Raw genomic sequence first — 72,089 nt, forward strand, 5'->3', positions numbered from 1 at the left:
ACCAAAAAGAGGGCTACCACTTCTTCCATAATGACAACTACCCCCACCTTAACCCTTCTAGACCCTAAGCAAATTGTAAAAATCCCCAGTTCCTGAACTGCCCTGCTTCATTCAACAGTCCTTGACACCAACCAGCACAAGCCCAAGTCTTCGAAAAAGCCCCTCCCTGGGGGCCCTTCACCAAGACACCAAGAGCTCCTGTGCTGAGTGATGGCCCTTGCTGCAGGAAGCAAACGGAGCCTACTTAGTTTGATTATAGGGCTGTTTCTGGTGGGTTGGGGTGGATGAGCTTCAACACAGAGCAATCCTGATGTTAATATTCTGCTCTGCCCCAGCACCAGACCATGGGTCCCTTTTATGACTCAGGAAATGTGGTCACCACAGCTATGTTCTTTAAGTAGCAGAAAGGGCTAAATTCATGAGAAACAAGAGTTCCAGTTTGAGATTACGATCAATGAATAACTATGGCCATCAGCCAGTTAACTGTATAAATCCCTAAACCATCCTATAGGCGCTACTTTGCCTCCCTGAATCCAGACAGCAGAGCCAAGACGGTGGTAGTAGTAGTAGCTATGGGCTCTGCAGCTAGCTGCAATACAGCTGTTCCTCAGTGTCCATTAGTTCGTGGAAATTTATACATATAATCATATATATTTTTTTTACCATATCCTAATAAAAACCATTTAGATAGGTTTCTTTCTTAGAGTTTCCATTAGCTCATGAACAGAAACAAAAGATTCACTATAACCTAATAAATTCCATTTTGAATAGAAAATTACTTCCCAATTTTAAAAACAATCATTTGTGACCCAAAAACAAACAAACAAACAAAAAAAAAAACCTATTTTGGGGGTATAGCTAGGGGGTAGAGCATTTGACTGCAAAAAAACCCTATTTATCATAAAAACATCTTCTGATGTCTAGAGATCTAAAACTAAAATTTCACCCTTAAAGGCCACATCTAGTTAAAACTTAAGACACTAAATAAAAAAACTATAATGACCTCAGCACATTTTGTGAGCACTTACTGTGTGCATTTGTGCTCTTCTGCACACACACACATTATTTCATGTCATCTATGCAACAACCCTTTAAGAACTAATATTCTCATCTCACAGATGACAAAACAGAGGTTCGAAGGTCATAACCAATTAACCGAGGTCCCAAGCTACAAGGGGGCTGAATCAAGTTTTGAAACCCAAGGCCTGTAATTCCAAATTCCAAGGTTACCAGGTAGATTGTTTCTACTGGGTGTGAAAACGAATCAACACCGTCCTTGAAACAATTATAAGACTGGATCATAAGGAAAGCAGCTTAAAAACTAAAGCTACACAGCACTAAAGTGTCCTTTAGAATTAGAATTTCATTTTGCCACATCCAGTTTATTTTTATTATGCCATTTACGGGCCAAAGCTCCCAAGAAAAAGTTATTTTTCACAAACTAGTCCTTGTACCAATGAACATCCGCTCTTTTAAAACCAGTTGGTATATAAATTACCTGAATATAGTCCTGGATTTTTTTTATGAGCTTCTCCGCTCTGAATTACCTTCTTGAAAAAGGGGAAGAATGTAAGTGTGAACAATGAATGTGTGAAGAGAATTTCAATGGGAAGGCATTATCCCTACTCCCCAATAAATAAAATAAAAATAAAAGGACTTTTAAAAGACACTTTCACTAAGTTTTGTTGTTTTTTTCCCTCTGAATAAAATAAACAAGAGCAAAGGGCACCTTGACTACTACTTAGGAAATAAAATCAGAATGCAGGGAAATCTGTAATGCTAATCACATTTACACCTTCTCTCCTTTTTCACATTTCTCATCCAACATCCTTAGAAGCTCAATAGGCTTAAAAGAATTGGGGCAGCGTAGAGAACAAAGGTGAGGAGAATCTGAGAAATGACTTGAATGGCTGTTCTCACTGTTTTAATAATTCCAAATTGAGTAACATAGTAAAAGTCAAAATGTAGGAAGATGTAAAGTCACAAATGTAGGAAGAAACTATAGAAAGTTGTTCTACCTGCTTATATTATAAAAATGGGATTCTGACTAGACCTCTCAGGAATTAACCACTTGTAGACATTAAATGAAGAAAACACACACACACACACACACACACACCTTTCAAGGAAACAAGTATCAGATTTAAATGTATTAGCTTTTTGTTCTGGGGGGGGGGGTACTTCAGGACCTTGAGATCATGACCTGAGCCAAAATCAAGAATATGACGCGTAACTGACTGTGCCACCCAGGCGCTCCCTAAATGTATTAGGTTCAGTCAGTGAAAGCCCATACGCCAAACAAATATATTTATTACAAGGAATAGCAATATCTGTATTTTTACATGGAAATGACCAGGTATATTAACTATTGTTCTCTCTTGAGATTGAGGATGACGTTAGACAATAAGATACCCAACTGCTATCCTCAATCAAGCTAATGTTATAGATCATATATAAATACAAAAATACAGCAAAGCAGTTACAAAGCACATCGTATATGTGTGGTTTACTCAGTTTGGGAATGAGATTGTTACAGTGGGAAGAAGAGAAGTATCAATGTCAAAAGAAATAGTTTAATATTTTATTTAATTATTCAAATAAAGCAATCACTAACAATACGGAGCCAAGAATGATTCTAATCAAGGGGATTCTAATTCAGAATAATACTTTCATGTAACTTTTTCTTAATGCAAATATCAAAAGAATTTAACCCTTCTTTCACCAGCTCCACTGATGTCCCTAACTGCAACCCCACAGAGCCCCTTTCCTTGGTACTGCTATGATTCCCTCATCATGTTAAGCCACAGATAAAGGAAGGTCTAGCAACAGGGAAGCAAGCCAGAATGTCATAGAAAAGAAGGTGCACCCCATCCTGGTTCTTTTTTAGGGGTCATGGGTATCAAATGCAAATAAGGACACCATTTCCTTCTCTATAGGGCAGAGCTTCAGTTTCCTCTCAGATCCTGGTAAAAGGTCCGTCAGTGATTGATACTCTGGAAAGTTCCTCTACAAAAGAGATGAAATACACACAAGGTTCTAGAAATGTAACACCTAATCGGTGTGTTACATTCGGCAGGTACCAGAAATACTAAGCTATGAGAAAGGCAAGGAAATCATTGCCTTACTGGGGAGCTGTCAACATTTCCTGAACAGAGCAGCCAAAATTATGGTATTTCTGGGATAAAATCTAATAATGCAGCTCAATGCCTTCACCCTGTCCACCTCCCCAACACAACTCCCACTTTAGTAGTATTAGCTACTGATAAGTGAGTTTTAGTTTTTTTAATAAAAAGAATGTACTGATATACACCAATGTGCCCAAACTATTGTTTGAGGAGAAAACTGCCCTAAGCTGAGAATACCAACTATCTTCTCTCAAATAGTATAGAAGAAGCACCTAGTACTGAATAGACATTCAAATAAATACTTGAAATATTTCAAATATTAAACACTGGTCATGTAAACTAAAATGGATTCAGTGTTCCCAAATTCTCAGATTTTCCTTGTAAGATGACTGGAGAACTGGGTTCACCACCAGCAAAGCAATTAAGCAAGATAGCTACGGCTCCATAGTGCTAAGAGCAAGTCTCTTCGCCCTAAAAACTCGGGCAGAGGATGTAAATTTTAGACCCAAGCATCCTCTCCAAATAATTTCTTTCAACCAATAAGATCACAGCATTCGTCTGTGCATTGACTTCACAGTCAGGGTGCACCGCATAGTACGATCTTAGCTTCAGACACCGCTTATTGCGTTTGACAACTAAGACCTCATCTCCCAGACCAAAGGTAAACTGGAAATTTCCGCCAGCAGAAGGGAATTTGCGCGGTAGGGGTGGGAAGCAGAGGGTAAAGGTGCAGGCAAACAGCGTTGCAAGAAGCAGAATCTACACCCGCTACGCTCACGGTATTCTCTCCCCTTCAATCTCTGCCATACGTCTCATCCATGCTTAGTGAGTGGCTTCCCGATACGTTCAATCTGATCGCCTGTTGCCGTCACACCTTTCAGGCGTTAAAACTACCCAGTTGGTCTGAGAGACGCACTGGGTAGTTCAGGTTCCCGCAAGGAGGGCTGCGTGCCAGGGCGCAGAGAGGCGGCTAAGGGTCATACCAGTGTGGGTGCACCGGTCCGCGTCCGAATTAAAAAGGAGACCGGCTGCCCATTCTCCAGCAAAGGAGAAGAATACGGGTTTGTATTTTTAGCATCAAACTTGGAGCGACCAACCCAACTCTGTCCACTACACGAGAAAGCAGCAAACCGAGGCCCCCCGGCGGGGCAGTGGTGAAATTTCCACTCGCAACAGAAACGCAGTCAGGCCGCGCTGTCCCCAGCTGTCAGCTTTGCGGGCCTCTTCCAACATCAGCAGAGAACACCGGAGCCAGCGGGGGCAGCAAATGCCCAGAGCCCAGCTTAGCCTCGGGCGGAGTCAGGGAGTCCCCGCACACCGAGCTGCCCCGAGGCCTCCCTAGGGTTCACGCTCGCCGGCCGGAGCGCCTGAAAGGTCATCTGGCCACGAACAGCCACCCCGAGGGCCTGGGGAGCGCGGAGTCCGCACTCAGGACTCCCCCGGCCCGCGCCCAGGCGCAGCGCTCTGCGCCGGCCCGACGCGCCTCACCTGCCCGCGGCGAATCCGGCAGCCCCTTGACACCTCCCACCAGGCGCCACTGGAAAAGTTTCCGAACTTCTTCGCAGCTGGGCATGTCCTCGCTCCGAGTAGATCCAAGGAGAGCCAGGAGGAGGAGACAGCAACAGCCCGCGCGCCAGGTCGGTGCGTCCATCATCGGTGTACTCGTCGCCCCTTCCCACGTAGTGGACCCCACTCCCCCCGCTCGCCCTGCGTTGCAGGCGCTGGAAAACGCTCGGCGGTCGCGGTTCCCAAAAGGTGCAAGCTGGCGGCGGGCGTTCCGGGGCCGTTCAGGGACGCCGGCTTCACCTGGGGGCACTTGGCTTTCTCCCGGGGAGCTCCGAAGCTGAAACAGCAGAGTTCTCCGGCAGAGCGCCGCGAGGTCTCCCTCTCCGGCGGGGGCGAGTTGGCGCAGCCCGGGGGAGGAAAACGGCTAGAGCCGCACGGAGCCCGCGAGCATCCGGCTCTCGCCACCGCCGCGGTAGCCGCGGGCTCAGCCAGCAGCGACCAACCTGGGATGCGCCCGCCCGCCGTGCTCCGCAGGCAAGCCCCGCCCCTCCACGTTCCGCCCCGCGCCTAGGCTCCGCCCCCACGCCACGCCCCCGGCGCGCGGCCCGCGGCTGCTCCCGCCTTCTTGCTGTCAACGCGGCCCCACGCAGGACAGACCTCGGAGCAGCGCTGCCTGGATCGAGGAAACGAAGAAATAAAACGAAAGCCCGTCCGCGCTCTCGCAGTGGTTCCCGAGGATCAACCGTCTGATGAAAAGAGCGAGCGGGCGTAGGAAGAGGTTCCGAGAAGATAAGGGATGAGAAACACCAACTGGAAGGAGGATGAAGTACTTGGCTGGAAGTCGAGGTCTTCAGGGCACGGGAATTCCTGTCGAAATTGGGCAAAAACTACACAGTGGAAGATCCCAACCGAGAAGCTTGATCGCATTCACGAGGTTTTAAGACGGTCCATGAGAAGTTAACTTTTTTAAAAATTGATTTGTGTTACTGCCTTGGAACATTTTTCTGTAACAGAAATTTAGAGAGAATTTAGAGATAAGAATTACATTCAAACATCATCAGGTTCTTATTATCACAGTAGAGTCCGGTTTGGTGTCTTGTCAACCTTCAGCATCATATTCTACTTCAGTACTTCGTATCTATCTGGGCCCTTCTGAGATGTATCACCTCTGGAATCTGTAAAAAACATTTCTCAAAGAACTAAGATTAGCGTGCTCAGGGGAGTTTCTAAAAAGGAAGATAGAAAAATGAAGACTTTAGGCAATTTAAAAATGACAAAGGAACTTTGTCAATTTACAATTTACAAAAAGAATACATTAGAAACCATACATCAGTGGGTCATGTGCATTTTCTAAACGTGACTAACTCAGCAGCCTGCGAGTGACAAGCGTCTCTTCGTCTACAGGCACCTGAAGGCACTACTCCTCCAGTCAAACAAAACTGCTTGAAAGCATCAGGCAGGGTGGACTATAAATGCCTCAACCACTTAAAAGGAATTTAATCTCAAATTTGAACCCTTGCCAAGAGATAGAGATGAATAATTTTAAGTCTTAGTTAAGTGTCATGGGACTTTTAATGACCATTTGATATCAATGGCAGCACTCTCAGCCGTAGATTGCTTGCTTTAAAACCATTCCAGGGAAATGGCTGAGATACTTCTTCAGTGAAAGAGTGCTCACTTGCCTTTTGACATCAATTCCATAAATACTAGGTTTTTTGTTTTTTGGGGGATTTTTTTTTTTTTGAGAAGCTCTCTCAGTAAATGAGAATTGGGGGTGGGGGGAAACAGCTGCTTTTAAGTTCAAGGACTTCAAGCAAAGTGGTATATACGTACCCCTAGGGGAACCGGGAAGAACTTACCCCCATGAACAACTTCTCTAGCCACCAAGCATGGAGAGATTGCTTGGAAGTCAGCAATATGTATCTATGAGAAGAGTGAGAAGAATGACCGGGAGGATGTATATAGCACCTAGATGACAGACAGCACTCTAAGTGGTTTTTAGGGATACTAATTCATTCATTTAATCTTTAGAATACAGAACGCATGCTATTAACCTCAGACTCTCAGCCACTCCATGCCATACCAGAGAACATTTTGGGCTACATTGAGCAACACCAAAAGTGGTCTATTAATTTATCAGATTTTTTTTTACTAGTAATTATATAAAATTTTAAGTATGGAATTTTATTCTACTAGAATTCCTTCTGTGTCAGTATAAGGCTAGTAAATCCCCAGGTTTTTCCAAATTTTTTTTTCTTTATCTAGATCTCTCCTTGATAGATTTGATCATCATAGGGTATTAGCATTAAAAGAATCCTTAGAGATTACCCGGTCCAATTCATTCACTTGGAATTTCTAAAATAATTTGTCTTGCAAGGGTAAAATAACAGACACTACTGAGAATTATTGATGGTTCAGTAAAAACTAATCAACTAACAAATATTGATTGAACACATACTAAATGTAAAAAAACAAACCACCATGCTAGGCATAATAGGGATTATAGAGACATGTAAGCAAATTCTAATCTTTGTTTTTACAATTTATTTCAACAAAACAATTAGGTGGGAAGCTATAAAGAAACAGAGTAGGGGCTAATGAGAAATTAGACCATATAAAATGTCCCCCCCATCACAAAAAAAAATATTTGTTCCTACTTTTTATTCTTTATTGCTATCACAGTAATTGTGTTGGAAGGGCTTGTTTTCCTAGAAGTATCCTTATGCCAGGCACCCAAACAAAACGTATGTGTTGGCTATGCTGTGAAGCTTCAAGACAAGTTTCCTTCTTCCAACCAGAATGCAATACCAATGTGTCTTTTGTATGAACATTCTAGAACAACCTCTACATATTATACTAAAACTGATCATTTGTTCAATTTACCTCTAAATACTACAGATGAAGCTAGAGAGAAATTTCCTTATTTTGATAGTGACAATGGCTCAGTTTTCAAAGGTTATTCAATAAACATTTATCGAATGCCTTTTATCTAATAGGCATGTGTTCTGCTTTTGAAATACCAATACCATTAGATAGGAAAACCTTTAAATGGTCATCATTTAAAATACACCTTTGGATCTTCTAAATGCAGCGCTTATAAGTAACCATGTAAAATGTGTCAACTTGGGGTGCCTGGGTGGCTCAGTCAGTTAAGTGTCTGTCTGTGGCTCAAGTCGTGGTTCCAGGGTGCTGAGATGGAGTCCTGGGTCAGGCTCCCTGTTCATTGAGGAGCCTGTTCTCCCTCTATCCCTCCCCTTCCTCATGGTCTCTCTCTCAAATAAATAGGATCTTTCCAAAAAAATAAGTAAATAAAATGTGTCAACTCAAGACCTTGTAAAGAGAAATGAAGAAGTTAGGGTATGACTTAGGTGATCTTAATGATATCACATTGCCCTCAAACCCAACTACTGCTTTGGGGTAAGACTGGCCAGGTTAGCTGGACCTCAGAAGCTGGTTGGAGCAATTTATGTACCCAATCATTAAGAATAGCTAATATTTATTAGGTGCTTCCAAGTATTATCTAACATTTCAACCACCCCATGAGGCAATGACTATTCTATTACTAATGAGAAAACAGAAGTATAAAGAGATTAAGTAAACTTCCAGAAGCCATAGATCTGGTAAGGGCCCAAAAGTAAGCCTGGCATTCCAACTCATGTACTCCCTTAGCCACTACACTCTATTGCCTCTGACAAAAGTTACCTATTTGGGGCTCATTGACTCAACCTATTATATATGGGTAGAACCCTGGTACATTCTGCTATTCTACAGCCCTCTTGACCTCATCTTTATAGGGGTCCAGAGACCTGCAGTGGCTCTAAACCCTGGCCCATAAAGTACCTTTCCCAGCAGTTGGATGAGCTACTACTTGCTTCTCCCTAGTTCCTCCACTAAACTTTCAGTCGTGAGAACTGCATTGTCAGGACTAAAATTCCATGTGCTGCCTGGACATCTTTGAGCCTTATAGGGTTGGAAGAGGTTAGCTATGAGTTCTGCTCTTGCCAGATATGATGCCCCAACCCCACCCTACCCCCACCCAGCAGGAAATACTCTCTCCCTAGTTAACTCCAGTATCAGACCAGCTCCAGCCCCCCTTATCTTCAACCTAATCTGTCTCCCCTCATCCTTCCTTGGGAACCAAGGGTCATCTCGCCCTCCTGTCTCTACAAAGCCTGCCTCCCCCAGCCCCTGCTGGTCCACTCTGCTCCCAAGTACAACCCGCAGGGCCCTGTGTGGTGTGTGGTGTCCTCCTCCCCTGGACTGTGAGTATATAAGACTAATAAACTGTTGTGAATCTGATCCGTCCATTGTCGTGTGTATGGTCATCTCAAAATAAGGAGTAAATAGGAGGTGGTTAGAACAAGAATATCCTCAATACATGTGCTTCCATTTAGCTCTTGCCAAAAAACTCCTGACTTTTGCCTTGCCCTACCTTCTACAACTTCCAAATGCAGTCTCTATTCCCCTCGCTGCCTGGCTAATGGAAGCCAAATTGTAGGTCAGTAAGGAATGTCTGCTGCCAACAAACCAGAAAGAAATTGAAGGAGCCTCCCCTCATGTCTCCTCAGGTTCAGACACTGGTTGAGAAAAAGCTGCCTGCAAGAAAAAACCCCCAGCAAAGTACAACATTCCAGAAAATACTCAAAACCAGACACCACGTTGAAATTTACATGGAAATCAGAAACACATTTTCCAGCAGTCTTTCTAAAAATATGTATTTACTGCTAATGTATATTTCCAATTTGAAAATTCTCATCTTCTAATAACCAATACACATTTGTCCATGATTTTGTAATACATTAAATGCATTTATGTCATTTTCTCAGAGTAATTATGCTCTAAGGCAAAAACAATGCAACTTTTTTAAGACTTTTTTTCTTTAAGATTTTATTTATTTGTTTGACAGAGAGAGACACAGTGAGAGAAGGAACACAAGCAGAGGGAGTGACTGGGAGAGAGAGAAGCAGGCTTCCCGCCTAGCTGGGAGCACAACTTGGGGCTGGATCCCAAGACCTTGTGATCATGACCTGAGCCAAAGGCAGACGCTTAACGACTGAACCTCCCAGGTGCCGCAAGACAACACAGCTATTTCACCAAAAGCATTATAAGAACAAACTGTTCCTGTACAGAAATTTCAAAAGTATTTTAAACCACATTTAATTTTACAGTTTTTGTATTTTAATTTCTAATGAAAGACATTTTATTTATTGCAAAGAATTTACTGAGAAATAAAAATATTTGCTACCTTCTAAACGAGAAAGAATTAGCGAAGACACTAAGAAAAGAAACTGGGAACACTCAATGAGTTTATTAAACTAAATTTCCTTAACTTTCTTCTCTGGGCACCTGGGTGGCTCCGTCATTAAACATCTGTCTTCAGCTCAGTTCATGATCCCAGGGATCATCCTAGTGATAGAGCCCCACGTGGCATCCAGCTCCCTGCTCAGCAGGAAGCCTGCTTCTCCCTCTCCCATTCCCCCTGCTTGTGTTCCCTCTCTGCTGTAGCTCTGTAAAAAATAAATAAATAAAATAAAACAAAAAATAAAACTGAATAACCTCCTTCTAGTTTATATATAAGAATATAAAAATTATGTCATTCAAAGTTGTGATAGATAGTATATGCGCAAATTACAGTATATTATAATGAAAATAAACCAGTACGCATTTCTCTCATTTTCAAATGTCCTTTTTACACAAATTAATAGAACCCCAACTATTTTTTGGTTTCCAAATAGAGCGAAACTTGCATTCATCCACCATTAATTAAGGAAAGGCAATTGCATGAACAAATAAATTCAGTTGTTACCTGTATGGAATATGTAATATTCCTACTTAATGTTTCCAGGAATTGCAAAAACAAACTTTATACCCACTTATTACTGTTGTTTAATGTGAGAACTAAGTGGCCATAAGAGTTATCTGCTGGACTATAAGCCTTATGAGTTCAAAAGAGCCTGCCCTCCCCCGCTCTGCCTGGTGCCTACATACAATGCACATGCCATGACTTTACTGAATGAATCTACCCCCATCAAATTTGACGTTCTCGTATGTCCTGCATCAATTTGATCAGGATTCTTTGATTTTTTTTTTAAAGATTTTACTTATTCATTTGACAGACAGAGATCACAAGTATGCAGAGAGGCGGGCAGAGAGAGAGGGAAGCAGGCTCCCCAATGAGCAGAGAACCCGATGTGGGGATGTGGGGCTCGATCCCAAGACCCTGAGATCATGACCTGAGCCGAAGGCAGAGGCCTAACCCACTGAGCCACCCAGGCGCCCCTTTGATTATTTTTTAAGCAGCAGTCAACCTTTTAGCTTCAACTTCAGTGCTAGATTTTTATATTATTTTCAAAGTGGAAAATATCACTGACAGTAGTATCAACAAACACCTTTAAAACCAGATTATAACTTCCCAACTAAAATTATATATGGATCATTTTATCATGTAGCATTTGACTTTCAATATATCTCCAATGTCTGTTTCACTTCTTTTCATTCTCTTTACTGTGATAAAAATGTGAGCTGGATATCTTTAAAGTTTAATGTTACCACCAAATTAATTATTTAATCAAGAGCTAAATAATTATTTTCCTAATTGTTTTCCTGCAACTACTAGTAGTACAATATCTTAAATATTAACCTCTTCAGATTAGATGACTTTTAATACTACATATAAAATATTCTCCAGAATGATAATTCATCATCTGTGTCATCTTGGACAAGTTGTTAAATCGCTCTGACACTTTCTTTACTTATTATGTAAAATGGAGGGAAGTATAATGACTATGTTATAATGTTATTGATAGGGTTAACCAAGATAACATAGGTGTGTTCTGTACAATTCTTAGTTCATATAATCACTCAATAAATAGACGTTATCATTCTTCTCCATTGGAAAAATAGCCATTATTAATTCCTGACCTATTAGTTACATCTTCAGTGTAATAAGGGTAATAAATCAGCTCTTCTGAATTCCACACCTATTCAGAGTAAAATCTTTTGCCCTCTCTGTATTCTAGTATGGTTTCTTCGTATGATTTAGCATTTATGAAACTATCAATTTTTATTGAGTAATGGAAAAAATGAGCATTATCTCAAGTCAGTGTAGGGACTGGAGAGTCTAAGTTGCCCAAGGTCATGAGCTAAAAGTCATTTTTAAAAGGAAAGAGTCACTCCTCTCTGAACATAATGAGCACTTAGAGCAAGAACTAGAGACTAATTATCATCAGCTTTTTAAGATGCGAAGTGTAGACACTCTACTAATGATAAAGCCTCATAATTGATAATTATCTTTGATTAACGAGTAGGAAGTTCTTCCAGAGGGTTTCAGAGCTGTGTACCATCGTCATAATTGATCTTTAATTCTTCCATCTAAAGATTCCTCTTATCATGTTTAATCTTTGCTATTTATAAATAAGGTCCATGCATAGTCCTTATTAACTATCCCTAGATGTGATATTAGTTTACAAATGTCTTTGCAATTTAATTAGCATTCAGCCTGATTCTTTATATTTGCATATGAAAAGGTACAAGCAGTTCATGCTCTGAGGCAGAGGAGAAATCCCTTGCTCTGACAACTTTTGAATTCTCTTGATCTGGATTTTGTGAAAAGAGAGAACAATCCTCTCTCTGGATATGTCTGGAGACACTTTACATAACTGCCAACATTCTCCTGGAGGAGAATGGTATTCTGATCCTCTCCATCTTGGGGGGAAAAATACTCCATCTGATCTGTTTCCTATCTACCATCCTAGTTTTTCCTCACTCTCCTTTTTCTGCCTATGTTCGCAAATCATCTTGTAACCACTCTCCTGATGTTCGTAAGTCACCCTCATCCAACACACAGTGGCCAATTTTATGCAAATACCTGCCAAACCTGACATTGCCAGACTCTGTGTCCCTGAGGACTGGAACCTCTTTAGCTTTCCTGACAGTGCACTGTCCTCCTCCCAGCTCTCCAGTATGTCTCTGTTCTTTTTCCTGTTTCTCCCCATTTCTTCTACCTCCTAAATCACCCATAGCTTCCACCTTAGGACTTTCTCTTCTTTTCCTGCATATTCCTAGCCTGAACAGGGTCCTCCAAAATTCCATGCAGAACCTCAGAATGAGACTTGATTTGAAAATAGGGTCTCCAGATGACATTAATTAAAGCTCTTGAGATGAAATTTATCTTGGATTTAGGTAAGCCCTGTACCCAATGAATGGTGTCCTTCTAAGACAGGCAAGGTCCCAGAGACAGAGAAAAGGGTCATGTCAGCAGGGGAGCTGGAACTGGAGTACCTCAGCTAAGACCCAAGGAAGGACCAGCACTAGAAGAAAGGAGAGAGGCATGGGATGGTTCCTCCCTGGGACCCTCCACAAGAAACCAGGCCAGCTGATGTCATGATGGCAGACTTCTGGCCTCTTATACTGTGAGAGAAAGGAAAAAGAAAAGAAATCTGCCATGTGAAGTCCCAGAGTCTGTGTCAATTGTGGTGGCCGGTTAAGGCAGAACCCGGCAATGAGTACCGAGAGTCTACTGGTACTCAGAACAATGGGAGTGATTCTGGCCGGCATGCTAAGTGCTCCCCAGCCTTGTCCTCTCGTCTCCCGCCTCTGCTTTTAGGGGTACCCGGCCATTATCTCAAGTTCTCTTTTTACCAGAGGACTTCATTGTCTTCTCCTGAGTTCACACTCTCCTTCACCCACGGATTTCCCTATTAAACTAACAAACTCAAGACCCTAAGATCTGTTTTTTTATTAATAAAAATCATCTTGCTAACCCAGAATGTTTTGTATCCTCTTTCTCCCCTAATGCCTCTACGTAATATAAATTATTTGATTTGCCAATGTTTCCATCTCTCTCTCACATTCATCTTTTTTCATTCCCACTGCCCCACCTTTTCTCATTAAATTACCAATTGATTGCATTATTTCTGAGAGGGGACTCATCACCTACAGCCTCTTCCTGATCTAAATCATCTTCCATCCTGGGCCCACTCAGGCAGTTTGTGGCAGACCTATACTCTATTCAAGAAAATTACTAATTGAGGGCAAAGCAGACTCTAGCATCTACCCAAGTACAGTTCAGGAAATGCTGGCATCATGTTAACTAGGAGTATTGGAATACAGATGTCTGGACCTTACCCAAAAGTGGACTCTTGGTTGGGGATCCGGAGTAATTTGCATAAAACATTTATGCAAGCTCGCTATTTAGACAAAGGGAAATACCCTTTACTTTGTTCTAAATCCACTCTCTTTCCTCCATGAAGCCTCTGTTTCTGCCAGAGGGAGAGAAATCCATCACTCCTCCCCACCAAATATAACTTATTTCTACTCATAAGCATTAGTTAAACCTAAAATCACTTTTTTCCTCTGCTCTTTCTTTAAAAGTTCAAGTTTCTTATTCATTAAGAAGACTTTTCCAGCCACATCACTCAAATTATTCTTTGCTACCTTTGGATTTCTATAGCATGTCATGGTGGCAATGATTACTTGCTGATCACTTACATGTCACTATTTAGTCTATCCTGTGGTTATGCTTTGTTTCCCTAAGAACATCTTAAGCTGCTCCACACTGTTACAGGATCTAGGAACTCAGTAAATGTGTGCTGGATCAGGGCTTGCAAGGCTAGGTGTCACATCTCAAGTCTAACCGATTATTATAGCAGACTTAGACATAGCCTGTCTCATTAGAAAAACTAATGGGAGTGGATGCTTATATTCCTATTCATTTTACTCAAGGAGGATCATGAAGCCTGACTGGTGATAATTTAATAATGATAACACATCTGATATTTGCTCTTCATAAATTTGAGAGATCACTAGAATGAAACCACCAACTTTAAGTCACATTGGCTACTGGTCTAATAGCCATCGAATTAATCTTAATACCACATTTGATTAGAAATTTAGGAAAATAATTATGTTTATAAAAATATAATTAAAAAAAATATATATATGTATAATTTTAAAACTGAAACTATACCAGTGTTCATTACTCACTTTCAAATGTAAATCATTCCATTCGCTCTGACAAGTATCTCTTGAGCATAACATGTACTATGCAAATCAAAATACTGATTACTTGGTTCATGCATACTAACCATGGAAACTGAACGCTCTCTGTCGCTCTTTATGAGGAGGAAAACATAAACATTGGCCAGAAAAATGCCTCTAACACACAGGTTCTATTAGCCTGCTTTATCTCCTTTAATCCAAATAAATGTAAATAACCACAAGTAATATATCAAAGAAGCTTTGTCTACAATTGTAAAATAACATATGTTTTTAAACCCTGCCTTGGCTTTCACTAATTAGCTTATGCCTCTCTCAGGAGAAAAAAAAAAGTTACATTACAAATTTCAGAATTCAAAACACATTCCCTGCTTTCTTCTTTCCTTATTCTCACTTTTCAGATGTTACATAAAGGAAAACTAGAGAAACAATCATACTAGATCTCCAGTACCACCCTGCCCACACATCTGACACAGTGAATGTTCATTCCCTCAAAATCCAAACGGCATTACCTAAACCCCTCACTTGGACCAAACCCACCAGCTTCTTTATCAACACTCCGTGTGCCCTGAATCATCCCACTGATACGTTCCAACATCAAAGCACCTCTACGCCACGTTCTGTTCTGAGCAGAAAGCCAGGGATGGAGAGCCGAAGCACACTCAGTCCTCACCTTCAAGACATGTACAGTTCAGAAGGGTAGACATGCACAGTAACCTAAGGACCAAAAGGAGTTGTGGGTGCCCTGCTCCAAGTTCACAAAGGCTCTTAGAGCTGCACAAAGCACAAGGCGCAAGAAGCAAGTTGTTTTCATTGTGTCATTGCTTCACAAATATCTGGAATATTCCAAAGTGTGATTTAACCAACTAGAAATTTTAAAATAATGTACAAGTATCTTCTCATGGGAATCTTGAGACTCAGAGGACTTGGGCAGCACAGACTCACTGTTATTCTCATTCACTCACAGCACTAATGCAAACAATGTATCTGTCACTTCATCAATGTGATGGCATATCAGCTAGTCAATAAAAGTTGCTCTCTAAAGGTTTCACATAACTTGAGGAATGTTGGATGAAAAAGTTAGGAATGAAAATGTATGAAGAATATGTTTGCAGCTGTAGTAAAAATTGCCCAGAAGAAAGGGATGATAACATACACTAACTAGTTATTTCTGGTTTATTACTTTCTTCTTTAGAGTATCAAGTGTTTTCTAAATTTATAGTTGTAAGGTAAAAATAAGTATTTTATATAAATAAAATTCCACATTGTCCTAAAAAAGAAATCTGTATTTCCCAACATTTGAGGAAGGAAAGGAAGAACACTAAAAGGCTAGTGGGAAGAAAAGGTGTTGAAAGGAGAGCGAGTACTAACATTCTTATCACAAGAGATGGTCAGATATTTAATGGGAGCTGATGACTGCTCATTTTGCAACTCAGTAAATTTTTATGAAATGTAAATCTTTATATCTAAATTAATTAATATGCATTACTGCCATTTCAGGAGCCCATATGCATTGGGGCAATAGTTAAATAGAAGCACAAGCACACCAGACCTTCCATATCCTCATCTTCATCATCATCACCATCATCATCATCATTAATCACCCAGCTTAGAGCCCAGTTCAAGGCTTGAACCCAGGACCCTGAGATCAAGACCTGAGCTGCTATCAAGAGTCAGATGCTTGGGTGCCTGGGTGGCTCAGTGGGTTAAAGCCTCTGCCTTCGGCTCAGGTCACAATCCTAGGGTCCTGGGATCAAGCCCCGCAAAGGGCTCTCTGCTCAGCAAGGAGCCTGCTTCCCTTCCTCTCTCTCTGCCTGCCTCTCTGTCTACTTGTGATCTCTGTCAAGTAAATAAATAAAATCTTAAAAAAAAAAAAAAAGAGTCAGATGCTTAACCGACTGAGCCACACAGGTACCCCAGCCCTTCACCTTGTTAAGACTGTCCTCAACCCTCCTGTCTGCCCTTCTCCAGGGTGGTTTCCCCTGCAGCCATGCCCCTGGCTCCTGTCCTGGTGGCCTCAGTGCTCCCCTCCCCACCAACAGTTTGTGGGACTCTCAGGGGTGGCAGAGTGCAGACAAACCCAAATCACTCCGAAGAGTCAGAGGTACGAGGATAAGCAGTGAATTTCAACGACTACTTTAAGAGGGGCCAAAGGGACCAAAGAATGCGTTACTGATATTTTTGAGCTGTTCGTATGCTAATTTGGATAATGCTTTAAATAAAATAAAAAGTTGCCATATTATTTTATTGTTATTTGGCCAGAAAATGCTGAGAAGGATTTCTTTGCAGTATTTTGTGTTAAGTTTCTTAGAAAATAGCTTTTTAGTCTCATTTAAAAAAAAAAAAAAAGCCAGATAATGAGGAGGGATAATCATCTGCCCCTGGATCTGATCAAAATTCCCCTCGTCTTTAGTACTGTTGCCTTGAAACAGTCACCAAGGCTCTCCGAGCTTCCAGTTTCTCTAGAGGGGCTGAGCTAAATGAACTGTTATATCTCTTCCAGCTATGAAATTCTGTATTTTTTTAAAAATGTTTCTGGGTTTAAACAAGCCTTCTGGAAAACTTCAATAAAAAAACTTTAAACTGGAAACAATTGTAATTGCTCAAATGAACTAAGACACTTATTCCCACTATGTAGATTTGATAAAAGTATACACATGATTTTTTAGCTTTCATATTTTACAAGCGTATAAACACAGCACCAAAATACATATAGATCAAAACAAAACTGGCAATCTTAGTAATAAGATAAAAAATAAGCCTAGCTCTGAAATAGAATGGCAGTGAGTGGTTTTGCCTCTGACTGGGGTAATTCAGGAATTAAAATACTTCACATAATGCAAAAGCCCAGACTATCTTACTATTATAGTTAACAGCATTACTATTAGCAGTAACATTTCTTTTTACCACCTACTATATGTCAAGGGCTAGGTGTTTCACCTCATTTTAGATTTAATGCACCTTATAGCCTACAGGTGTAATTATAATTCCAGATGCAAATAATCAAAGCTCAGCAAGGTTAAGTAACTTGATGAGGTGACCCAGCCAGGGAGCGGCAGGACCAGATCGAGAACACCGGTCGGTCTGAGCGCCTATGCTCTTGACCATGGCCGTAACACTCACTCTGCTCATTCAGTGCCTCCGTGACCCAACATTGTGCCTACCCTAACGTCCAGACCTTCCTGAGCTGACCCCCAAACTACCTCTTCGGAGATGTTTCCCCCGTTCTGTTTTGTAGGCACTTCGGTCATCACTTCCTTTCCCCACCTTTGTGTCTTGAAGTTCTTGGCTTCCAGACCTGTACCCCCCGCCCCTAAACATGTCTCAGATTATCCTCACTGATCACGAAACCAGTCTGCCTTGTCTGGAAGCAATGAGCCCTGGCCCGGTTCTCATGTCAACTTATAGGCTCTTGTGTAGCACGTATCGCCTCGTTTTTGGTGATGTTGGGATTTATCACGGAAACTAGATTTACCACTTCCTCTAGAGAGGAGTCCTTACCTGCAGAATCAATGAAGAGTTCACTTCTGCATCCTTAAAGCATTTAGCACAGGGGAACGTGACTGGTTTAGAACATTAGTCAGAAAGTTTAAACATGAGTATTTTGTTTTAAGTCCTGGCAACACGTCTTGGAAACCCAAGGTGCTCTAGCTGAGGATCCCATGAGAGTGAAACATTTGACAGGGAAACACACACATACTTACACAACACACACACACACACACACACACACACACACACTGTCTCCCTCAAAGAAATTAAGGAAAATAGAAGTAGAAATATGGAAAGCTGAGATTATTTGTTGGTTTTAGCTCATTTTCACTGAAGGATAAATAATGAGAATCAACTTGGGCCCTGGAAGTCTAGGGCTTCCTTTATTTTACATTTTCCATTCTCAAAACAACTACTGATGCCTTGGATAAAAGAGTGTATCTCGTAGTTTCTTAAAATTTCACCAAAGAAAACTCTCTTTAGTATTTTTGCACTTATTTACCTCTCTGGTTAATCTGCAAAACTCAAAGTAAAAATTGTAGCAGTGTCTGCACGGTAAAAACATCCAGACATTTACAGTTGAAGTTCAACTTTTTTTTTTTTTCCTTACCATCAGATTTTAATTAAAAAAGCAGAAAACATGGATCAAATAAACTTTCAGTGTGCACACAGAATTTGTCTGCCCTCGCAGGCTATGGAGTTCTGTCGTGGGGAGCTCTGCGGTCAACTATTTATGGCTCATAACAAAATGTTTGCCATCAAACAATGTCTTGGCTCTGTTTTCTGCCTACAACATGTCTGTTCATCCTAACTGCCGTCCTGCTTCACTTCCCTAGAAACCTCTACAAGAACTGAATCCATTAGCTGTCCACTCCTCCAGATAATAATCTGTCATCATTAAGAAAAAGAAAACCATCTTATCCAAGTGCCCCGGTTTCACTACCTTTCATCACAGCATTTCAGACTGAATCACTATCATCTTGTGGGATTATGTCATTGAGATTCCTTTCTCTTTTAACATCCACATGCATGCATGTAATCAATCATTGTATCATCAATTCTCCCCTCCAAAATTTTCTGGGATTTACTCGTCATTATTCTTACCACCTTCAGCCTAATCCAAGCTGTGGCTTTCCATGGTACATCCAATCTGTAGAGACCTCTGTCAGCAACAATGTGAAAGACAGTCCCTTCAAAGAACATGGTAGTTAACCATAAAAGAGATTCAAATGTAAAATTAAGAAAACAAAGTTAGTTAAAAGATCTACACATCAGGCACATAGTAAGTAAGTAAGTATTTACTGAACGTGGGGATATAATCTATTCATGAATATTTTAATAGAGAGTTAAAAAATACAAATCCAGCATATTCTTACTGTACAATTTCATCTTAAGTTATTCCATGTGATAACTTTTTTGTTTCTAGTTCCTGACTTACTCCATATTTTTACTGTCCAGAAATAGATCTAACAGTTGTGGCCACAGATGGTAAATACTTATCAATTGGAAAATCCAAGATACTAACCATTTCACGAATATTTTTCTAGTAGGTGTTTTTGGAATTGTTACCAATTTACTGGCTTTTGTTTCCTATTCCTCCCTAGTTCATTATTCCCAGATTAGAGTATAGCAGATGGTAGAGATGACTTTTTTTTTTCAGATGTTCTAAATTTTTTTTAAAAACTTCAATTTACAGTTGAGGAAATAATAAATACTCCTGACTACCTTGAAAAGAGTGTTTCATTTCTGTGTGTTAAAGTGGCAAGTCAAGTTTATTCACTAAGATCCGGAACCAATTTACTGTTCTCAAGCTTTTTAAATGCTTTATTTTCTCTAAGTAATACCAGTGTAACAACCGTATACCTAGCATGCCATAATTCCACAGTAGATATGCTGTGTGGATGTACAGAACAACTGCTCTTGAAAAGATGAATTTTTGCCTTCTTTAGCAACAGAATTGATCCTCAATAATACAGAATAAACAGCACAGGGGAGAAATAAGAAAATCTTGTATTTTGTTTGAAGCCATATTCTCCAAAATGCCATCCAGGGCCATGAACCTCAGTCACTGTGTTTGCTCGGCCCTTTCCTTGTGAAATATTCAGAAGATCCTATTTGATGATCTGAGGAAGACTAACCTAGACCTTTATTTTATTGACTTACCAGTGTCAACAGGAGGCATCCTCCAACGAAATTCCCCACTCTACAGTAAAAAATAAATAAAGGTCTAGGGTCAAGTTATTTTATGTTGTCAAATGGTCCAGGATTGCTAAGAGAACACCAGTATGTTTTACAGGATTGAAATATTGGGCTAAGACATATGCAAGTTGATATTTATTGTGTGTTAGATGTCTAATATTAATGTATCTTGTCAATCTTCACCGGAACTCATGAGGCAGGTATTATAATTTTCTGCAGTTTTTAAGATATCAACTGAAGCACAGGGAGTATTTAATTGGCCCAAGATCATCTGACCAGTTAGCAGTGGAGCCAGGACTCAGAGAGCGGGTTTGGCCCGAGAGGCCATGCTCTTCACAAGCCGGGTGGTAATAGCAGCCTGTGAAGGGAGACACAACAGAATCAAAGTAGACTTTGTAGATGCCAGGTAACACAATGTGGCAAGCTAAATTCTGGAAATATGGAAGGGGAGAACCAGATCACAGTGGGGCATGGGGGAAAAGTTAAAATTTGTCTAAAAGGTTAAGGGACCAATGGCTCTGGAGAAATAAAAAAAAAATCCTGTAGTAATGCCATCTTTAAAAGTGTCAGCACCACATATTCATATACGGCTAGCTAAGCTATGTGCTTCATTCCTATCTCAGCAAAACTGTAAGCTAGTAGGTTTCCTGGGTGATTTCCTGTAGGAAGAAAGCTCCAATCTTAGGACCAAATGTAATGCAAAAATGAGATTTTCTTTACAGACTTTCATTTATAAAAATTAATTTCTACCTGATATTACTAGATTGCTTTGAATCTGAATAGAAGGGCTACCCTTAGTTATGTTAGACCTGAACTCACCAGTACAATGGCCACTAGCCATGAGCAGCTATGGTCTTGAAATGCGGCTAGTCCAAATTGAGATGTGTTCCAAGTGTAAAATAGACATTGGGTGTTGAAGGGGAAAAAAGGCATGCAAAATATCTCATTAGTAATGTTTATATTAATTACATGTTGAAACAATAATATTCTGGATATAGGGGATTAAATAAAATATATTATTAATATTAATTTTACCCATTTCTCTTTATTCTTTTTAAAAATGAAGAAATGCTAGAAAACTTAAAATTACATATACAGCTTACATTACATTTCTAGTAGAATGCTTTTGATCCTTTAAGTGTACTTAGTGAATACACTAATATATATTCACATTGTATTACATAATCTGAATCATATGCTAGGATTAAAACTTTTCTTCTGAATTCATATCAGATACAACTTTCGGTTTCTGATTAAATGCACCACATTTACTCAAATGCACTTTTGTTTTCATATTCTGCATTGAGCCGTGAAAAGGGAGCAATCTCATTTTGGTGCCACACTTACAAGACAGTTGCAAAGCACTGGAGCCACCAACTGTTCAAAAGTGGCAACACCCAGCACACTCAAACCTTCACAGATATAGAACTAAAGATCCATGAGAAACACATGTCTATGAAGGAAAAAGTGTTTTAAATAACACATACACAATATGTATGATTTCTATTTTAAGCTGATGTAGTTTTTTCATCCAGCAAAAATATAGTGGCGCACATTTCAGTAAATTCTATTGGGAAAAAATATGGAAATTGCTCAAGAAAAAAATACTGAAAGTATGTAGAAAACTGTATGCAGATTAAAAGATTTCAAATAAGCATTAATGAGTCACATAATTATGCTGTTTGAAAATTTTCATTGGCAGGAATTGGAAAATAAATATTTCTTGTAGCAAATAAAGCAAATCATATGTATTTTTTAAAACATGCTTCTGAGTTTGAGAATATTTTTATGATTTTGAAAAGTTACCTGTAACAATGGAACAGTATGAATATTATAGTTCTGCATGGCCTTTGTGCGTGCAGGAGTGTTGCTAATGAAAGTTATGGGTATTCTCAGTTTCCCAAGTGCTGGTGGGTGCTTCATTCTAGGCCTCGCTCTACAGACACTGAGGCCTGATGTACCCTCTTGGCTCCCACCAGAGATTTCCAGAGTTCCCTGGTTGGTTTGGTGGAAAGTTTTCCAGGCTTGCTTGGCCTGATGAATAAGGAGGTCCATGTCTTCTGCCTGAGGCTAAATAACAGAGGCAAAACAGTCAATTCAGCAAGATTAATCCTTCAAATACCCAACCATAGGTCCAACCATGGAATCTCAGTCCCTCTGTTTGTCTTTTTTGGGTGTTTAACAAGCCCAGCAAAGACGTCATCACAGCTCCAGGCCGGGGGTGGGGTGGGGGAGTCTTCTATGAAGAAGGGCAGGCCATGGCTCTCACCTGTGATGCCTGTAGCCAAAGAGAACCCTGAAAATCTCCGGTATCATCCACATATGAATATAATAACTGCCAAACATTTATCTTATTTTCTACTAGCAAAATGAACCTCAGAAATTTGGTGACATCTGAAAAAAAGAATATACTAGTCACTGTGTTTGGAGAACATCAAAATGAAACATGGCGTATCTGTACTCGTGATGGCTTTAGAGGGTACATTACAAAAAACATGAAGCCTGGTTTTCAAGGGCCATTTGAGGAGAGAAACATGAAAACTGGAAACTTAAGCTCTCCTCATTTTGAGACATATATATCTTTGGGAAAACTGAATAATTTTGATATTTAAAGGGATTTTCTGTGACTTTAATAGTGTGGGATGCCTAGGTGGCTCAGTGGGTTAAGGTCTCTGCCTTCAGCGTGGGTCGTGATCCCAGGGTCCTAGGATCGAGCCCCACATCGGGCTCTCTGCTCAGCAGGGACCCTGCTTCCTCCTGTCTCTCTGCCTGCCTCTCTGCCTACTTGTGATCTCCGTCTGCTAAATAAATAAATAAAATCTTAAAAAAAAAAAAAAAGAATAGTGTGCAATCTTCTCTTTTCCTTTGTGGAGTCAGTCAACCTTCTTAGCAATTTAATGTTTCCGGTTTTCTAATTCTGACCTGAATTATATGATAAATAAATCTTCTTTCAGAAAGTTTCTTAGAACTATCAGTTTCTTAGTGAAGGCCCGTATTCAAATGCATTTAGTATATTTAAAACTAAACACGATCTCAAAGTTTTATTCTGATTATCTTTTAAATGCATACATTTGAAGCTGTCTCATTTGAAAATGTGTTGTTTGTGGTGTAATTTTACATTAAAAATTATTCTTAGAAAAATAACTTGATGTTTATGGGTAACTAACATGTATGAAAGCTTTGTAACATAACATTTGCCATCAGCATACTTTCAAACAGAAAAACAATTAAGTATTAAAGTAAATTTTGCAGGTAGAATAGGTAACCACTCTGTTCAGTGTTCTATAGAAGTGGTAGAGAGGTGATTTTTACCCTAATGGAAACTATAAACTAATTGTGTAGCAAAGACTGACATGTAATATGGAATGAAAATTACAGAGTAAGAGTGGGTGTTAAGCCTTGTAATGAATGCCAGTGGGCTCAAAGAAGTTTTGATGCAGCAAGTAAGTTACCATGAAGAGAAGGGAACTGTGAGAGCTTTAAATAATAAATATAACTTGGACAAATAGAAGAGGGAGAGAAAGATGTTCCAGAAAATGGAAACAAAAAGAAAGAAGATAGAAAAATAGTAATTTGATTTGCCTGTGAAATAATGACAAGAAGCTAAAAGAAAAAAAAATATATATATACACACATATGTATGTGTATATATATAAATTATCATTTATCTTTCAAAATACCTGATTAAAACCATCATCCTCTTAAGACCAGTTATTAGATAATGTTATTAAAATGGCTTAGCCAAATTTAGTCATCATTTTGTGTGTATATACTTAAGCATAATCAAAACAAGTTCTAACACCAATATTTATTTGGATAAATTTTTATTTTATTAATGTTCGTTATTGTTATTTTTCCTTCAACTTAAAATTGAATGAAACCAGGCAGCTCCTGGTTTTTGAACATGGCATTCACAAATATCATCGAAAAAGAATTACTTATTTGGTATTATCTTCAAGATTACAATTTTGCCAAAGACAATTCAACTAGAAGAAACATCCTGCTACTTCAAATGGAGATAAGAATTTGTAGTTGGAACTCATCTGATTTTGTGGGTGAGTGAAAAAGTGCTGCACATCACTGGGCTACAAGATCATAGCTTTCTACAGTGGCATGTTTGAGATCACTTGACAACAAAAATGGCGCCTTGAACTGCTACCTTTCAAGAGGTTTTGTCATAACAAGGCATGTAATATGTGATTGTTGATTTTCCAGAAGAAAAGTCTTCACATACTTAAATGAACCTTTTATAGAAGCTTTACTATTAGGAGGATATAACCAACCCACATTCCAGCTCAGTTTGACAGAGAAGAGTTGACTCATGAATTAGGTCATTTGACAGATATTTTCAGCCACAAGAATAAGGTAAATTCTTTGACTGGAGGCCTTGACATGACATTTGTAGATACTGATGGGGGAAAAACACAACACAAAACAAAACAAACAAGAACACTTACTGTTAGGTACAAGTTGCCACTCTGGAAAGAGATACTGAAAGCAGACAACCTTGTAGATGGTCTAGTGCTGGAAAAAATTCTTCATGCTATGGATGAAAATGACAAGAGTCCTGAAATTTTCAATCTAAACAGAAATCTAGAGACACCTATAAGGAAGAATGAATCAAAAACCACTCCACTGGGCCAAGGGTGCTTTCCAGCCAAGCAGTGCATCCTTCTCCTTGAATATACTTTTTACCTTATTTGATAATTTTTTATTTATTTTCAATATTTGAAAAAATGGAAGATATAATTCTTTATAAATGTTGCTTTGTCATCTGTAAGAAAAAAATCAAATTCTACTATAGTGTATTGTGCTAATCTGTAAAAATGGAAAGTCCTTTGATTTCATTAGATTTCAAAGGACTCAAGACCCATAAATACTAAGAAGCATTGTTTTATAGACATACTACAGACAATGAGGCATATATATTGGTTTTTCTTCAAATATAGTAGAGGTGTTAGTCAAAACTATGTTGCAAGAGACAACTCAAACTAGCTTAAGTAAAAACTGAAGTTTAGTTACTTTAATAAGTGAGATTTTTCATGGTATAGCTGGGTCTGGGATCAAAATGATATAATGGAAGTAGGCTTGTGCTCATTTATTTGCTCTCACTCTCTCTCTCTCTCTACATTGTGGAAAAAATGGCCACCTACAGATTGGTAATACCAACAGAGAGCTGCAGCCCTTACCCTGAAGTTATGAAATTATTGGGTCAAATACTTCTGCTATTCATCATTCTCCCTGAGGCTGGGACAGTTGTCCACTTTTATGATTACAGATAGGTGGAATGATCCCCATTTAACTCAATCCCCATAAGGAAATGGAATTCTCTTACAAATAATAGAGTATTAGAAGTGGAAATCTCCCCATTGTCTACCTAAGAAAAACATGCCCTTTACCCCCGCCTCGGTGTTAACTCAGTATGTTGAACAAACATGACATAAAGGATTGTGATCACAGTGACACTTCAGTTTTGTCCTTTACCTTGGCATTAAAACCTAACTCAGTCAGGTAATCTTCCCCACCTTTAAAGACTATTTGGACAGGTCCATAATTTTCGTGGTCTCTTACTTACAAAAATGGAAAGTTCTTCAGTTACTGTTAGTAGTAAACACAATTTCAATTTAAAAATTAGACACCTGGTACAAAATATTAAACCAAATCTTAAACTTGATTTAGCACTGAACGTTCTTTTTTCCCAAGCTTGGATCTGCTCTCTCTGGAGGCATGCCATGGGGAAGGGAGGAGGAAGGTAGAAGGAAAAAGGGGTGTGTCCTTCTGTTCTCCGAACCTGTCTTTTCTCTCTTCAGAGATTCCTTAACACTATCTCTCTCTTACACTGACTGATCCAGTCAGGTGACTCTTCCAGATGATCTTCTACCATTTTGTTCCATACCCTCAGCCCTATGTATGTTCACCTTCATTCTTTTTTTTTAAATTAATTAATTATTTTCTTTTTAATTTTCAGCATAACAGTATTCATTGTTTTTGCACCACACCCAGTGCTCCATGCAATCCATGCCCTCTCCAATACCCACTACCTAGTTCCCCCAACCTCCCACCCCCCGCCCCTTCAAAACCCTCAGACTTTATCTGCAGAGATTTTCTGGCCCTCACTGGATACGATTCATGACATCCTACATATATCCCACCTCTGGATACGCACCAACCATGCGTATTCATTATCATAATTTAACCTCTCCTAATTAACACTCATGCCAACAACTCTCTCCAATAAAATCTCTTGACCAAATTCCTCTTTACAACACCCTGACTCCTTTTCATATTTCTGAAGGAGCAGGTTTTTAGAAACAGTTCTTTTCTAATTCTACATATGTAAGCTTCATGTGGGCAGAAAATTTTAACTGCTTTGTTGACCACTTCATTCCCCAGCACCCAGAATAATGAGTGGCATGTAACAGGCATTCCATGTTGACTAAATCAATATGAAGTCGGAGACTGTCATTTAGGTAATCTGATGTTGATCACTGGTGCCTCTGTCAAAATGGAGACTGGAAAGATCTAGTTATAACGTCATATTAGACATGCACAAACAATTCCCACATTTCCTCTGCCTCATATAATAAATACAATTACCCTGCTTACAACTGAAAATGCACTTACGCTTTCCCAGAGAGAGAGAACACAAAATCAAATCCAGCTACTGTGTAAAGTGGTCTGTCCAGGAGTTCTGAAGAAGCATACTCTTCTTAGTCCAAGGTGCTTTGTCACGTCTGGCAACACTGGACTAACTTGTAAGTTTAATCACCCTGTGTTCTGGTTATCTATTGTTGAGTTACAAAGCACTCCAAAATGTCATGGTTTAAAATAATCATACTTGTTTTGTTCATAAGCCTGCAATTTGAGAAGGGCTTGGTAGGGGCATGTCATCTCTGCTCCTTTCAAGCTCTAAAGGCTTGAAGGCTGAGGGCTGGCAACATCTGAAGACTCAGTTACTAACATTTGGTTGATATGGCCTCTCGGCTGAGATGGTGGCCAGGATACAGACACATAGTTTCTCATAAAGGTACTTAGCTTCCTCAGAGTATGATGATTTGGTTCAAAGGGTGAGTAGCAAGTGGTCCAGGCAGCGTTGTATCCTTTTTATGTGTAGCCTCAAAAGCCACAGTGTCACCTTTTCCAGGGTTACAGGCTCTCCCAGATTCAAAGAGAGAAAACATCCCTCCTTCAACACACATCTCAATGAACATGTGTCAACACTGCACCATAATAAAAGCTTGAAGGATGGGATACACATTACTGTGATCATCTTTGGAAAACACACTCTTCCATATCCCAAAATACCAATTTGCGACAATGAAGACAGGCAGAACTCCCACGTTTGGAAGAAGAACAAAAGTGAAACAACAAATGGTCCCATGCCTTACGCCACGTCTGAGGCCAGGAACAGCAAGGCCCACCCTCCTGAGTACTGTCAGTCTCACAGCCACTGGCTGCGCCCCCACCACAGTCTTACCGGAAATGGGTTTAGGGAATAAGTCTCTATCTTTAACAGCTCTCTTTTTCTTAGCAGTGTTTCTGAAGCTCTGCAAAAACACAATTAAGAGAATTAATCATCACGGTATTTTCAGGATCCAGGCTTCTCTTGAATCACCTAAAACCTGAGTTGCCGGTCAATTACATTTCTCTTAACTTTCACCAGTTAGAATGCTAGCCCATGGTCTGCTTGCCCTCAGGCACACCCATTGCTTTCTTGTTCTTCTCAAACTTTGTAGGCTCTTTCCCATGTTCCCATGTGATCTGCCTTTTGTTAAAAGGAAGAAACCAGGGTATTTCTCCCTGTGCCTTGTGTGGCATCTCTCGCTGTGTTTCCTTCATAATCCCATTCCCCAGGTTTCATGAACATTGTGTTCTTCCTTTGTTCTCCTAGTGTAGGGAGATGGTATGACCTGCTTTTGCTTATCTCTGAGGTGACATATCAGCCATTTGACATCTCTCAACAATTCCATCATCTAACTAATTCCACTACTAAATATCCTTTGTTTCAAATTCTTAAAAGTACTTAAGTATTAATTGAGCTACTGTTATTCTATTTGTTATAGCAACCGAATCTACTAATTTTTATAAATTGAATTAAGTCTGTGGAGTGTTCTCTATCTAAATTGTGACTTTTCCCATTTTAAAGTTTATTAAAACAAGCTGACTTATTAATTAGCTTATTCATATTCAGAGAAAGGAAGTGTTTACTGAACAATTATTACCAATGATAGATTTCATAAATCTTTCAATTCTCACAATTCAATAAAGCTGGAGCATCACCCTGCTCTTACAGTGAAAAACCTGAAACTAAGATAATTAAGTAGCTTATCCAGTATCTTACTCTTTATTATTCTTTCCATGACACCATACTGTGCATTGCCCATTTTATTATTATTGGTCTTTATCCTGCTTTGACAATTCCCATTTGATATCTAGTAATGAACTTTAATGTTTTAGTGAGCACCACCAAATCAGATTTGTGTTCTTCATAAGTACCTTTTCATCTATACCTTGACAAATCAAAGCTTTTCGTTGAGAATTATTTACTGTAGGAATCCAATTAATAATCAAACATGGATGGGGAGTTAAGGCATTTCAGGATGAGTGGATACAACCAAATTACCAATAATTACTTAAAATTTTCACTATTTGCATACTAATCTCATAGAGCCTAAAAAATACATTTAATTTGTAGAAAAAAAAACCCATCATGAATAAATTAGTATTGGTACTGAAATAAATCTGTTATTTGTTTATACAGTAGGTTTGACATTAGTTACAAAGAAGTCATACTGAATTAATACAACATCCTCATGAGTGTATAACACATTGTCAGCTACTTTAGTGGCACAAACAGGCTTCACCATTAAGTGATGGTTCGACTGCAGCTACATTTGCACTGAGAATGATGGATGCCATCCAAGCTTGTTTGGTGTCACCTTGAAACATGTTTGAAAGCTCAGGAATACACATCTTTCATGTATATTTTATTTCATGTAGACCAATTTAGTGACAATTTCAGTTTTCCTAAGTTCCTTTTGGGGAAAGAAAGAAAAAGGCTGGAGTGTGAGGATACAAGCCGAAGAAATGCGTCAAGCTGAAAGTGACAAAAGCCTCTGTGGTCGGCAGGATTCTAGGATGTTCCCCAATATTCTGTTTCTGGGGTACACACCCTGTATAATCCCCAAGACCACAGATTTAATGTGTTTTAATCCTGTGATTACACTATGACATATGAGACCATTAACGTTGAGATGGGGGATTATCTGGGAAGGCCTGTCCCAATTATAAGAGCCCTTTAAAGGTAGAGAATTCTCTACGGCTGCTCACACAATAGCAAGTGGAGAGATTGGAAGGGCAGTTCTCAGTTGCTTAGATAGGGAGGACCTCACGCTTAGCAACTGGGAGCAGCCTATGGGAGTTTAGAACTGTTCCCAACTGATAGCAAGCAAGGAAACAGGGATATTAGTCCTACAACAGCAAAGTGACCCATTCTGCCAATAACAAGGATGAGCTAGGAAAAGCACCTGAACTCCACATGACAATATGGCTAGCTAATGCCCTGATTTTAGCCTGAGCAGAACCAGCCCTGCTGTGCCTGGACTTCTGACCTATAGGAAGCTGAGCTAGTAAGTAGATGTTGTTATAAACACATTTTGATGCATGGTTTGCATGAGGTTGAAGCTTTACTCCACCAAGCATTTTTGCCAGTAACCATACATACATTGGATGATAGAAAAATCCTATTTACAAATACCTGGTCTCCAAATCTGAATCCACTGTTCTATAATAAGATGTATCATAGTCATTGAAAAGGGTGAATTGTGTTTTGTAAAATAATCTGCCTTTCTATTGCTTTATTACCCAATAGATAGAATTTGAATTTTTGAGAGTTCTTGCTTACAAATTGGCAATTTACAGATACACAAAAACATAACCCCCAAACTCAAAATACTGTTCCGTATTATGCTGACAATTAATTTCTTGCCACAAAGATAGTTGTAAAGTATATTATTCAATTGTTGTGAACAAACTGAAGCATTCCTGAAAAGTTGGACACAAAGAATGTTTTTTTAAAGAACATATTTGCTACTGAACATAGTAACTTTCAGAGACACAATTCATTGTCAGCCCTTGCCATTTGCCTTTCTCTCTTTAACTGTGATGAATGCGAAGCCAGAGCAGGTTATTTAGATAGTGAAGTTAACCTTCTTAATAATGGTACATGCCTCACAGTGTTCCACATCACACTTCTGTATAAAATGTGTTCGAAGTTTTATTGGTTTGCTCAATAGCTGGAAAAAGAGACATACTTAGTATTACCCTAACACTATGTGATCAGAGCATGGACATACTTCTGTTCACAATGAAAATTTTAAGTATAGGAGACTTCTGTATTTTACCTAGGCCCCAAATACTAGAAGAATTTTATATATTGCAATGCTACATCAATTATTAACCAACATATGGTGTGTGGGTTATGTGAGATGACTTTAGAGAGCAAACCTAAGAATATTTTTTACTTAAGTAGATAGTTTGAAAATAATAATACATGTTGAGTGTAATAATTATGGCAGGTAAAACCATTATGCTGGTTTTTAAAAATCAAACATTTAAGTAGGAATGGAATGGAATAAAATGATTAGGTAAATACATATTTTAAGTGTTATACAGACATACCAAAAATTGGGAGAGTGTTTAAAAAAATGATTAAAATTTGGGCAACACTGCACTTTTTCTAAACATTTTACCTCTATTTGATTTCCAGTTCTATTATTAATTGTATTCCTTTACTTTTCCAACATTTATTTTCAGACATCAAGTTAATGTCAGCAATTAAATTCAAGAAATTGAAAGCACTTATTTTTGATTACTTGAATATTTTACTAAATGATTCACAAACTACATTCTCCTATATAAAGGTTCTAGATCTGAACTTCTCTGAGTGCTTTGATGTGCTTAAAATCCAATCAGAATAATCTGTTTACTTATGAAGTAAATAAATTACAAAGTAATAAATAAATTACAAAATTATTTATATATGAAACTCTGCTTCATATAAGAGTTAGTTTTGAAATAGGTATTTTAATTTAGTTAGTAAAATAGTTGACCATCAATAATTATCACTTACATTGCTTATATTGTATGCTTTTCTATATATAAATATGTATTTTATTATTATTTTTTAAAGATTTCATTTATTTTATTTGACAGACAGAGATTACAATCAGGCAGAGAGGCAGGCAGAGAGAGAGGAGGAAGCAGGCTCCCAGCCAAGCAGAGAGCCCGACGCGGGGCTCCATCCCAGGATCCCAGGATCATGACCCGAGCCGAAGGCAGAGGCTTCAACTCACTGAGCCACCCAGGCGCCCCATAAATATGTATTTTAAAAACACATTTTAATGTATTTATGTATATTAAAGGATTTTCATGTGTTTATATATTTAGTTGTTATAGATTACATAGCAACTGAAATTAATACCTACACTTTGATCAGCATTTGTGATTTGATAATAGAACATACTGATAGGTTTTATTAACCAACATTTGTGTCCAGTATAAAACAGAAATAAGTCACTAAGTACTTTGAGCAGAAATGCTATTTGATTATGAGATATTTTGCATACCTACAAAATTAGAATTATCCCATTCCATGCTTAGGGCCCTCCATATTTTCTGAGTCTCCCCCACTCCTAGATTATCAGCAATGAAAATGCATAATGTTTTCTATTGTGGTCTTCCTCATTTAGTGTTAGTTACTACAGTGACTTCCTCTGTCTATATCTCACTGTGTGATTGACACCAAAAGCCATCTTGGGTTGGAGAAACAGATTCTTCTTATTTAGGTGCACCCTGGAACACGTTATAATTACATACTCAAGGGAACTTATGCTGAACACAATTTTACATTTACATTATGGACTCTGCCCGCAGGCAGTGACAGTAAAGAATAATGAGATGAAGCCAAAGATTTCTGTAAATTCTTCTCTGGGAAAAAAAAAATGGGAGGGTAGACTCAAGGGAAAGAAATAGTGTAAAAGTTCATGTCAGATAGAAGAAAAATAACATATTTAATTTGAAAGGAATGTGAGAAGACTGTGTTAGGGAACAGACTAAGCTGATATAATATAGAGACCAACAATGCATTAGCTCAAAAAACAAAACAAGAAAATAATTTTTTCTCCAAATATCAGTCTAGAGTGAGCAGGCAATGCAGGGCAAGCAGGAGACACTCTTCGACTACATATTCAAAACTGGATCAGTAGATTGTGTCTTTAGTCAAGACCTAGGGAGGGAAAAAAAGAGAGGGAGAGAGGGAGGGAGAAAGAGAGAGAGAGAGAGAACACTTAATTATGTCAAGGGCAAGGCTGGGAAGTAACATGTACCTCTTCCCTTTACATGCCATTGTTAGAACCTACCCTTATTTATCCACAAGGGAGATTGGAAAAATACAGTCTTTGACCGGGCAAGTACTCACCAAAGACTCAAGGAGTTTTATCATTAAAAGAAAAATGGGCAAATAATATCAGGAAACAGAAGTCTTGCCTTTGGCCTCTAGTGCCCAAGTATCCACATGCACCAATCTTTCCAAACAGAAAGTATAGGCCTCCCCAAGGAATGTAGCTGGAAGTTCATCTAATTATTGTTCCCAGTACAAAATCTAGGATCTCCTAATGATGTTCCTTTCTGTTCACCTGATCTGGAAGTAGATTTCAAGGACTAGCAATTTACTATCTAAGAGACAAGTTACTTGCACTCCCATACATCCCAATATAAGATGATGAAGTATTGCACTACTAGGTATTTACCCAAAGGTACAAAAATACAGATTCAAAAGGGCACATGCACCCTGATGTTTATAGCAGCATTATCAACAATAGCCAAACTATGGAAAGAGCGCAAATGTCCATCAACTGAAGAATGGACAAAGAAGGTGTGTGTGTGTGCACACGCACGTGTATGTGTGTGTACACAATGGAATAATACTCAGCCATCAAAAAGAATGAAACCTTCCCATTTCCAGCAACATGGATGGAGCTGGAGAGGATTATCCTAAGCAATATAGTTAGTCAGAGAAAGACAAATAATATGATTTCACTCCTATGTGTAACTTAGAAAACAAAACAGATGAAAGCATAGGAAGGAAAAAAGAGGGAAGCAAACCATAAGAAACTGTTAACTAGAGAACACAGAGGGTGGATGGGGGATGGGCTAAATAGGTCATGGGTATTAAGGAAGGCCCTTGTTGTATTGAGCTCTGGGTGTTATCTATAAGTGATGAATCACTAAATTTTTCTCCTGAAACCAATATTATACTATATATTAACTAGAATTTAAATAAAAAATTGAAACAACAAATGGGTTGAAGGATGAAGAGCTGCAATCAAAACTACCAGGCAGGTTAGGCTCTGGTTCTGATCTCTGAAAGGAACACATTTGTCCACTGCTCCCTATGGCCACTGACCTTACCCCTAGGAGAGTCATTCTTTTCATTATCTCCTATGGTATCCGCTTAAATAAATCTGGGTCAAATCAGGACAAAGAAAACATGCAGTAATTTGAACAAGAGTTTAATATCAAGAATCACTGAGGTGCCTGGCTGGCGCAGTTGGTAGAGCACGTGACTCTTCTTATCGAGGTTGTGCATTCGAGCCCTGTTAAGTGTAGACTTTAAAGTCTTAAAAATATCAAGAATCACTAACTAAACAGTGGTTTAGAAGAATGAGGAATTGTCTAGTAAGAAGAGAACCTCACAGAATATAGGAATAGCAGATAGAAGGAATAGCTACCACCCCTATGACTGAGATAAAACCCTAAGGAATAACGCCCCCGCCCCCAAAAGACTGAGATCCAGACCTTGTTAAAAGTGTCAGCATGGCTCACTGAATGGCAGAGATTGAGACTGGCAGGGATTGGCAATGGCAGGGATTGAGTCGGTGTAGTTCACCAGAAGCTCACCCTCTGGTGTGTTAGGAATAGCAATTCGTGGGAAGGGTCTTGCCCTAGGCATTCCATTATGAAATTGCCCACTGGAACTATTACTTCTTATATGCTGAAGGAGATGGACAATAGAGAAGAGCCTGCCAGGTGAGCACCAGAATGAGGAAAGAATACCTCTTTCTAGCCCTGTAACTTTGGGCTCTTAATGCACGGGACAAGTTTGGGGAAAAAATGGTATTAAATGGTGAATGTAATTTATTCTGGTCACTATGAGCTAGAGGTGCAAAATGAGGTGAGTTTGGAATGTATACTGGGCCCAGGGAATTCACTAAAGTGTTTGTGGCTTTTATGCCTGTTGATTATGATGAATGGGCAGTTATAGCCACCACAGTCCAAATATGATAACTAAGGGTTCACTCTTTAGGAGTGAAGGTCTGGGTAATCCCACCAAACAAGTGATGAAGGTCAGGTGAAAAGCAAGCTGAAAGACAAGATTGAGAAATCTAGAAAATGTGGTGGAAGAAGGAAATGATAACAAAAACAGAGGCAGGACTAGCCGCAATAATAGGACTGCAACTTATTTCAGTAATCCCGCCATGTTGAGTGTGCTGAGATTGTGGCCAGTCATAATTTCATAGAAGTGTATAATGGATTGAGATTAATGCAGGACACAAGCAGATCTGAGTGGTGCAAAGGGTGTGCTGTTGGACATCTCTCGTGCACAGTTTTAAATCTCCTTGATGACACCTCATATTCCAACCACTTGTGAGGCAAAGAGATCTACACAAACTGATGAACTTTAGAGAGTACACAGACAATGTCTCATCTTGGCTCTATGCTATGTATCTCTCACTTTCTGCCCAAGGGGAATGCAATAGGTATCAGTATATATGTGCTTTTTTCTTCCAAGTTTTTATTTAAATTCTAGTTAGTTAGGGACACCTGAGTGGCTCAGTTGGTTAGGTGACTGCCTTCGGCTCAGGTCATGATCCCAGTGTCCTGGGATCGAGTCCCACACCGGGCTCCTTGCTCAGCAGGGAGCCTGCTTTCCCTCTGCCTCTGCCTGCCACTCTGTCTGCCTGTGCTCACTCTGAGAAATAAAATCTTAAAAAAAAAATTCCAGTTAGTTAACAGTGTAATAATAGTTTCACATGTAGGATTTAGTCATTCATCACTTACAGTATTAACACTGTGCACCCAGTGTTCATCGCAAGTGCTCTCATGAATACCCATCACTCACTTAACCCATTCCTCACCCAACTCCCTTCCAGCAACCGTCAGTTTGTTCTCTATAGTTAAGAGTCTGCTTTATGGTTTGCCTCTCATTCTCTCAGCCATTTTGACAGGTTTGAGATAGCTCATTGTAGTTTTGATTTGTATTTCCCTCATGATGAGTGATGTTGGCCATCCACATGTCTTGTTTGGAGAAATGTCTGTTCATGTCTTCTGCCCATTTCTTAACTGGATTCTTAGTTTTTGTTTTTTAAAAGATTTATTCATTTTGGAAAAAGAGGGAGTGCAAGCAGGCAGGGACAAGAGCAGAGGGGGAAGGATGGGGAGAGGGACTCTGAAGCTGACTCCACACCATGCCAGACACTGGCTCCATCCCAAGACCCTGGGATTGTGACCTGAGCTGAAACCAAGAGTCAGTCCAACGCTTAACTGACTGAGCCACCCAGGTGCTCCAGGATTATCTGGTTTTTGGGTGTTGAGTTTGGTAACTTCTTTACGGATTTGGGGCATTAACCTTTATCAGCTGTCATTTGCAAATTTCTTCTTCATTCCATAGGTTGACTTTTAATTTTGTTGACTGTTTCCTTCACCGTGCAGAAGCAAAAGTTTATCTTGATGAAGTCCCAATAGTTCATTTTTGCTTTTGTTTCCCTTGCCTCAGGAGACCTATCTAGTAAGAAGTTGTTATGGCTGAGGTTGAAGTGGTTGCTGCCTTTGTTCTTCTCTAGGATTTTGATCACGTCCTGTCTCACCTTTAGGTCTTTCATCCATTTTGAACTTCTTTTTGTGTTTGATGTAAGAAAGTGAGCCAGTTTCATCTGCATGTTGCTGCCCAGTTTACTCAATACCATTTGTTGCAGAGATTGTCTTTTTTCCATTGGATAGTCTTTCTTGCTTTGTAGAACATTAGTTGACCATACAGTTAAGGGTCCATTTCTGGCTTTTTTTTTTTTTTAAGATTTTATTTATTTGTCAGAGAGAGAATGAACTCAAGCACAAGCAAGGGGAGTAGCAGGCTCCCTGCTGAACAAGGAGTCCAATGAGGAATTCAATCCCGTGACCCTGGGATCATGACTTGAACCAAAGACAGACACTTAACCCGCTGAGCCAGCCAGGCATCTCTGGCTTTTCTATTCTGTTCCACCAATCTATGTATCTGGTTTTGGCCAATACCTATATATATGCGCTATCCAGGAAAGTATGGTGGTTAACATCCTAGAGTGATTTCAGTAGGACAACCTATAAGGACAACCAATAAGAAAAACAAGTCCCCCCTTTCCTCTTAAGGCAGACAGTTTTGGAATGCCTTTCAAAGGGTATCCTGAAGGTTTCATGGGATGGAACACTGTGCAATTTTAGTAATGACCAACTTTCATTTCATTCCCTTCCCCCTCATTCCTGCTCTGGGAGTCATTTCTAAGATAAACTACTTGCTTGTAGGCCTTTGTCTCAGATGTGAACATCAGTGCAACCCTGTTTAAGGTAGAAGACTTCTCTTCAAAAGATTGTCTAGAAACCAGGTTCCCTTCACTCTGTTGCTCTCTCAACCCTAGAGTTTCACTCTGCTTCTCTACACAGTCAAAGCTAACTCACCAGCACCAGCTCCATATTTCATCCCAAAAGTTGCGAAAAGAGATAGAGGAAGATAAGCACCTCGCTTTAAAGGAAGTGACCTAGAAGCTGCACATATCACCTGTGCTTACTTATCATTGGTTAGAACTTTGTCACTTGGCCACTCCTACTGCACAGGGCAGCCATGTTCCAGGTAAACCTTTGCTGATCTTGTTCTTAGATGGGGGATGGGAAAACAGATTTGGGGGTGAAATAAACAGTCTCTGTCACAAAATTAAATACAAAATGTAGCAATGTATATTAAGAACTTTCTGAAAATATTCCCTTCACCACCAAGTAAAATGTCTGCGTACTGCAGCATAGAAGGAAGCACCAGTATTGTTCTTGCCTGACACCAATTCTGCCATTTCTAACAGCATACACTGTATTCATTTGCCACTTGTTTTTGATTTTCCCTGAATTAACAATGCCCATCTTTCACCTGTTCATTTCTTAGAGAATTTTATGATCTTTTATTCTGATTAACATTTATGGTAAGAATAGTAACGCTATTTCACTTTTTTTTTTAAATTTTTTTTTAAAAGATTTTATTTATTTGTCAGAGAGAGCGAGAGAGCACGAGAGCAAGCACAGGCAGACAGAGTGGCAGGCAGAGTCAGAGGGAGAAGTAGGCTCCCTGCGGAGCAAGGAGCCCGATGTGGGACTCGATCCCAGGACGCTGGGATCATGACCCGAGCCGAAGGCAGCTGCTTAACCAACTGAGCCACCCAGGCGTCCCGCTATTTCACTTTCTAATTTCATTTTCCTTTTTTTGCTTCAAATACTTTTTGGTATAGGGTTTGTTATTTTAATTTTGGTTCTGGCATTTTAACTATATTATTTTTGGGTTCTTATATATATAATGGCTGTTGGAATCCTATTTATTTTGTTACACTGGTCTATCTTGATTATTGCCAGTGTTTCTCATTAGTCCACCTTCATAAAACATTTATTGCCTTATGTATTTCCCATGTTGTTCCCCTTCTTCCCATCTTCACACCTGTTTATTCTTCCAGATGGATACTGGAATTATTTTTGCCAGGACCAAAAGTAAATTCCACTGAGTTTTTATTGGAGCAGTGTTGGCTCAATAACAGTTTAGGAAGACTGCTATATTGCTGTTTTTCTCATACAGAAAGCTGGCTAGCAGTGTTTATACAACTTTTTACGAATCACAGTGAAGTTTAAATTTTTCTATCTTTCACTCTCCAGATCTCAATACTTTTTTTCTAGATATCTTATACTGTTTATACTATTTTGCAGCCTTTAACAATTTATTGTAACATGAATCTGCTAGTACTATAAGGAATACTATTGGCTTTTTAATTTTAGGTTAAATTAACTCGCTGAAGCCTCTTTTTTAGTCCTATTAATTTTTCTACTGATTTTCTTTGGGTTTCTATGGAACACAATCATTTTGAAGCTGATAATGATAGTTTTGCCTCCACTTTTCCAATAGTTAGGCAATTACTTCTGGGTTCTACTTCATTGAGTTTATCAAATTCTACCAAAGCAAAGCTGAGTCACAGTGGTGACACAACTATTTTAATATACTATTAAGTTTGTTACAATGTTATTTGCATTATTTTATGTAATTATTTGCATCTGTCATAAGATAATGTAATAACCCTCTATTATAATTAGTATTTTTCTGAGATTTTAGTGCTAGCTTGAAGAAATGCATTAGGAGGCTTCTTATTTTTCCTCTGTTCTTTCAGGATTTGGAATAGCATTGGAACTGGCTCATCCTCAGAAATTTAAAATAACTCAATAAATACCACAAATTCTCTAGGCTTAAAGTTTGTTGATGGGAGTTTATTTACATTTTAAAGTGTTTCTTGACTATTGATCTGTTAATATCTCTGCTTTTTTAGTCATTTTTGGTAATATATTTTCTCTAGAAAATCACTATCAAGATTATCAATTTTAGCATAAAATTCACATGTGATTTTTTTTTTCTTTTAAACTTGGACTTTAAAATCCAAACCAAAAAATAAAAGTGCAATAAATTAAAAAAAAATTACTGAAAAAAAAAATCTCACCACTCAGAACATTGCAATGGATATTTTAGCATATAGTTCTTAGTCTTTCTCTTGGGAGTACTATATACAACTTTTTGCATAGTTTTCATAGAAATTATGTTTTTTTCTGATTATAAAAGAAATGTGGTTATTCTACAAAATTCGGGAAAGGTGTAAACTCAGGATGTTAAAACAGCCTTAAATTTTTCAGTTCAGCAATAGGTAATGTTAATATTTTGCTGCTATTTCTTTAAATTTTGTTAGCATAATTGTCATAATGTATAAACTCGTCTGAAAGGTACTTAAAGAGAACTGGTTCTAGAACCAGACTGCCTAGATTTAAGTGCTGACTCCTCCACTCAACCAGCTTTGTGAATGGAGTCAGCTATACAGCTTCCCTGCCTCAGTTTCCTCATCTGTAAAATGAGAACACTAATGACAGCAATTATTGCATAGGGTAATAGTTAGGATTAAAGAAATACCCAGTGTCTGACACTCAATAATTGTTGGCTACTACGATCTTTAACTTGACATAAGGACATTCCAAGCCCTTTCTGAAGGATGAAGAGCTAAATCATTTCTAGCACAATTACTCAAGCCACTCCACATACATTAAGGTTATAAAATGTAATTCTTTGAGTTTCACACCATGAAATGAAGCAGGTGGCGCTACCCTTTGCAGTTCAGCAAAGAAACTAAATAAATGAGTAGTGGGGAATAGAGTGGCTGTAATTCCCTTGCTGTGGAGGCAAGGTTCAGAGAGTAAGGAGGCACAAAGGTTCTTCTGGTCTTTTTTCGGCATTATCAACTTTGTTCCCTCAGCAAGCATGGGCAATTACCTCCCCCTCCACACACTGTATCCGGGGTTCAGAGGTCAGAGAGTCTTTGGTGGCCACAACTCCCATCTCACTCCACCCATCACTGCCACCTCCTTTTCTTGTAATCCACTTGCTCGATTAAATGATTCTAGACCGAATTTTTCCAAGAATGCTTTCTTAATATCTTCAGTCTCTAATCCCATGTACACATGTAGCAAGAATGAATTTCAGCTACAAATTCAGGCTAGGGGAGGCTTTTTCCACCCTGATTTCTGGAGATGAGGCCATGTCTGCCACAGCTGGGTTGTCTTTTTTTCATGACTGAAGACCTTTTCAAGCAGGACACTCATTCAGGTAAGCAGGATCCCTCGGACACTCTCATGCTTCTTTAAATGCACAGGAATCAACCTGTCCCTCTGTCATGCCACAATGAGTGGCAAGAAATCTGGTGAGACTTTCTCAGGCCTGTCACCTGAGTGAGGTGGCAAGCCTGGCTGTCAAATTCCCAATATAACTGGCATTTCTGTTACCTCCCACCTGTGCTCAGTGCCTGTAAAAACCAGGAGTGAGCCATGGTGTTTCTGCACCCCTTGCTCTGTTCAACCCCAGCTATCCACATTCCAGAGATCTTCCCTGGTCTTGACATACAAGCTTTTCTTTGACATTGTTATGCAACCTTTTAAATTCACTGTTCTTGGGCATGGGTTCAGGAGATTAAAAAAATCTTTGAAAGACTTTTATTTAATCTCAGATAAAGATGGTGTCTTGAAAGATTAGATACCATGCAAACTTCAGGAATTTGGAAGTTGAAATGGTTAAGAAATAGGAGATGGTTCAAATAGGCAGTTAATTCTGGTGAAGTAAGTTAATGAATCTGGTAGAAAATAATCCCGGTCTTTATTATCTGTTTCAAAACATACTATTGTATTGAATAATACTTTCCCATACGAACATAAAATACCCAACTGAAACTAAAAATGTATTGTTTGCCTCCACAGTTCCACAAATACTTAACATTTTGTAAGGATGGGTTAATAATTACTAGACAAAATCCTTAACCATGTGTATATCACTGATGATTGATAATAAGTAGATGACAAGGGAGGGAAGGAAGAAAAAAGGAAGGTAAGGGGAAGGAGAGAGAAAAAAGAAGAGGAGAGAAAAAGAAAGGGAGGAAGAAAAGGCTGGGAGGGAGGGAAGAAGAATGAAGAGAAAATGTAGGACTCTTCCTGAAAAAACTCCTAAAGATGTAGGAGAGTGAAGGTCTCCAGTCATTAAGTAAATTTTCTAAAAATTCAGTTTATTCATTTTATTATGGTCAGCTCAGTGATCAAATTTGCCAGGCAATTGCTTAACTCCACTTGGGTTTACCTTTGCAAACAGTTACTGGGTCAACATAAAAAACTCAAACAGTTTCAAAAGTGGGACATTTTGAAAGCATTTTGTTTGCTAACACAAATATACCTTATGGTTAACTATTTAGTAGAAATTGATTTCCTCAAATTTGGCCCAATTATTTCATGAGTTTAAGACAAAACAGCATCAGCAGCCCTTAATAAAATATGGGTTAAGTGTAAAAATCCATCATTGGTCTCAAAATTTTCTTCAGTCTTTAGCATTGTATTTTTTTTTAAGCGGGCAAAGGTCAAGACTACATCATTTTCTGCTACTATTTAATTTCTGCAATATAACCTCACTAAATTATCTAACTATGACTTTTAATGTTTTCCTGTTATTTTTAAGGTTCATTAGTGCTTATTTCAGATCCATCAGCATCCAGATCTGGAAATGTGTAAGGTACACCAAATTTAAAGTTGAATTACATGACTGTATAAATATACTGCTGTCCCTTAATTTCTTTTCAAATAGAATAAATAAAAAGAACTTTATATGAACAAACGAAAATTACTTTCGGATGGCATCCTTTTGAGGACGGACCTAAGATTAAAATATTACAGAAGGCTTTAAATTATCAGCGGGGCTGGATGAGTCTTTAAAATGAATAGAATGTTTTGGGTCTTTGATATTTTAATATTCCATCACCATTTTAAGAGGACAAAGCACTTCTACAGTGGTGAGAGGTCTCGAATTCTGTGTAAGCCAAGAAAATCAGAAATTTATTCTATGACAGCAGTATCAATCAATTATGACTAAATGGTTTCACTTGGTACTAAACTGCACATTCTATCATTGGCTAGGGAAATCTGTAAAATACTAGATTCTTCATAGTAAACAGGGAGCAACATCCCATGACCGAATCAATACTTGATTACCGTATTTATGTCCGCTAAATTAGATCTGCCTTCTAATTACCCATGTGTTAGAATGTGTGCCAAATGCACATACGGTATCAGTCACTGCCCCTCTGAGCTCAGGTAGCACTTACTTTCTCAGCCTTTTATTTAGTATCAGTTACCTCTTCATTTTACTAATCCTAATGTACACATGTGAGATTTATCTCAGAATCACTGACAATCTTGAAGACACATAGCCTTTAGTATAGGGTTATGAATATGTACTTTCACAAATACTTGTCAGTTCAAAGCAGCTTACTTCCCAAGGACTACAGCGATCTGGTGGAGAACAGCTGTAGCTAAAAGTAAAAGAGTGGTCCTGGCACCGTGGACCGTTTTTCCCATTTCCTCAATGACAAAGCAGGAAAACCGGTTTTGAGTTACTTCTGCTTTGAAATCTGCTCTGAACCCAGTTACATTATGACCCACTAGTAAAGCTCCCCGAAGCCACCGGCTCACAACTGCACTAATTTCAGCCACCTGACAGCTTACACCTCACATGCACATGCACACAAATAACTCTTCCTTTACGTACAATTCCCTCCCTGCTGCCATGCAGACTGTCTTTTTCTACCCTTTACATCAAAGTAAGCACAATCTCAGACTTTGGACAAAATTTGACATATGTTCAAATGGCTTGGAAACCTACTATGGTGAATCAGAAAATACCCTGATTGTAAAACATTTGGAAGTGATCTTCAGTTCTTTCAACAGATATTTACAGAATGCCTATTTTGCATTCATTTTAGGGAATACAAAACAGAATCTGCTTGTTTTCAAGGAGCACACACATAATAGATGTCCTTGCTGGGCCAGGGAGCACTAAAGGGCCAGGATTTACCTTTGACCATGGCCCAACACTACCTGCCTTATTTTCAATGGCTACAAGTAAAGCCTGCAGGTTATAAAACTTAAGTATGACTGTTTGAACCAAAACACAAACTACTTAAAAATAGCTTCTGTGTTCAACTTCTGTTAAAATCCTCTTGCTTTTGTTTCCTTGTCTTTTGCTTTGTGGGTTTTCTTAGCACGTTGTCTAGTAATTTCAAAGTTTAGTATTTTAATCTTTAGTAGATGCTTTGAAATGAAAATACTAAACCTTTTCTGTGCTCTAACAAAGTACAAATTTCTTATTTAACTTCTACCTGTCTCCAATGGTGGATTTCCCAGTTTTTGCTAATTTTGCTTTACATACTGTACCTGCAATTCTTAAAGCAGTTCTCTAATATTTACAGGTTTTATTGGCTAACAAATATTGATTTCATGGCTTCCCCATTCTGGAGGTCCTTTTTTAAATGTTAGTAAACTGACATAGTCCATTTTTTTTTTTTCCTAGAACAGGTTTGTGAGAAATACAATATGAGCCCTTTTCATTTGACAAAATCTGTAATTCAGAGAATGACAACGGAGTAGTTAATTTATGAATAATCATTTTCTCATCGAACCTCTATAAAACGGACATTTAAATACCATAGAAGAAAATTCTTACAACAGTCTGAGTTCTATTTTTTTCTCAATGAATTGTTGTACTTTGAATAAAATCTTAAAGTTACGCAGGCCTGGGACTATAATAATGTCTAAAAGTGGCATGATTTCATGAGGGGACACATAATAGGCAAAATGGCCCCCCAAAACACCCCTGTTCTAATCCCTGGAACCTGCTAAAACCGTTTACATGGTAAAGGAGTTAAGGCTGCTCATCAGCTAACCTTAGAATAAGATTATTTGGGAATAGCTGGGGGTGGGGTGGGGGATGGAGGTGTCAATGTCCTTAAGTCACCAGAGTCCTTAAAAGTGGAAGAAGGAGAGGCGCCTGGGTGGCTCAGTGGGTTAAGCCTCTGCCTTCGGCTCAGGTCATGATCCCAGGATCCTGGGATCAAGCCCCGCAACGGGCTCTCTGCTCAGCAGGGGGCCTGCTTCCCCTTCTCTCTCTGCCTGCTGCTCTACTTGTGATCTCTGTCAAATAAATAAAATCTTAAAAAAAAAAAAAAGTGGAAGAGGGATGCCTCAGGAGGTCGTAGACTTGACAGAGGTTGGAATAATGTGACATGTAGTCTCAGCCCATGGCTGCTGGATCTGAGATGCAGAAAGGGCCTGTGGACTGAGGAATGCGAAGTAGGTTCTAGAAGATGGCGAAGGCAATGATCCTCTCCTATAGCCTCCAGAAATACAGCCCTGCTAACATCTTAATTTTAACCTAGTGGGACCTGTGCAGAGACCCCAGACTTACAGAATATTAAGAAAACAAGTTTGTGGTATACTTTGAATGGGAACAAGTGATATTAGAGACCCAAGTAGGGTAATGAAGGCCTCTTCAGGTGACATTTAAAATAAGACTAAGAAGCAGCTCAGCCATGCCACAAGCACGTGAGAGGCATCTTAGGTCTGGTAATGTCTGCCCACCTGACATGTGCTCATATTGTCACCTTACCTGAAAATTCTCCGCCTTTCTTCTCCCATCCCTCCCTTCACTGAAAACATAGTCTGGCGGCAACAGGACATACTCCTCCACCCTCAGTGCTGTGCTCACCCCGCTGCTTTTTCCCTAATCCATTCACCCCCACCCCACCAGGTATTCTGCATGCTTCTGGGAGGTAAAGCTGTCACTGCTGACCATGCCTAAACATGATTTTCTCTCTCATATTATTTCAGGTGGGTCTGACACCTAAACTTGTCCCAGCCAGGCAAAGCTTTAAAACCGTTTTGAAGTTGGGGCAAACGCAGATTTGTTTTCAGCTGGATATAAACCCCTACCCCTATGACAGCTGTTTTATCTCCCTGACCAAGGTGGGAAAGCTAAAGACAAATTTGCCTAAGTTACTAATGGAAGCTGGTCCTTGAACCAGGAAGTTTCCCTCTTAAACACTTCTCTAAGACTCTTTAAGTAGTTCCTTAAATTTCTCAACCAGTCTGCCAGTACCACGTGGTGACTTCCAACATTCTTCAAACTGGGAGTCTGCACATTCCTGGGGTCCAGACTACATGAACTACAGACATGTGTGGTTTAGGAAAAATAAAAAACGGTCATAGCAATTTCTGCATGTTCCCTAAAATTAACCTGAGAAGGTACCCGGTTTTCCTTCCTCAACTTCTTTACTATGAACCTTTCCTTACACCATGAAGAATATTCCTGAGGCATATTGGCTTTACTGATTTGTCCCAAGGGGTCAAAGAGAATTCTGAATTTCATCAAGGCTCAGTATAGCAGTGTAAGCCTTCTTTGTATTCCTAACACCTTGTGCTAAGTGGTGAAACTTAAAAGTTAGAACACCATATGGTTATTTTGGTATGCACGGTGGCATTTTAACAATGCTAAAAAGTGGCGGGGAGGGGTTGAAATTGAACAGAGAACAGTGATACAAGAAAATACAAGACAGAGCCTCACTTCATTCAGGCAACAAAATCATGTCCAGAACTGACCTGCCACTAAGCACAGCCTCCCATCAAGCTTACCTTCCTCAGTACCAGTTTGGCAGGTGCACGCCTTTACCCTGGTAGTCTGAATGTCAGTTGCTCATTTTGTGGGACTGGAGTCAAGTTCAACATTTACTTCCAACATCACCAAAACACTGCCACACAAATGAACTTTGAAGGAAGGTTTTCTATTTTCCTGAAGCTTTGGACATTTGTATTTTCATTCCCGCTGAATGATTACTAGATACTGTAAATTATTTAGTTCCATCTCCTGCTCACCAACACTACTTGAATCCCTTCTACCAAGTGTTTTATTATCACTAATATACTTTACAATGATTACACCTTTCCTAAGTCCATTATGTACTAAAAGACCAAGGTGTTTGGCTGTTAATGTCCACTGAGCCAGTCTTATTTAAGCACTCATATTCACCTGTGGGCACTTCTACTTATTTATGCAAAACTTACTAAGTACCTTCTATGTGCTGAGTACTGTTTCAGGTGTTGAATATGCATCAATGAACCACTTTCAAATCCCTACCTTCATAGAAGATCCTAGAAGGGAGCAGGGGCCTATGATTACAAAGAGAAGATGCCAATTTAGGTTTGGGGAAGGGCCTCAGATCCTGCATTTCTAACAAGATCCCAAGTGAAACCACTAGTCCTCTATTAGGAAAAGTGACCTAGAGAAGTAAAATAGAGCATGTAGTTAAGAGAACTAGTTTGATCTGGTACTTGTGCAGACTAGAAACAGGATTAAATCACATAGCTGAGGGGACAGTTTTTTCCAAGCTAAGGGAAGAGCAAGTGCAAAGTCCATGAAGAAAAAGTCTGCCTGGGGAGCTAGCTGAGTGGAGCTGAGGGGAGGCAGAGCATTTAAAATCTTGTACAGAGGATTAATGAGTGAGCTGGGGGGCTACTTATAGTCCAGATTTTAAAGTAAGGGGTCTATACTATTAACAGTACAGGTAAGGGCAGAATCAGTTCAGAAATATTCATAAAATGGCACAGAAACGACACCCTATTAAAAATTAGAAATTTAGGTATCAAGGAACAGGAGATGGTACAAATCCGACAATTCTTTGGAAGACTAGAAAATCATTTGTCCAGAATGAGCTATACATCAGTGTGACCACAAATTTCAACCAAGCAGATCCATGTCCAGAAAAGACAATTACACGGTTGGCCTATCAATGGGTTACTATTTACTACATAAAATTGGGAGAAAGGAAAAGCCTGTGGATTCAGAAGCAAATTTAAGGCTGGCACCAGCTAAAAGGTTAATGCCAACCAAAACAGTCATAAAACAAAGTGTATGAAACACAAACATGTATTCTCTATTCCTATTTGGCATTCCACCTCCACAAATTCCAAGGTACTGCTTTGATGTGCTGCATTCATAAGGATGATCATCTTTGACAATGCAGAGTAGCTATATTCTTAAACAGTTCAAAATTAACCAATTTCTCAAAATGCTTGTCTTCCTAGCATCCAGCCCTACTCACTTTCTGCATTCTTATGCACCTGAATTAAAGTTCTGGGACTTTGTGTTTTTAAAAGTATGTCTGGGTAACTATAATGCCCAACTATGGTTAAGAACTTTATCTTGTAAATGTATAACCCACTCTAGATTCCGGCAGTGGTAGTCCCTAAACATGGCCTTTGCATTCTTGACTTTGTTGAGGAATTTAACTGAATTTTTAAGGTACCTAGTGGTTTAAACAGCATAAATCCTCAGCCTGAATAGAGATAATTTTCATCTAGTCTTGCCAACATTCTTAAGTCCCAGTTTACACTGTTGGTATTCCCACACAGATTACACTTCAACCAGGTCTAGGAGGATCACTCCTTTAAATTTATCAAAGTGAAACTTAAGAACCTTTCAATGTTTTTAGTCTAATTGAAATCAACACTACATTATCTATAGCAATTTCATAGTATATATATTTCTTAGAAATAAACAAGCATGTAAACAGATACACACTCATTTTCCATTAAGTATATATTCTTGAACTTACACATGCAATTATTAATAATGGAGACACCTCACTAAACATTTGGTTTGGCATTACTTGCTACCAACCTCAGGCTTGTTTTTTACCTCTATACCATAAATACTTGCCCTACTAATAACTAACTAAGCCCATTATTTGTATTGGCATTAAATTATTTTTCAAAGTACTCAAAACTGCACACGGCTAGGATTGTTGCTTTTAGAATTGCTTTACTGCCCACGAAGTATCTTAAAAATCCTAATTTTCATCTTATTCTAAAAAATACTTTTAATTGTACAAACTGATCAATGTTTTAAATACAGTACAAATCCATCAGAAAATATTCAACCTTATAGCTAAATATTTAGATCTTTACTAAAAGCAGTTGTTTAGGACTTCACACACTGGTTTCCCCTCTTAACTTAAATATAGCAATACGTTAAAAAAAATCTCCAAGAACAGAAGAAAATAAGCTATTAATACATGGACAAATCCCAGTAAGATCAAAACGAAGACGTTTCATACTTGAATTAACAATATCTCAACTGGCTGGATTTTAAGTCTCTAGGATATTAAAAAAAAAAGACAAAAAACAAAAAACCCACCAAAAACAAAAAACTTAATACTTGGAGCCCTTATCACATTTTAAGTTACTATACACCAAGAGTCCAAATTTCAAAATCAAGTAAATTCAAATGTCATATAAACATTTGTCAGATTCAAAATAAGAGTATAATCTTTTTATATCTTTCCAAGTAAATACTCCTAATCTCACTTCATCTATAAAATTGCAAATGCTGATGCCATAGATACTGAGTAAGATAATTCATGTAATAAATCACTTCAGTATCTGTCCCCACTTCCCAAATACCTCATATTGATAAGCAAAGATGTTTGGATCATTTTAAGTAACGGGGGAAAATAAAAACAGAAAAACTGCCACAACTAAGAATAACCTTATAAATTTTATTTCAATATGCTTATTATTCTGGACAATTTCTTAACAAACAGTCTTAAAGTATGTAATTTTATTTATTTACATTAAATGCACCAAAACAACTCAAACAACATGACTATATTGCAAATACATAAGTGGGCCTGTCTGAATGCTGTGCCTATTTAAATTACCAGAAAAAGAAAGCTAAGCCTTCTTTAACAATTTTCCTATGGTCTTAAAAATCACGGGATACATCCATCTTAGTTATCCTTCAAAACTCATGAGGACTATTACATCAGAAACTGAACTTATCAAAAGAAAGCTACGTTTAATTCAGACTTTTAAACAGTGTAAGCTAAACAACCTCTAAGGCAAAGAATAACCTGCAAAGACTCAAGCAGACATAATAATCTTATTTTTACTTGGACACCAAATACTGGCCTTGTATACTTGTGCTCTCCTTACCTTTACTACTCAGCTAAGAGGCTAATTTTCTAATGATAGACAACTACACCACAGTTGTCAATTACTAACAGAACAGTATTTTATTAAATATATGATAAACTTGAATTTAACACTGAATTGTTCTCCAGGCAATCGTAGGTTGCATTTTGTCAGGAATCACTCTGTAGGGCTCTTCAAACTACAGGGGAAAACCCAAGTCTGGCTTGTTCTGTTTAGACAGGTTTGCCTGTAAAATGAAGATCTCAAAAGTTTTTAGTAAAATCACTACTTTGCAAGCAGTTTTGAAAAATAATTTGTAGAGCTGGTAAGTGCTTTCCTTCTAATCACAGACTAAGATTCACACATGCAGAACATGCAAAACAAACAAACAAACAAAAAAAACCACTTATTTTTTACTGAAAACAATCTTAAGGCTATCAAACCAGAAGCAAAGTACCCGGAGTCTTAAACACTTTAAAGGTTAAGACACAAAATAGGTTAGAGCTTTCTTCCCCAGGTCGATTAGAGAAGAGGCAGGCAATTAGGAGCTACAACAAATGCATTTAATTTATTTTTATCCCAAAATGGCTAATTATATTGCATGGCCTTTTCTTAGTGCTACTCAAAAACTAAGTTGCCTTGCCTAAGAAAATCTTAACAGAATCAAGAACATAAAGTTTGCCACACATTTTAAAACCAGAAACAAAATTAAATTCCTAGTGAACTCTTGACAACCTCAGCCCTACGGCCAATGCCATAAGGAAACATACACATCTATTAATTTGTTTACTAGATGTGAAGTCTAGTTAAAGTCCAATTGAGTTCTGAACACAAGTACTACAAAAGCCCAGCATCTAGGCAGAAAGAGTTAACCATTTAGGATTTTATTAAAATCTGACAGCTTAGCTTATAAAGAAATCCTGTGGAAGAGCTTACTATCATTGTTCTACTTCGAACAGTAATGCTAGTATATTTCTCCCCAAAAGCTTTAAAATGAAATTATATGGTTTGGTAGATGTAAACATCACTTTTTTTTCACTAATCATCACCATACCCCATTTCTGCAGCCATGATGTTATGGGACTTCGAAACATTTAGTTCAAAACAGTATGTCATTAAATAATCAAAACAAAACCATTTTAATATTTTCTTCAAAAGGTTTAAGAACCCAAACTAAAAGACAATTACATTTCCATTGTATAAATCATGTACAATTCTTAGTACTTTCTCTCTGAAAAATTACCTTTTAATAATAAACTCTAGAACTATGAAACTCTTACCTTTCTATTCAGGGATCCATGATTAAACTTTGTTATACTTTATGTGATCGATTTTAAAAAGGTGTCCTCTAAATTTACCAGATGGTATAATAATTAAGTACAGAAAATTTACTCCACATTACTAAGATAACAGCTTTCCTCCAAAATTCAGCTTGGATCCAAATCTAAAACCAGATCCTGTAAAATCTGATTATTCTCAAATTAACCCACATTTTTCTACACAGGTGAGACACAAGCTAGACATAAAACACATGAAAGCAGAAATAATGGATAAAATACCGTGTTAACTGCCATTGCTTAGGTTCCACTCCAGTAACAAAGTCACAGAAGTCTAGACCAACCATCACTATTGCAAAGTCTGGTTTATGAAGGGAGAAGGGAAAAGGAATGGTAATAGTAGTACAGACTTAGAGAAAAACTGATTTCCCACTCCCACCCAACTATATTCTTGGCATCAGAGACATGTACACATACATATACTTGTCACTCCATTTAGCACCAGTACGTCTTATTTTCTTTTTTTTTTAAACTCCTATATTTAAATCCCAGAAAGCTAAGGACAGTCTAAGGATCACTAACAGTTTATAAAGCATAAATTACTAAGCAAACTAGTACATAACCAGTTAGCAGTTTCACATATTAATAACACTAGTACTCGTAAAACACTATTTACTGGAAACAAAAGACAACCTCCCCTCCCAAATATAAGTTAACATGCTTAAAAACCACCAATCAAACCCCACAACTTTCTTTATATGTTGCATTAAACAGAATACTTTCACCAACTTTAAATAAACAATGTACAAATAACAGCTTATTATCTTTAAGACATTGCGAATACCAGCTCCAAAAAAGCAAAAATATCCTAACTTTACAAATCATAGTATTAAATTTTCTTCACAATTATAATTGAATACTTAATAAATAAATCTAATTAGACAAAGAACATAGTAAAAACTTATAGTCAAATGTGACAAGCAACTTCAGAGGTGGAATGTTTTAGCACAAAATTATGACAAAACTTCATTTTAAAGAACAAGAAGTTATATATATGAATTTCACACAGACAAAATAATTGAAATTACAAAGTTTACTTTAATACTTTATATTTCTGGAACATTTAAAAGTGGAAGTCGAATCTTCAGTAATATTTAATTTTCAAAATCTTCTGGTCACAATCCCCACCAAACTCAACAGGCCGGGACAAGTGCAATACCATACAGAAACACAGCATTGCAACCGATCCCAACCTGTGTAGAAAGGGGTTTGATTTTCCCTTACTTTTCTACAGACTTTTCACTACCACAGTCAGTTTTGCATGGATTTGCACAGCAGAATATCACACAGCTGGATGCAAACCTGCAAAACTAACCATAGAACAGTGTTCAGTAACTGGACAGTCTGACAGGGCGACAGGCCGGAACTGGAGTTCTACAGCTCGCAGTACTTTAAGTGCTCATAATGCAGTAGATAACTAAACACTACCTGCACTATAAGCACTTTAGTGCTACAGAAGCTGTCACATCACATACACCAGGCAGATTCTACATCGACACAATAAAAGTACACAAAATTAGTAAAAAATCACTTGAAGGAAATAGCAGGCCACCATCAGTTTTGCATAGATTTGCACAACTACATTCTTCTTGTAGTGCAACTATGCAAAACTAACAGAGGACTGCAAACAAAAAGTATTAAAACACCTATATACTTGCTTGGCTTGGATTATTGGATGATAACATAACTTCTTATGCCAGAAGGAGCACTTAGGGCAGTAGATGCTAATCTACTTCACTATCTGCACTAGATGCACCTTAGAACAAAAAGCACTCAACACCAGCAGGCCCTGCACTTTCAAGCCCACCTTGGCTTCCCGAGGCAGCTGTCACCATAATGCTACAAGTGCCTTCACTGCAGTAGATGCACATATCACTACCTGCACTGTAAGCACTTTGACATTATTCTGACTGGTCACAATCTTCAGTCTTACAAGGTGATGGTCTCTTTATTCCTGCTAAATTTGAAATAAATAATTAGAGAGAATAACACTTCCAACTCTTAAGAGCTATAAAACATACAAAATTCAGCAGTCCCTAATGGGGAAGAGAAAATGAATTTAATTATCTCAAACCTGTAAGTTTCATTCATAAGCACATTTAGACCTTAAAAGTAGAAGAAAAATCTTTTTCACAAGACAATCTTAAGCATCAATCTAATACTGTCAGAGAAACTGATGGCTGTTCTTTTACCTGGAGGTTCCCAGACATACTCAGGAAAAAAAAAATTCAATCAATCAAGATTAGACTGCATGTGAATGAGAATAGATCAACAGGGCAATTTGATTCATGTACCTTTTAGAGGGAATCTTCACATCCACGTGGCAAAACATTTTTCTTTTCTTCTGACTTCCAATTAGCAAATACTTAGCAAACTGATTAACAAAATTACTGTTCAGACTACATTTCCAGTGTATTAGCTAGCTGTAGAACTTAAAACACCCCATTTAAATTTCTTTGAATCTTGAAAACTTATTCCAGATCAGATATCACTCAACTTAAAGCATTTCTAAAATTACATTTTTTAAACTGTGCATCGATTTCCAAAAACGTATATGGTATTTACATTGTACTTTTACTACCTTAAAAATTAGCTGACCCACACAAAGCTAATTTTCTAGAAAAGGTAAATGGACAAAGTACAGGATACCTATTTCACGCTCTGAAAACCCAATCCCATCTATTTACTGAAATAAAAGATTAAAGTAAAAGAAATTATTTTAAAGAAAAGTTAACAACAACAAAAAAAATTAGAATACACTTACCCACTAGGGAAAACTTTCTTCTCAGCAAGTATCCTTAAGAAAAGCTTTTGGTGCAGTTAGGTCCACGTGTATGACTGGGATGGGGGGTGGGGAAACGGAAAAAAGACAAACATATCTGCTGAAAATTATTATCACCCTACAAACTCATATTTAAATATAAATTTGCTCATTTATAACACCCTTACATCAATTAGTTATATCCATTTGCTAAACCGACGCTAAGGCAACCAAGCAACATTGGCAATGTTTAAAAGACCAACAATGTAAATGGGTGAAAACGTGTTAAAGAGAATAAAGTTGAAAACCCCACAGGTATTAGATTCACATCTTATTTAAAAAGATTCTTAAATACTCCAGTATAATCCACAACAGTCGTTAACTGTACGGTACAGCTCTGAGGAGAGGGAAAAGCAGCAGCAAAGGCACTATTCTTTAGCACCCCTCCCCCAATCAAGACCTCGTGGCTGCAAGCCGGGATAAAGAGTTGTTTCCCCAACTGATGTGGTCTGGATGGCATGTTAATAATTTTTTCTTTTAATGGTATTGCAAGAACGAGCCTGCCTTCTCCAGTTTCTATCCCCTTTGCTCCGGCTTAGGTGTAGAAAAGGGAGCAGGAACACTCGAGACTGCAAAGTGCTCGCCTCGCTCATGGAGCCGGGGCCGGCAGCACATGTCGCACAAGGGGGTGCGCGGCCCTGCGGTTCCCCGAGCGACCGCCAGGGGGCGGTGGGTCAGAGTCGGGCCCTGCCGGACGCGGCAACCCACCCCCCCACCCCGTTTCCCGGCGGCAGCCGCGCGGCGACCGGCGGCGCCGAGGCCCGAGCACGGCGGGGACGCGGGCGCGCCGCCCCTCCTTTGTGTCCCCCGCCCCCCCCCCCAGCCCGGCCCTGAGGGGCGGGGGCTCCGCGGCTGCGGTGCCCGTCGCACGCGGCCCGAGGCCTAAGCCGGGAACAATCGGCGGCGGCGCGCAGTCGCCGCCATGTCCCCCGCCCTCACCCCCGCGCAGCCCGCCCCGCAGGAACATGGCGGCACGGCCGCCGCTCCCGCCGAGCCGGGCCGGCCCTCCCGCGCCGCGCTCCCCGCCAGCGGGCGGGCGAAAGCGGCTCCGGGCCGCCACCGAGGCCGGCCCGGGCCTGCTCCGCGGGCCACGGCCCGGGAAGTTGCGAGCCCCACCCGGGGACGGCCCACGCGGGTTAACAAAGCCCACGCGGAGTGGGGGTGGCGTCCAGGCCGCGCCGCCCCGAGCTCCCGCGCCCTCCGCCCACCCTCGCGCGCACAAAGTTTGGGGGCCCGCGGGCTCCCGCCCACGCCACGCCACCCGCCAGCGCGCAGGTACCTCGTGGGCGCGCCCCCTCCCGGCCCGCGGCCTGCCCCATGTGCCGCTGCCGCCGCCGCTTTGTTCTGGAGGCGCTTTAACTCTCGCCCCCGGGAGAAACTTTCCCTTCCCGGGGACCCCGCGCCCCGCGTGCACCCCAAGCCCTGGAGGGGGCGCGAGCCTCGCGCATCCCCTCCCTGAGGGGCCATTGTGTGCGCCGCGCGCCCACCCGCCCGCCGGGGCCGGCCCAGGCATGGTCCGCGCGGGTCCCGGGCGCGGCCGCCGCGCGCACGCCGCCCCCTCCCACCCTCCTCTCCCCGGCCCTGCCCTGCCCCTCCGCCAGCCCGCGAGCGAGCGGGCGGGCAGCGAGTCGCGGCTGCCACACGCCGGGGCGGCCAACGGCCCGAGACCCGCCCCGGCCCCGGCCACGCCGCCGCCGCCACGCTGCCCCGGGCCATTCCGCCCCACCCGCCCGCCCGCCCTCCCTCCGGACTGGGGCCGCACACAACAGGTTTCACTCACTCGGCGGAGGGGCGGGCAGACTCACCAGGAGGAGTAGCCGCCACCATCTTCGCCTCGCCCGCCGCGGGCTAACGCTCCCGCCTCCCCACCCGCCTCCGCTTTACTACGACCGGAGGCCCCAGGCCGGGGGTGCGGCCCGCCGGCCGGCCCGCCCCGCGAAGGGGCTTCGCGAGAGGCGCGAGCCGCGGCTACGCGGCGGGGGTCGTCCCCACCCCCTCGGCCTCGCCCGAGGGCGCGAAGTGGCGCGAAGGCGCAGGTCGGGCGGCGACGGCAGCACCTCCAAGGGCCATGTGGGTGAATGAAGGGCGGCGGCTCCCGCCTCAACGTAAATACGGACAAGCCCCACTCCCTCATTAGCATAAAAAACAAAGTACTTCCGACCTCCCCGCCCGCCCGCCAATCACCGCAGGCCCCGCCCACGGCGGCTCGGGCAAGGCGGCCGGGAGAGCGGGAGCTGGGAGCCGCTCGCCGCGCAGCGCTGCATTTCCCCGGGCCGCGCTTCCCCACCGCCCGCCCACCGCCGCCCGCCTCGCGGAGCGCCTCGCCCGGACACCTCGCGCCACGCCTCCGGCACGCCCTCCGTTAACAAGCTCTGCGCGCGTGCAGACCCCCGCGCGTCGCACACCCTCCTGGAAGCGCACGCTTCCTGCGGCTTTCTGAGAGCTCTGCTCTCGCTGGGACTCGACGTGTACGCGGTGTGATTACTGTTTATTACTTTTCTTGCCCACGATGGGTCTCGGCGGTAATTAGGGGCCTGCTTCATATCACCAGGAGCCAAAGATAAATAAAACCTAGTGACTTATTCTCGCATTGAAACCGGATTACTCAGTTCGCGCGGATCGTTTTAGAACAGAGATAAATGCTTTACACCCGAGACTTATGAATGCACACATCGTTGAAATGTGTTTCCATAACCCGGCTGTGTGTAAACCAAAACGCATGCCCGAGCAGAGGTTTCGCAGCTGCAGTACCTGATCCTCCTCCCATACCCCGCTGCACTTAGAACACTTGGCTCTCCTGTGCAAACAGCAGAGCTCGAGAAGAGCCTCATAAACAACCAAAACGCTGAGAAAAGGAGCCCACTCCGGAGCACCTTCTTCTACATGTTGTGGTTTAGGAAATTCCAGAATTCTCGGAAACGTAATTGTCGAAAGAAGTGAGGGTTCATAACGTTTACTACAAGTACAGTCATTTTAAATTGGTTTTAAATAATCCAGTAACTATTTAGTGGAAAGCACATACCACTGTTTCGTGATTTTACAAGTCAACTGTAAAAACCATATTACCAGAAGATGTCTATAATGTTCAAATGTTAAAATCCTCGGCACTCCAATCTTGATGATACTGCTAATATTTACTATCTTTCTGACTCATTTTGTCATGGTTTGCTTAAACTCAATCGTCAAACTAGAGATATAAAAAGAAAAGGATTAACTTTTCTTTTGCCACTCTTATAAGAAGGACCTATTTTCTAGATATTTTTGCTTTACAAATCAAAATAGATGGCCAAATCTGAAATTTTACAATATTTACAATATTAGTCTTTCTATAATAGTCATTTATGAGACATTCAAAGGGGAAAACATTGCTAATTTTCTTTCAGGTCTGTATTTACGTTGCTTTTGACCAACACTGACTGATAGGTCAATTCCTTTTACTTTAAAACTTCATCTTCCGCTTTAAATTAGAATGGCTAGGAGGAGGGGTGCTGCTCAGTGTTCATTACACTCTGAATCATGGGAAATCCCACCTATACACAGGTTTCTTAGCAAGAGAGAGTTATTTATCTCTTAGTTTCTTTCCAATTAAAGTCAACACTGCAATCCTGCTATTTTTAAAAAGCTGTTTTTAGACATCTAACATTATTTCTGTGGAAGGCTAACAGACAAGTAACTATTTTCTGTGATTACAGTTTGAGAGATTTAATTCTTAAGGCTTACATTTTTACGGTAATCAGAATTCTGGAAGATGTAAATTCATTTAAACTAACTTACTTGGAAATCCCAGAAAGTTTCACAATTAGTAGATTGCATTTTATTTTTAAGGGGTTCACTCACACTTCCTTTCAAAATTAAGACACAAATTATGAATATAATTAGAATAATTGAAAACTTTTGAATCCCAATGAATTTAAAGATTACCCAACCTTTTTTTTTTTTTTAAAGTCACTACTAACTAACTAGTAACGCATCCTTCTCAGTTTTAAGGGCCACACCTAGGGCCACAGCTAGGTATACCCTATCACCAAAGTAAAGATTTTGTGGTTATGATTTTGAAGATCAGAAAAAATTTCTGAACCACTTACAAATGCCTTCTGCAACCAAGGAATGTAAAAACAAAGCTATCTGAAATGCCGAAGTAGGCACACAGCCTTCTCAAGTTAGCTAAAACACACGGTACTGTTTTACACAGTCCAGAACTTCTTAGATGAAATGAAGAGCTCAATTCAACATGAGAACATTTGCATTAACTATTTACATTATATATAACAAATAGTAGAGAGATCTTTGTATTTTTCACTCAGATGCTTCAAGATGATATGATTTGAGAACACATAAGAAGTTCTGATCTTATTAATAACATTCTGAATTTTATTCCCTGTCTTTTGCTGACTATGTCAGTATCAATTGACTTAGTTATATTAAATTTTCAAAAGATAAATTCAGTTTAAATATTCTTATTTTGTAGCATAATTACAGGATTTTAAGAAACTAATGAATTAATAATTTCATTCACATTAAAGATGTGAAAACTTAAGAATGATGCAGAAATCTAAGACAAATACAACTACCTGTTATTTTAAAACTGTATATCTATATAATTTGAATATTAATTTAGAAATTGTAAGTTGGCTCTTGCAATTAAGTATATTTCATATTTTGGCAATTTGGCATTTAATATAGATTCCTATAGTAATTTATTATTTTCTTACAGTATTTGAATTTTAAGGGAAAAGGAGATATATTTAAACATCACACTGACCTTGAAAAATTAACAGGTTATAAATCAAGAACATGTTGAACTCTTCTTTTATCGTGTAGCAAACAGTGATCAATGACACAAATTCAATGACGAGATTAGGGATGTTTTACTATATATATTTGTAAATGTCTGAAAATACATCATCTAGTCTTATCATACTATGTTTTATATTTAAGATTTTAAGACATTCAATCCAAGTTAACAATCATCTGTTAAGTACTTGCTATTCTCTGGTACTGATGAAGGTTTTAATAAGGAATAAGAGCCTTTGCTTATGAAAAGTTCAGGAATTATAGCATATTACTGATTATCATGATTATTTCAAAAATAAGCTAAAAGATTCAGGTCTTCAGGCTTTGATTTGTTCCTTCCAATGTCTAATAAAATAATCCCACTGATGTCAGGGTATTTTATTTCCTTAGTTAAAAATTTAGAACATTTGCACTTCATATATGTTATCTGATAATCATACATAACATGAATATGTAGATTATTTGCTACATATGGCATTCTAAGGTGCCATAATGACAATCAATTTCTAGTGAACACAAAGATCATGATCACTGAAACTGATGGTTCCATCTATGGTTTTGAAATTAAGAAAATACAAATTACAGAGGGAAGGATGAATGTGTGTAGTTTTAAATAAAGAAGCAATTTGAAGAAAGTTCTTTCTTTTGTATCCTTGAAAATTGTCACTGTGGTACTCTGTAGAACCAGATGGAATAACTGATTATTTAATTAAGAAAACTTAAATATACTAGATACTATTTGTCACAATAAAGAGATAGTCTCTACTCTTAAAGAAATTTGGTATGTGATGACATTTATCCATATACGTAAAATTGTATGGCTTTAAAAAAAACTGAATATATTTCAATTAAACATTTAAAACTGATGTATCATAGAAAATTATGGTAAAGTATTTCACTCATTTTTCACTTATTTCATTCATTTGTTACAACATCAAAATTAGAAGTATCCTATTTTTAATTTCTCGCTTTGAACTTAATTCAGTAGTTCTTTATCTGGCTGTACTTTACAATCACCAGTACAGCCTTTAAAACATACAAATGTGGGCGCCTGGGTGGCTCAGTGGTTAAAGCCTCTGCTTTTGGCTCAGGTCATGGTCCCCGGGGTCCTGGGATGGAGCCTTGCGACCTGCCTCCTCCTCTCTGCCTGCCTCTCTGCCTACTTGTGATCTGTCTGTCAAATAAATAAAAATCTTAAAAAAAATATATATATATACAAATGCCTGGCCCTTACTTACAAATATTCCAATTCAATTGGTCAGAAGGGAGACCTGAACATCGTTTTTTTAAGAAAAATTCCCAGGTCAGGCTTATGATAAGTCAGAGCTGATAAGCTCTGGTACTTAGTTCTTGCATTAGATAAAAGCATTTGACTCATCAGTACCTTTAGCAGGTTAATCTTGATAGGCGCTTGTGCACCTGCCCGTCCATATTACATATGTGCATTGCTAATTCACTCAGAGAAACTGTGAGAAACCCAGCCAGGGTATTTCAAATCCTTCACCAAAGAGTTATGGGTGTAAAAATTTTTTAAATGACAAAAACTTCAGAAATAATGTTGAAAAAACTATATACCTTAACTGTAGCAACCTTAGTTTATAAGGCACACTGGAAACTGGTGGGCTATTGTATATTTGCTATCTGGGGTTGCAGTTTATTTTTAAGAAATCTACTTAGCAATGAAAGATCATTCCAAATATAGATTCTGTTGTATTTGAAAAATTCTCTGTAGCGGACATGTTTAGCTATAAGTTCAATTTTTTTGTTTTCAATCATTTAGCTTTAAGAAAGGGATACACAAAGATCATCTGGGTCATCTCTAATATTTTGAAAATACTAAAAGACAGACAACAAACAGATCCCTGGTAGGATTAATTACCAAATGCTAATGCTTTCAATCAATTTTATTTAATTTCCTAAAAGCTTCCAAAGGTTTTTTTTTTTTTTTCCCCTTACTTTCAAATATAGGCTTTAACCTCAATTTATACCAGAGGAAACAAGTTGATTCAGTCAATCATGTAGGTCTGCTTTGATAGTTTGTAGTTCCAGAATCAACTTACAATATTGATTGTATAATTACCTCTTTAAGATTGGTTAGAATAACATGGATTTCACAACTGGCATATTATTTTACATAACTACACATGAGTACTTAACATTCAGGCCTAATACTTTCTATGTATATCAAGGTGTTGGAGAATTATTTTAATGCTATTGAAATTATAATTGGTTATGTTAATTATAATTATATAAACATAATTTGCTTTCTGAAGTCACTTTAATGTGAATAGACAAGAATCTGTTCAGATTGAAGATTTCTGATGGTTCACTTGCTATATTTTGGTAAGTACCTAACCAATAGAGAAATTGATAGTTATAAAAACACATAAGTATTATTGAAATGAGACTTCCAATAGGGGATACATTTTTGGAAAATCTTGCAAACCAGTGCACTTTTGTTCCCCTAAATGCCAGTTAATTAATCCATTTCCATATGCAGACAATAAATTTCAACATATTAGTTTATTTTTCATATAACAATGTTCAAAACAAGGGAGTATATTACAAAGGTTTGACCAGGTAAAACCAAAACTGACTTGGAACAAAAGATGACATTTCTGTCTGAAATGATAACAGTGTAAGGGCTGATTAAAAACATTACAGAGAGTGAGTATGGGCTGTATACTACAATTGTCCAAAGAGAAATCAGTACCCACCCGAGCCTCAGAAATCCTCCTTGAGAATGTGAATGATTTTCTTTGTTTCCTGAGACTATGTGCATGATGGCATTGTTGGTGGTAGGAAGACCAGCTATGTCTGATACATTTGTTTGTAAAAATTTCCCAAAATGATGTGGGTATAAATTTAAAAGCAAATGATATTAGATCAGCCCTACACACTTAGATGTGCCCAGTGTTAAAATTTGCTTGCAAAATATTTTAGAGCAAATTGTTCTACTCTGGCTAGGACGTTATGGTAGCTGTTATTGGGAACGGCAAATTCAACTAATTGGTGAGAAGGGAGCATTAAAAGCCAAGTCAAGATAGGAAGGGATGAAGGAAGCTGACATTTAGGAACCATAAAAGTCCATGCAGTATGATATCAAAGTAAGGAGGAAGACAGATTTCAGAGGATAGGAATGGGGGATGGAAAATAACCTAGAAATACTGATGCTGGAAATGTTCTCTTTTTGATCTCAGGGGTGTTGGTTATTTGGGTGTAAGAAAAAAAGTCCTTGTTACCCACCTATGCTTAGCATATTTTATGCTTTTGCTCTATGTAGATTATCTCTCAATTTCAAAACAACGATACAGACAGCAATGACAACAACAAGGAGGAAGGAATCCAAGGCAAACAGAAGAGCAAGGATTAATGAGACCCATAGAATAATGGTATGGTTAAATACCTGCATATTGTCTCTTGCTGGCTTCTGTGTTTTCTCTAAATGATTACACATGGACGAGCCAGTCGCAGTTTAAGGAGTCATGGACAGAATGGATAAATCACTCGTACACAATATTTAAGAATCTATTAATGCCTAACATTAGCCAGAAGAGTTGGCTCTTACAATATCAAATATTCAAGAAAATACTAACCTCTAGCATTAGCTAAGAGAATTCCCTTTTTCAGTATTAGATGTTTAAGAGATGACTAACATCTTACATTACATAGTGAGCCGACTGTTTTAATAAGCATTGTTTATTTAGATCCACAGATCTAATATTAACAGTAGTAGCTGGTTATGCCAATACCCAGTGTTCAAGAAAGATTAATGCCTAGTATTCGCAAAAAGAATGAGCTATTTTGAAGTCTAACTATGTTCATCTAAAATAATTACCATAGAGTATGTGCTCAAAAATTGTTGAATTAATCAATGGATGTCAGAGTCCTTTCTGCAGAATCATGAATGTGATTTCCGTTTTATGAATGTATCCTTAGAGATATATTTAATAAATAAGCCTTATAATTCTATCTGAAAAGGGAGACAGACTTATTTTGATTTTCTTTACACTTATGTAGTATTATACAAAGAGACTTAGTCAAAGCCTTGGTAAGAACCAATGAAATGCTATAGATGGGAAGAAACCAGCATTAAGAAACACGGAGGAGGGGTGCCCGGATAGCTCAGTGGGTTAAAGCCTCTGCCTTCAGCTCAGGTCATGATCTCAGGGTCCTGGGATAGAGCCCCACATCAGGCTCTCTGCTCAGCGGGGAGCCTGCCTCCCCTCATCTCTCTCTGCCTGCCTCTCTGCCTACTTGTGATCTCTGTCTGTCAAAAAATAAATAAAATCTTAAAAAAAGAGAAGAAAAACAAACAAGAAACCATGAAGGGGAGTGTGGGCGGCTCAGTCAGTGTTAAGTGGCTGCCTTTGGCTCAGGTCATGATCCCAGGGTCCTGCGATACAGCCCTGCACTGGACTCCCTGATCAGCAGGAAGCCTGCTTCTCCCTCTCTCACTCCCCCTGCTTGTGTTTCCTTTCTCGCTCTCTCTGTGTCAAATAAATAAATAAAATCTTGAAAATAAAAAAAAGAAAAGAAACAACGGAGACACTGATACTAGATACTAGAATCTGTCAAGACTGTCAGGCTTTTAAGTCATGAAATCCAGAAGTGAGTTGAGACAAGGGATGAAACATTGATAATGGTGGGTGTGAGGGGACTGTAATCAAAATGGTGGGCAGACAGCTAGGGATTAAGAGGAGAGGGTGACCAGGATTAACGAGTTGGATCAGAATCAGAGAAACAAAGGGGAGGCACTGAATCAGCCACTGGAATCATGAATGGATCTTGGGAAGATACATTTCTTTCTGAGATAATCCAGTGATTTCCAGAGAACCTGTGGCCCTCCAGGCAAAAGTTCTCTGCCTGAAAGGTCATCAGATACTGCTTTCTTATGCCATCAAGGAGTCATTAGATACCATTTGATATTCTCTGGTATCAAAATTAATTCTTTGCAAGTGGGCAAGCGGGGAAATTCAGCAGTGGACTACATAGGTTGATAGACCCAATTTCCTGGAGACTCCATGCTGTATCATATATCCTGGACATAAAACTAAAGTAGAGATAGAAAAGAAAGAAGTTTCTAGCAGACCAACTTTTGACTGGAACCCTGAATGAGCTTTAACAGGTTATAGTATACTGTGTTTGAGTATTAACCAACTGGAAAGATGATTAATATAATGATTCGTTCACATGTATGGGCTAGTGAGGGTTTATGATCATTCTAACTTGGGAAGCTGATACAACTAGTAGTACTAACTGCATTTGGAGTTATTTTCATCAGAATATTCAAATGAGGGGCTCCTGGGTGGCTCAGTTGATTAAGCGGTTGAGTGTCTGACTCTTGGTTTCAGCTCAGGTCATAATTTCATGGGTTGTGAGATGGAGCCCCAAGCTGAGCTCCACAATCAGAGTTGAGTCTGCTTGAAGATTCTCTCCCTCTGCCCTTCCCTTTGCTTGCTCTCTCTCTCTCTCTCTCAAATAAATAAATAAATCTTTTTTTGTTTTTAAGAACATTCAAATGATCACTAATAATTATTCGTGAATACGCTATTTAGTTCATCAAATTGGAGTCATGGGAAGTCCAAATAAGATTAGTAGACACTCCCCACCCACCTCCTCTACTCCCCCCTCACAAAGAAAGCCTGGGTTCCCTGTGGAACTTTGGAAAGCAGTGAGAACTACAGAGAGATAAAAGCCAATACAAAGCACTAGTAATCATCCTACGGCCTGGTAAAACTGATACAGAGACAAAATTCTGTACCAACCAGAAGTTTCTTCAATATTTCCTTCACAGGGAGTAGACTAACCACTGGCAGTCCTGAATCAACAGGAGAGAGCTGGTAGATAAAGGTCAGAGTGACAGAGCCATAAGAAACGGAAAGTGGGTGGATTCTAAGACAAGCCACAGAGGTCCATCTCTCACAGAGCTCCCCTGGGTATGCACTGCCCTTTCTGATCCTGGAGGTGGGACCTTCGCTAGTATCTTCTAATTGTCCCAGGAAGGATGAATGGCTGCATTTCAGCAGAACTTCATAGGTGTACTGTCATATTTGATATATTTTAGAGAACATTCAAACAATACCAGCTAAACTAGATTCAGAGATTTAAAACACTCCTTATTTTAGTCACTTTCATTTTGACTTGTTAGGAATATCTTATATCTTTGTTACCTAAAAACTGCCCAACTAGGTTGAAGAGTATTGCTAATTTTATATGGGATTACTAGTCATTTGGAACTAGTCAACATGAATGTATTGAAAAAAATTAAATAATTTAAATCTAAACATTTCCAAGGCACCAAATTCTCCTTTGGAAAGCTTTAGAAGAAATAATAACAAATGTAATAATAAATAATAAATAGTAAAATGATAAATCATCAAAAATGTACTTTCAAACAATCTTACTTCTTTAGTTGCATCAGATTCAATGAATGCAAAGTTGCTATTTTTCTGATTGTAGAAAAATAAATGAAAGACAAGAATTATTCTCATATTGCCAATTCTAGACAATGGAAATTTGAGAATACAACATAGATTAAGTAACTCCTTCTGACTTCTCCTGAAGTCTCAAAGGCATCTCACGACCATCCCAGGTGTCCCATAAAATATCTGGCATCTGCATAGCTATTTATTAAAGTAGAAACAACATATACCAATATTTAAAGAATGGAATTTAGAGTAATAAAAACGCATCTGGGGGTCCCAACTGCTCTATTTACTAGTCTGAAATCATGGACACCCTTCTACCTACCAATTTCCTCATCTTTAAGAGAAAAAAAGTAATGATATCTATTTTACCAGGCTGTTTTTAAGAATTAAATGAGCTAATACATGTACATGATTGAAGATCATAAATAATACACAAGGACTCAATGAATATTAACTGTTGTTATTACTAACAATAATATCAAGTTAAAATACATTCGTGATAAGATTATTTGCCAACATCTAGATTCTTCTTATTGTCATAAAGATACTTAATTATATTATTATGCCTATTGAGCCAGCTTCTCAACACATTTTATTTTATTTTATTTTATTTTATTTTAAGATTTTATTTATTTGACAGAGAGACAGCGAAAGAGGGAATACAAACGAGGAGAGGGAGAGGGAGAAGCAGGCTTCCAGAGGAGCAAGGAGCCCAATAAGGGGCTCAATCCCAGGATCCTGGAATTATGACCTGAGCCAAAGGCAGATGCTTAATGACTGAGCCACCCAGGCACCCAACAGTTTTTATTTTATAAGAGTAAATTATAATGAAGAAATTATAGTATTTTTTTTTCACCATAAAAGTGTCCATTTTACTACCAAAGTACATAAAATTCTCTCCACATAGAGTCTTCTACATATGCATACACATACTCATATGTGTAGGACATACAAAACCAGATAGGTTGTGTGTTCATAGAGCAAGCTGAAGAATACATTTGAACATAGTCATGTAATTTGTACAAAGGGGAAGAGAGACTTACTTTTTTCCAAAATCTTTTTTCTTTGGTTTAAGATTCACGAGAATGAAAAATAACTGTAAATTTCTGCTAAACTGATATATTTACTCTGAATTAAACTTGACATTGTCTCCTTTGGATCATGATAGAAAAAGTTGTTTTTGTTTTTTATATATTTTTTAATTTCATGGGCCAAATTCCATGTTCAATAATGAATGAATGAATGAATGAATTCATTTATTCAGTCAACAAGTAATTCTTGAGTAAGATACAGAAATGTATAACACAGAGAGCTTGTTTTCAAGACCTACCCTCAGAATGGACATGTGTACAAGTATTGTGTGGGAAAATAGCCAGCACAATGCCTTGCAGTGAGAAGATGCTGGATACAGGGTTTCTTTGTATGTGTCTATACGTTTTTAAAATAAGTATACAAAAAATGGATCTTCACTGATATGCCTGTACCATTTCAGTATTATTTGTATAGAGAACTGAGGTTAAAAGAGTTGCCAGTGTTTGCTAAACGGATGAAGAGAAAGCAGGAAGAGGGCAGGGAATGGTTATTTCTTTCCTTATTTACTTAAGAACAAGGGTTCACCAAAAATTCTCTTAAGGCTCTTTTGCCAAGACTTGTCTCCCAACCCCTTTCCTCCACCCCAAGAATTGGAGTTAAGTGTTGTTTTACCTTGTTCTTTGTAGAATGCATTTAAAACTGCAAGTCCCCCCAATTTTCTCCTTGTTTACTTTTTTTAAATTAACATATAATGTATTATTAGCCCCAGGGGTACAGGTCTGTGAATCGCCAGGTTTACACACTTCACAGCACTCACTGTAGCACATACCCTCCCTCCTTGTTTACTTTTTTTAAGCACTCATGATCTTAAAATGTCCACTTTATTTTCTTTTTATGTTTATTGTTTATTTCCTGGTCTCCCTACTTGAACAGAAGGTCTACAAAGGCAGCCATCTTTTTTCGGTTTCCTCATAACCCAAAGATTATGATTCTTTTCTTTTTTTTTAAGATTTTATTTATTTATTTATTTGGCAGACAGAGATCACAAGCAGGCAGAGAGTCAGGCAGAGAGAGAGAGGGGGAAGCAGACTCCCCACCAAGCAGAGAGCCTAATGCGGGGATCGATCCCAGGACCTGAACTGAAGGCAGAGGCTTTAACCCACTAAGCCGCCTGGGTGCCCAAAGATTATAATTCTTTGATCCACCTTTTCCTTAATTCCAGTTTTGTTTTACTCAAAGTCTCCTCAGCATCCTTTGTACCTCACACCCCTTGCTCTGCCAGACTGGCAGGGCACACAGGAGAAAAACAATAACAGGCAACAAAATTCTAAATGTTATTTAGGTTAAATCTTCTTCAATTCATTTTAATGGTTTGGTGTATGCATGAAAGAAAAAGACTACCATCTAAGATTTTAGCCTCACTCTGGGAGATAGTAATTGATTATTATTCGTGGTAGGTACAGAAAAATGGCAACCCTTCGGTTAACTGGCATAATGTTATCCACTATTGTCCCTTTGGCTGTGATTCTCTGATTTTCCAAGCATTAATTTATTTACTCAATGAAACAATCAGAGACAGACTGACCCTGATAGAGTAAGAAATCTGGATCACTGGAATGCTTTAACTTGCCTCTTTGTATTGGTAGACCCTGTAATTAAATATTTTTAGAAATATACAATTTTGGGGGTCCCTGGGTGGCTCAGTCGGTTAAGCATCTGAGTCTTGGTTTCAGCTCAGGTCATGACCTCAGGGTCATGGGATCGAACCCCACAATGGCGCTCACACTCAGCGAGGAGTCTGCTTGAGATTCGCTCCCTCTGCCTGCCCCCCACACTCTGCTACCATGCATGTATGTGCGTGCATGCACTCTCTCTCTGAAATAAATAAAAATAAATACATAAACATTTAAAAAAGAAATATACTATTTTTGTCATTCAAAAACCTTTAAATAGTCTTCAAAAATGAACTGTATATAATCAGCTATTTTTACAAACCTTGCTTACAAACCATTAATAACACAGGCCATCAACCACAGTGTCAATACATTTTAGAAAATGTCAATTTTGTAGTTTTCTTAGTAACTCACACTGACAGAAACATATAATCTTTCTCTAAGAGTTCAAAACTGTAGAGACCAAATTCAGAAGCATCCTTTGGAAAGCACCTCATCGTTAGGGCTGACTCCTAATTCCTTGCATAGAAGATATACCACACAGCCATCTTGCTGAAGAAGCAGGGCAAATTCAGGCATTACACTCAAAAGTAGGAAAAAAAAAAAAAAACCCTTTTATTTTATTTTGATCCAGAAAGCCTGTAAAAATAGACACCTGGATATTTTGGGCATGTTTGTAAAATTAGAACTTTCTGACAGAAAAAGACAAATGACAAATATTTAAAAAAAATTGAAGTAAAAAGCTATAATAAATAATTTTATTAAAAGTAACTGCATGATTGAGAAGAACTTTAAAAAATAATTCTACTTTAAAAGGGTAATGATAAACTTGCAAAAATGACATTGCCTCTGTCAAAATGTGGGCAGTTGTTTTTTTCTTAGATTAAAAGTACAGTTCATGAAACTTGAAAGCCAAAGGAAGAAAATAGAAAGCACAGAAATGCTTGAGAAGTATTGAATAAGTTGAATGACAAATATTTAACTGTACTTGCCATGAACTGGCATGGCCTGAAGCTAAAGGCTTCTTACCCTCGATTTATGGGGAAGAGGGAAAGGAAAGGAAGAGTTCCAGTCAAACTGTTTGGGAGTGGAGAGTTTTACAGTTTTCAGGTCTTGTTTGTTTCAATATTTGCTTCTAATATGGGGGGGGGGCATGGTGCCCGTGGCTTGTGTTGACTCGGTGCCTGTTAATATGGGTGTAGTTCCAGCTATCCTAATAAGAGTAACCTCTTTGGCTGGACCTAAAATGAGATCAATACTCCTCTAGAAATTATATATAGCATGTTTCTTTTCCATGAAAACATACTTTAATAAGTATGCCAAAAATACCCCCCCACACACATACAGACTGACTTTCTGGATCAAAATAAAATAAAGGTGCTTTTCGATGAGTTTTAGATGCAACTTGTGAATTCACCTTGCTTCTTTGATAGAGGTAATTTTACATGTATCTTTGGTGCAAGGAATTAAGTCAGTCCTAATGGTAAGAATGATCAGGTGGCTGGGTGCCTGGTGGGTGGCTCAGTCAGTTAAGTGGCTGTTTTTGGCTCAGGTCATGATCTCAGGGTCCTAAGATTGAGCCCTGCATCGGGCTCTCTGCTCAGCAGAGAGCATGTTTCTCCCTTTTGCTCCCCCTGCTCATACTTAATCTCTCTCTCTCTGTCAAATAAATAAAATCTTAAAAAAAAAAAAAAGTATTCTTCTGGTAGGTGCTTCTAACAAAAACAAAAATAAATGATTAGGAGGCTTCCATACTAATAATTTTGAAAGAGAGCAAAACAGTATATTCACTAAAAATTCTCTCCCAGTTCCTAAGTCTTCCCTAGCAGCTATTAAAATCCCTACCATTAATCACACCTTTTTGGGCAAGAGATTATCTCCATAAGATTCCTATTAAAATCCATATGCTATCTTCATAGAGTAGCACACTGATTCACAGCGTGTTGTTAGATCTTCTAGTTATTAACTACATTAATATATTCATGTTGATATAACTTATTAACTATTAACCTAGCCAAGACAGAAGCTGAAGAACTGAGACAAGGAATAGCTAAATTTTGATGTGGGAGAACTTTTTTAAAAGATGAATTTATTTATTTGAGACAGAGTGTGTGTGCAGAGTAGGGGAGGGGCGGAGGGAGCTGGAGAGGAAGAGAATTTCAAGCAGACTCCCCGTGGAGTGTGGACCCCAGCTTGATCTCACAAACCCAAGATCATGACCTGAGTCAAACCAAGAGTCAGAAGCTCAAAACAGTCCCAACTCACTTCTGATTTCAGAACTTAAGTGGCTAAGCCACCCAGGCAACCCTGATGTGAGAGTACTTTGAGGAAGAAAATTTTGGATGTAAAAATTAAGGGCATCTGACCAGCTAGGAAGCATTTTATAGTATTTATTAGGGCATTGAAAGAAGTAGCAAATGAGAGGGGTAATTTAAAAAATGGTTTTTCAAAGAGAACATATGGAGGGCAAAACAGATGAAAATTTGTCTATATCATGGTTTATCTATGGTCACCCTGCAAATTTGGGTAAGGGATAAGGTAGATCTAATATTGCCATCTCGGAGTCTAGAGTCTCTCTCTCTCTCTTTTGTATTTTTAAAAAGATTTTATTCATTTATTTCTTTTGTATTTTTAAAAAGATTTTATTCATTTATTTATCAGAGAGAGAGAGAGAGAGGGCACAAGCAGGGGGAGTGGCAGGCTCCCTGATGAGCAAGGAGTCTGACTGGGGGCTCGATCCCAGGACCCAGGGATTATGACCCGAATGGAAGGCAGATACTTAATTGACTGAGCCACCAAGACATCCTGAATCTCTTTAAGCCAAGATATTATAATATAATTTTGTTTTAAAAATTATATTTGTGGGGTTCCTGGGTGGCTCAGTCAGTGAAGTGTTGGGCCCATGATTTCAGCTCAGGTCATGATGTCAGGGTTGTGAGGTCAAGCCCCAGGAAGGCTCCACGCTCAACAGGAAGTCTGCTTGTGATTCTTTCCCTCTCACTGTGCCCATGCCCCTGCTAGTGTGTACATGCTGTCTCTCAAATAAATAAATAAATCTTTAAAAATTATATTTTTAAAGAATATCATCATTACAACTTTCTCTGTGTCACTTCATGATGCAGCAATGCCAAAACATTAGTATTCTGTGATTAACTTTTCTAGTAGTTAATGAAGTTAAATGAAAAAAACAGATAATTTGAACGTATGTTTTCTTATTTCAATATGTTAATCAAAACTCTGTCCATCCCCCATAAAACATACCAACCCAAAGCCACGGAGTAGTCACTAGAGCTAGCTGACTTCCTTCCACTTTAAGTTCCATGTTTCTGCTCCCACCAGTCAGTGCTGGGGGCTTGCCAAAATCAGTTGTGTTTGCTTCTAAACTAATTTATTCTAGTTGTTATTGTAATTACGTAATGGCATTAATGTTACATAAACTAATGAAATAAGAAATGGAAGAGAAAATGGTTGTCTCTAGGAAAACTAAGTTGAATGCTTTAGAAAGACTCCCTGCAGACAATATGATTTTTTAAAAAAACACTGTTAACTCAGATGTTGAGCGAAAAGCCATAAAAGATTATGAAGAAAATAAGCCCCAAATCTATATTCTCATAATATTTTGCTAATGTTTTATGATCTTTTCCCTTTTTACCAAAATCAGTATTAGAAATCTCAGAAGATACACTGGGATATGGTTCAGGTGGGAAGGACTTGATTTAATCAATAAAATTCTGATCACTGAAACCATATTTGAAGAAAAGGTCTTGACACTGCATGGAGGTTTCAATGTAAAATGCACATTGAGGTGTTTAATGTTAATGTGTTTTAAGCATGTAATATTAATACGATTAGAATGCCAGTTACCCAGGTTGCATGTTTTGTATATAAAAGCACACTATTGATATCAAGTTGCTAATTTACATGCCACAATTTTTATGAAGCTTAATTCCAAGTGTGCAATGTAAAACACTGATTATTGGAGCATTTAGCAAGTTTGTTTGTGATATGTGATGTTTTAAAAGGGAGTTAGTCTGATTTAGGCTTATAAAATAGTGACTAAGTCCTTAACAATATTTCCTGAAATTGAGGTCACTTTGTAAGACCTGGTACATCTCAGGTTGAAGGGATGCAAATAGAGTGCTCAGGGCATATGGGACTTGTATTCAAACTGTTGTCATGGACTGAATGTGTCCCCCCGAACTCATATGTTGAAACCCTAAACCCCAGTGAGATAGTATTAGGAGGTGGGCCTGTGGGAGGTGATTAGTTCCCATGGAGTCCTCATGAGTGGAACAGTGCCCTTATAAACACAGACTTCAGAGAGCTCCCTTGCCTTTCCACCATGTGAGGACACAGGGAGAAGTTGGCCATCTATGAACCAGGAAGAGGGCTCTCACTACATAGCGAATCTGCTAGTACCTTGACCTTGGACTTCCCAGACTCCAGAATGGTGAGAAATAAATGTTTGTTGTTTAAGCCACCCAGCAGAGGGTATTGTTGTTGTAACAGCCTGGATGGACTAAGACAACTATACTTACAGATAACTTGATCGACAGTAATGTCTCCTACATTAGTTTCTCAAGAGATAATGCAAAATTCACTAACTCGTGATGCAAAGAGGAAAGTAAGGACAATACAGGTATCTTAAAAATTCTAAATGCATCCCATATTAAGGGCTATTTACGCTTAAAAATGTTCATTTTATTTTATGTTAAAATGGACTTTTTTAAAAAATTAAGATGATGGAAAATTTTTTCTTAATGAGCAAAATAAAATTTGGGATACTCTGGATATGCTCTGTTAGAGTTTTCCTTTTTTAATTTTAATTTTTATTTATTTATTTATTTATTTTTGCACTGGTACTTAGTATTAGAGAGAAGCGAAGCAGAGCTATCAGCTTGCTTGAAATTATACATGACCTGCTTTACCTAAGTTATTTACACTGAATTCTATTTAAAACAACATGGAAATGGGCT

General features: G+C 38.9%; 1 long non-coding RNA gene across 1 annotated transcript; it reads right to left on the bottom strand.

Moving 5' to 3' along the window:
* Positions 1 to 27,758: 27,758 nt before the first annotated feature.
* LOC116871471 lies at positions 27,759 to 55,141 on the bottom strand. Its single transcript, XR_004383410.1, has 3 exons — positions 54,989 to 55,141; positions 53,127 to 53,200; positions 27,759 to 27,865 (listed from the first exon to the last, which is right to left on the bottom strand). It is a non-coding gene; the product is annotated as an uncharacterized LOC116871471 (long non-coding RNA).
* Between the last annotated feature and the right edge of the window lie 16,948 nt (positions 55,142 to 72,089).

Source organism: Lontra canadensis, unplaced genomic scaffold (genome assembly GCF_010015895.1).
Source record: "Lontra canadensis isolate GAN:19392208 unplaced genomic scaffold, GSC_riverotter_1.0 scaffold26, whole genome shotgun sequence".
Classification (NCBI taxonomy): domain Eukaryota; kingdom Metazoa; phylum Chordata; class Mammalia; order Carnivora; family Mustelidae; genus Lontra; species Lontra canadensis.